The sequence below is a fragment of the Trachemys scripta genome, chromosome 1 (assembly GCF_013100865.1).
Source record: "Trachemys scripta elegans isolate TJP31775 chromosome 1, CAS_Tse_1.0, whole genome shotgun sequence".
NCBI classification, from domain to species: Eukaryota; Metazoa; Chordata; order Testudines; family Emydidae; genus Trachemys; species Trachemys scripta.
The window spans coordinates 318,566,726-318,633,198 of record NC_048298.1 but is presented as its reverse complement, the minus strand read 5'-3'; the positions used below and the strand labels follow the sequence as shown (position 1 = coordinate 318,633,198).

General features: G+C 45.0%; 2 protein-coding genes across 2 annotated transcripts in view; one reads left to right on the top strand and one right to left on the bottom strand.

Annotated features, from left to right (window-relative positions):
* Positions 1 to 6,608: 6,608 nt before the first annotated feature.
* On the bottom strand, positions 6,609 to 40,193 carry CWC15 (CWC15 spliceosome associated protein homolog). Its single transcript, XM_034758922.1, has 7 exons — positions 40,052 to 40,193; positions 38,437 to 38,575; positions 35,936 to 36,048; positions 35,036 to 35,124; positions 33,914 to 34,024; positions 15,548 to 15,666; positions 6,609 to 10,158 (listed from the first exon to the last, which is right to left on the bottom strand). Exons 2-7 carry the CDS (start codon positions 38,565 to 38,567, stop codon positions 10,029 to 10,031), a joined length of 693 nt encoding a protein of 230 aa, XP_034614813.1. The 5' UTR covers positions 38,568 to 38,575; positions 40,052 to 40,193; the 3' UTR covers positions 6,609 to 10,028.
* A 21,204-nt stretch (positions 40,194 to 61,397) lies between these two features.
* ENDOD1 (endonuclease domain containing 1) overlaps positions 61,398 to 66,473 on the top strand; it is a 17,393-nt gene continuing 12,317 nt past the window's right edge. The window contains exon 1 of the mRNA XM_034758920.1: positions 61,398 to 61,837. Within this exon, the coding sequence (XP_034614811.1) occupies positions 61,544 to 61,837 (294 nt within the window). The 5' untranslated portion in view covers positions 61,398 to 61,543. The remainder of the gene's footprint in view (positions 61,838 to 66,473) is intronic.

The following is a 66,473-nucleotide window of genomic DNA, read 5'->3' as shown; positions in this document are numbered from 1 at the left end:
CCCCATGAGCCGAGCACCCCAGCCTTCTGCCCTGCACTCCCCACACTCAGCCTTCTGCCCTGCACCTCCACACCCTCCCCAGCCCTCTGTCCTGACCTCCCCCCAACACCCAGTCTTCTGCCCTGCACCCCCCCACCCCGCCCAGCCCTCTGCCCTGACCTCGAGTCGCCCTGCTCAGCCCACTGCAGGCCTAGGTGAACAGAACCCCAGGCTGGCAGCAGGCTGAGCAGGCTGGCAGCATAAGATCAGCATTTTAATTTAATTTTAAATGAAGCTTCTTAAACATTTTGAAAACCTTGTTTACTTTACATACAACAATAGTTTAGTTATATAATATAGACTCATAGAGAGAGACCTTCTAAAAAACGTTAACATGTATTACCGGCACGCGAAACCTTAAATTAAAGAGAATAAATGAAGACTCGGCACACCACTTCTGAAAGTGAAAGTTACCCCTGAACTAGGAGGAAAGATGGTCTTGTGGCGAAGGCACTGGAGCGTGACTGTGGAAATGTGGGTTCTGTACCCAACTCTACAACACACTTTCTGTGAGTCCTTGGGAAAGTCATTTAATCTCTCTGTGCCTCAGCTCCCCACCTGCCCATGCTCTGTCCTGCCTAATTTGACTCTTCAGGATATAGCCTGACTTTTACTCTATATTTGTCTTGTATCCAGCCCAAGAGATCCCTGATGTTCGCTGGGGCCTGTAGGACTATAATACAAATAAATAATCCATCACATCCTCACTATTCACCTGATGTGTTTTGAAGCCAATGGAAATACCCCACAGATGCATTAGACAGTCTGTGGTTCTCTGTTTCATTTTCCCCACATTGATATAATGCTTATTTCCCTTCTGATTTAGAGAGTATGTCTTAGATTTGGTGGGAGCGCAGCATTTGCACAGTGGGTGATTCATTTTGTTTAGATTCAGATAAATCTTCTTTTTGGATATAGTTGTGCTGCACATTTTGGAATTCCCAGCCCAATTTGTTGGGCAGAAGCCATGAAGGAAAAAATCCAACTCCTTACACAAATATATATTGCTCTCATATATGTTTAAACATATTTCATGCACAACTATGAATTGAAACAATGAAGTAAGAACTATACATTGCCACTACTTCATTTTCATATTATGAAAAGCTCAGTCTTTTGTAATTTTTCCTCTCTTTTAAAGGGGAAGCAAGGACTTCAATGACCGATCTTATTTCTTTGAGAATATATTTTATTGGTATTCACCCCCACACCCCCAAGCTGAAAACTTCTTTATTTTTCCATATTGTAAAGCACCAAGCACAAGGATGGGAAGTCATACAGATGATCCCTTGAAATGCAATCCTTATTTTTCAATATTGCAGTACAAAACTAATAAACTCCAGCCTCAGTCATACCCACCAGGAATAGCTAGAGGAACACACGTTGAAGATCTGAAGCCCTGGTCTACACTACGAGGTTAGGTCGAATTTAGCCACGTTAGGTCGATTTTATAAGCAATGCGTCTACACAACCAACCCCATTCCTAAAGGGCTCTTAAAATCGACTGCTATACTCCTCCCCAGCAAGGGGAGTAGCACTAAAATCAACCTTGCTGGGTCAAATTTGGGGTAGTGCAGATGCAATTTGACGATATTGGCCTCCGGGAGCTATCCCAGAGTGCTCCAACGTGACCGCTCTGGACAGCACTTTCAACGCTGATGCACTAGCCAGGTACACAGGAAAAGCCCCGGGAAATTTTGAATTTCATTTCCTGTTTGGTCAGCGTGGCAAGCTCAGCAGCACAGGTGACGATGCAGTCCTAGAATCGCAAACGAGTGCCAGTATGGAGCGAACGGGAGACACTGGATCTGATTGCCGTATGGGGAGAATAATCTATGCAGACCAAACTCCGATTAAAAAGAAGAAATGCTAATATATATGCCAAAATCATACAGGGCAGGGTGGAGAGACACTACAACAGGGATACACAGCAGTGCATGTTAAAGTTAAGGAGCTCAGGCAAGCCTACCAAAAGACAAAGGAGGCAAAAGGTAGCTCCGGGTCAGAGCCCCATACATGCCGCTTCTATGATCAGCTGCATTCCATTCTAGGGGGGAACCATATCACTACCCCACCACTATCCATGGACACCTGTAAGGGGGGAGTCTCACACAACAGAAAGGAGGATTTTGTGGATGAGGAGGAGGAGAACGTGCAGCAGGCAAGCAGAGAATCTGTTCTCCCCGGCAGCCAGGACCTTTTCATCACCCTAGAGCCAATACCCTCCCAAGGCGGGTTCTTGGATCCTGAAGCCGGGAGAAGGCACTTCTGGTGAGTGCACATTTGTACTACACTACAGGGTTTAAAAGCAATTGTGTTTAATGTTTGATTTGCCCTGAAGGATCGGGATGCATTCGCGGCCAGTATAGCTACTGGAAAAGTCTGTTAACGTGTCTGGGGATGGAGCAGGAATCCTCCAGGGACATCTCCATGAAGCTCTCCTAGAGGTATTCTGAAAGCCTTTGCAGACGGCTTCTGGGGAGGGCTGCCTTATTTCGTCCTCCACGGTAGGACACTTTATCATGCCAATCCAGTAGCAAGTAGTCTGGAATCACTGCAGCACAAAGCATGGCAGCGAATGGTCCTGGGTTTTGGTCGCATTCAAGCAACATTCGGTCTATATCTTTCTGTGTGAGCCTCAGGAGAGCGATATCATTCATGGTCACCTGGTTGAAATAGGGGAATTTTTGTAAGGGAACAGTAAAAGGACCCTGTGCATGCTGGGCTGTTTCCGCTTGCCTAAAAGGGATCATCCCTGAGAATAGCCACGCGGTGGGGGGCGGGGTGAAGGGATCATCCGAGAGGAGTGTGCTGCACATTCACCCAAAAACCGCACCCCTCCTTTTAAATGGCAAACCCCAATGGCATTGCTTTCTATGGGAAAGGAGTGCGCTGTAGTTTGAAACCATTCCGACATGTTATGAAAGTGGAAGAAGCCATCCCCACGTACCCTTTGGCTTACCATGGCTGCCTGGAAACCGAATTCTGTTGCCCAGACGTGTGTGATGTGTCACCCTACCAGCAGGCGCGCAATATAGAAGGCAAAATGCAACCTTGTACCTAAAGCATGTGCTGTCTGCTGTGAATTGCTTGATTCACTGTGAAAGAGTCTCCCTTTTGTTCTTAGAAATGTATCTTCTTAAATTCTACTCTCCCTTTTTATCCCCCCACAGGTGCAAATGTTTCTATGCTCCCCCTATCATCTCCGTCCCAGAAGTTATCACAGATTAGAAAGCGAAAAAAACCCCGCACTCGATGACATGTTTTCCGAGCTCATGCAGTCCTCCCGCACTGATAGGGCACAGCTGAATGCATGGAGGCATTCAGTGACAGAGACCAGGAAAGCATTAAGTGAGCGTGATGATAAGAGGCGATGTTGAGGCTAATGGGGGAGTGTAGTGGGGTGGTCACCCGCTCCAGCCTTAAAGGACTTAAAACAGCCAAGGAGAGGGCTGTGGCTGGGAACAAGCAGTTCCCAGGCTGATTGGGGAAGCAGGCTCAGCTGTGGCCACGCCCCAATCAGGGCTCAGCTGGCCCTTATAAGAGGGCAGTGGGCCAGGAGCAGAGTCTGTCTCTAGAGGGAGAAGGGCCTGGCTGCTGGGAAGCTGAACAGGGTACCTGAGTGGGGCAGAGTTCGGGAATAGAACTGGGGAGCTCCCGCCCAGAAAAGCCCCAGGCTGCGACCTTGTTAAAGGCCAGAAAGGTGCAAGGGTGCAACCCAGGGTAGGCAGAGGCAGCCGGTCCAAACCCCCCTTGCCTATGATGAGTGGCTTTTACACTGCAGTCTGCCCCAGTGTGCGGGGGCTAGATGGTGACTGGTAGTAGCCCAAGACTGAGGCGAGGTGGGGAGACCCAGAGAGCGGGTGTACTGCCAGGGGGCAGCACCCGAGGATGAGGGGCACCGGGTCCGGGAGGGACACGGGGCCAGGGGCAGCAAGGCACCAGCCTGCAGAGGACACTCCGGGTCAAAAGAGCTAATTCCCAGGACGACCAACAGGAGATGCCGCAGGGGTGAGTCTCGCCCAGTTACAGGAAACAAATGGACATGCTCAGGCATCTGGTGGAGCTGCAGGAAAGGCAACAAGAGCACAGACCCCCTCCCCCTGCATCCACTGTATAACCGTCTTCCCTCCTCCCCAAGTTCCATATCCAGACACCCAAGAATGCCGGGGGAGGGGGAGAGGCTCCGAGCACCCAGCCACCCCACTCCAGAGGATGGCCCAAGCATCAGAACGCTGTCATTCAAGTAGTTTTGATTTGTAGTGTGGCTACAATAAGCAATTGGCCTTGTCCTTCCCTCCCCCCCGGCTACCTTGTCAGTTATCTCACCTTTTTTTTTTTTTTTTTAATTAATAAAGAATGCATGGTTTCAAAACAATAGTGACTTTATTTCCTTTGCCAGCTGTGATCAAAGGGGGAAGGGAGGTTGGCTTATAAGGAATTAAAATCAACAAAGGGCGCGGGTTTGCATCAAGGAGAAACACACATAACTGTCATACAGTAACCTGGCCAGTCATGAAACTGGTTTTCAAAGCCTCTCTGATGTGCAGTGCACCTAGCTGTGCTCTTCTAATCGCCCTGGTGTTTGGCTGCTCAAAATCGGCCGCCAGGCGATTTGCCTCAACCTCTCATCCCACCATAAACGTCTCCCCCTTATTTTCAGATATTATGGAGCACACAGGAAGCAGCAATAACAATGGGAATATTGGTTGCGCTGAGGTCTAACCTAGTCAGCAAACAGCACCAGCGACCTTTTAAATGTCCAAAGGCACATTCTACCACCATTCTGCCCTTGCTCAGCCTATAGTTGAACTGCTGCTTACTGCTGTCCAGGCTGCCTGTGTACGGCTTCATGAGCCAGGGGAGCAAGGGGTAGGCTGGGTCTCCAAGGATAACTATTGGCATTTCAACATCCCCAATGGTAATTTTCAGGTCTGGGAAGTAAGTCCCTTCTTGCAGCTGCTCGAACAGCCTGGAGTTCCTAAAGATGTGAGCGTCATGCACCTTTCCCGGCCATCCCATGTTGATGTTGGCCATCCCATGTTGATGACGGTGAAATGTCGTGATCCACCAGTCCTTGCAGCACCGTTGAGAAGTACCCTTGTGGTTTACGCACTGGTTGGCAAGGTGGTCTGGTGCCAAGATAGGCATATGAGTTCCGTCTATTGCCCCACCACAGTTAGGGAACCCCATTGCAGCAAATCCATCCACTATGACCTGCACATTTCCCAGAGTCACTACCCTTGTTAGCAGAAGGTCAGTGATTGCACTGGCTACTTTGATCACAGCAGCCCCCACAGTAGATTTGCCCACTCCAAGTTGATTCCCAACTGACTGGTAGCAGTCAGGAGTTGCAAGCTTCCACAGGGCTATCGCCACTCACTTCTCAACTGTCAGGGCAGCTCTCATCTTGGTATTCCTGCACTTCAGGGCGGAGGAAAGGAACTCACAAAGTTCCAGGAAAGTGGCCTTACACATGCGAAAGTTTTGCAGCCACTGGGAATCATCCCATACCTGCAACACTGTGCGGTCCCACCAGTCTGTGCTTGTTTGCCAGGCTCAGAATCTGCATTCCACTGTATCAACCTGCCCCACTGCCGCCATGATGTCCTAATTGCCACATGCTGTGCTTTCAGGAATGTCTGTGTCCATGTCCTCCTCACAATCATCCTCGTACTGGCAGCTCCTAGCCAGGTTCTGCACATACTGTAGGATAACACGTGAGGTGTTTACAATGCTGGCAACAGCAGCGGTGAGCTGAGTGGGCTCTATGCTTGCCATGCAATGGTGTCTGCATGGGTAACCCAGGAAAAAAGGCGCGAAACAATTGTCTGCCATTGCTTTCATGGAGGTTGGGAGGGAGGGAGGGGAGACTGATGACATGTACCCAAAACCACCCGCAACAATGTTTTTGCCCCATCAGGCACTGGGTGCTTAACCTAGAATTCCAATGGGCAGTGGAGACTGCAGGGACTGTGGGATAGCTACCCACAATGCACTGCTCTGAGAGTCAATGCTAGCCACGGTATTGAGGACGCACTCTGCCAACTTAATGCGTTTAGTGGGGACATACACAATCGACTGTATAAAATCGCTTCCTAAAGATCGACTTCTATAAAATCGACCTAATTTTGTAGTGTGGACATACCTAAGCTTCAACACATCCCTTCAAGTTTTAATCAGATAGCAGCTCTTTGAAGTTAAGTGCTTCAAGGGAATGTCCCACACCCCAGCAACTGCTTGACCCTGCACTCAGAACCAGTTTGCAGTCCTGACAAGTAAGATTTTTAAGGTATGTTGGTGTTAGAGGAGAAGAAAAAGCAGAGAGAAAAAAGAGTTCAGCAGTTTGGCTGATGACTCCCAAGATCTTTCTGTACAAGGATAGCCAAAGAAAAGGCAGCCAGTGCACATGGACCAGGAGGGTTCCCCATGAGACATCTGAGGTTAATATCTAGATGCATCAGACTACCTCAACTCCATTTTTCCCAAAGCACACCTGAAAATAGCTATGTCAACAGAAATAGTGATACAAATTTTTAAAGAAAAACTACCCTCACCCAGGCTCCCAGTTTGGAGTGTATGCATCAGACTTTTAATGTGTAATTAATTCTCTTAAAACAACCAGCACTTATCAGGAGAAAAACTCAACCACGGACACCCCCCCATTTTCTTTGAGGGAAAAGAAATGGCTGATTAAACATTTCAGCAGTAAATGTATATATTCAGATCATAACAGACTTCATTAAGCTTCTATTTCTGCTTTGTATATTACCAAACAACCAAAAATGTATTCTCTAAATCAGAGCTTGAAAGAGATACAGCCAACATGAAATCTAGTAAATTTTTAACAAATGACTTGAAAGTCTATTTATAAACACAATAGTCCCATTGTACTAGGTGCTGATTCCCTCCACCATTGCCCTGTGAAAAGACTCAAACACAGAGAAACGGTGACGCTGACTATGCACAAAATGTTGCCAAATGCACAAGGTAAACCAATTGAAAAGATTCATCTCTTCCAGTTACAGCCATCCTAGGTGTTGCTTATAAGAAAAAATAGGTAAAACAATTCAGACAGGAGTGCTATTTTTTAAATTGACAATGTCCATTTAACTGCAGAACATAAGCTCTATTCCATTCTACCTCCAGCTGCAACAGAGCTGCCAACTATGCTGGTTCTGTGTAAAGTTATTTGTCAAACTAAGCAGATGTTCCTGGGAAAAATATCCAGGGAGCAGATGTGTACAGTAAAAAGGTGCCATTTTCTGTTCTTTTTTTTAAAATCATGGCCACAATGGAGCTTTTTAATGCATGAATTGGATCAACTTTGCTTCCTGCATTTTAATACTAGAAAGGATAACAGAAAATTAAGCCACTGAGTCAGTGGTGAAGTACTATTTTATGTTTATATAGTGCTTTTCGTCCTGCAGGAACACAAAGTGCTTTACAAACTGGATACCTACGCATTGTTAAAGGTGCCGAATATTCAACAACTGAAGACCATTTAGAAATACGGCCTCAAACTCCTTAACTTTTTATTGTGCCTGGCTGTTGCAGGATTTCCAAACAGTGGGTCATGTTACACAGCACATGGGGCTGAAAAACAGTGTTAGAGATGGAATTTCAGCCTAAAAATCTGCGAATCCTGGCTTTTGTCGTTTTGTTGAAACACAAACAAAACAATAAAGCCTATTTTAAAAGTAATGCTGAAGAACTCACATGCATCCAGGGGCAGATTCTCATCTCCATTTCTATAACCCTCCTCTAGAATTATGGGGAGGGGTCACTGAGAAGGTAGATACTAAATAAGTACACATACATAATTATAAAATTTCAGAGATTAATCTGATTTTTATTTCTATTTGTATAGGATAATCTAAATCTACAAAGCTCACGGAACAAGGGTCCTTTGGCAGCTTAAAAGTAGTAAGTCAGTACAAGGGATCACTCTTCTATACACAAAAAGGGCTATAGTGTTTCAAAGATCCATAAAGGGAAGAATATAAACTTATACATTTCTACAAAGACACTGAACTAGCTATAAAACCACATCTTAAGGATTTTCTTTCCCTAACGTATTTACTTACTCACTTTTGGCTTAGCTATATTATATATCTTGCAATATTGCCTAGAGTTAAGTATTTTTGTTGTTGCGATGACATCATTTTGTAGGTCAGATTGAAGCAACAGCTGGCTTCCCCACTGCCACATTTTGCCAACTAACTGCTCTTAACTCAAACCTTGACTTTTTAATGTGTGCTCATTAGGAACTATGACTGATCTCCTGCTTCCAAAAAACCATCATCATTGCCAAAAGACAGATAACATGAGCAAAATCAGTAAGTATTCTTTCCTTAATTCCAAGTAAAATAAGTTTGTCTCAATATGGCTTTTTGAAGTGCATATAAAATTCCCCGTTCTATGTATGTACTGACATTACTTGTTTAGATAGTTTAGCCCTGACTGGTTCATCTTGTCTTACCATAAAAAAAGGGAAAAATATGAAAACTAATGGAATTGCCTCGGGAATACAAATATGCTTCAAATACAGTAGTTTAACAGGATACCATTTAAAAACCAGCTATAACAAAAAGACTGAAATATCTGTCCTGAAATTTCAAACCCCTTGATCATCACTTTGAAAATATGCAACTAATTTTTAAGTAAGAGACTGTGAGCAACATTGGTGCTACAGAAACAACAGGGCTAAATGGTGAGATATAGCATGGGCAGGCAACTAGGCAAAAACTCTACATAAAGGCACCTTAAATCCTTCCTGACCTGTAACAACTGCTATTCCATTCTAAGATCTCTCAAGTAGAGATTGCAAATCATGTTATCGTATATGGAGGTTTTGAAATGAATACTAATGGTGAGTAGGAAACCACTGAACATTTTCACTCGTGACCTAAATCAGGATTTGAACTCAGGTATCCAGAGATAAAAGGATGGTATTTCAATCCAATGTGTCACTCAGCCTCCTCTTGTATATTCATCTCAAATGTGACAGTGATCACAAAAGAGAATTAAATCCTTCTGATAGCTGAAGAACATTGTACAGACTGTGATATCCTCTAAATTAACAGAAAAGTTCTCCCACGTATATTCTGAGTTTTGTTCAAATTGACAAAAAAAAAAAAAGTTTAGTGTGATGGCTGGGTTGGGTGCCACCTTCATTGAAAACATAGTCCTGAAACTAGATTTAAAGACTGCAGGATTGGGCTCTTCCAACCTTGCATCCATGTGGCTCTGACTGCAAGACTGGGGTTTAGGAACACAAGATTGCATAGAATGAAATTCCCTGGCTAGAGGCAGAACACCACTTCGTCGCACACCTGCTGGATGCTCCTTGTGGCAAGGCAGTGAATCAGGTTGAAATCATGATATAGATGAAGACAGAATTTTTAACAGCCTGGAGCTATCCAGTCATCCTTAACTGGTACATCAGGGAAACACTCAATATTTAAGACATCAGATAGGGAGTTCATATTGGATTTCAACTAGCTAATCAGAGGAAGGAAGATAATTAAATTTCATGCATAAAAAGGCAACTTCAATACTCTCTTCTAGCATGTAGAATTTCACTTACCTTTAAGAATATGAAAATTTACATAATCTGCATAAATTACAAATCTCCCTATTACATACAGGTTGTTTCCCAAGAAACAGTATTTAGACAATTAAAGTATTTATTGCAAACCAGTCTCTCTTCCAACATTTACATGAAGGCCATTAAAAGTAAATGCATATCCACTGAATTAAACAGAAACAGGTTTAGTTAAAACAAAAAATGATGCTGAAAAGGATAAAACACTCCAGATACAAAGCGACAATTAAAATGCTGTCAATGACCTTGGAAAAGCATTTGGAAATTCATGGCAGAAGACAATTTTCAGCCATTCTTTTTTTTGGGGGGGAGGAGGTACACCATAGAGGGGGAGTCACCTTGACCCTTTGAGTCTTTCAGCAATGGAGCACATAAAACTGTACTACTTGATGTATTTTTCCATGAACTTTTTGTGAAATTCAGATCGCAGAGTATCATTTACAAATCTTTTGTCCTTTTTCATGTCATCTATTCCCTTGGCACAATTCTTGAAGACAACATCGTCATCCCATCTGAAAGAAAAACAAAATATTTAGCTGTATGGTTAAAATTTACTACATGAAATTAAGGCAGAGCAACTTAAATACTTGTTTAAATAGTACTTTGTAGATTTCAGAAGATCACTTTCTTTTTAGACAAAAACTGTTCTCAACACACACATCTGAACTGATTTTAAAAAAACAAAATACAATTAGTGTGTGTGTTTTTCATACAAACTGTATCCTAAAGTTTTTTTTGCAGTGTTGTTGTATCCATACTGGTCCCAGGATATTAGAGAGACAAGGTGGATGAGGTAATGTCTTTTATTGAACCAACTTTTGTTCATGAAACAAACAAGCTTTTGAGCTCCTGAAGAGCTCTGTGTAGCTCAAAAGCTTCTCTCTTTCACCAACAGCAGTTGGTCCAATAAAATAGATTACTTCACTCAGGGGTACCATTTGGAGGGGAGGAGGGGCTCCTGCTTCCCCCCCTCCCCCCAGTTTCCTACAGGTGGTGTGCTGTCAGGTGGAGCTCTTAACTGCAGCACAGCATGAGTTCTGTAGAGGAAAGGTGCTGCTCAAAGCCTCTGCGGCAGTCAGTATTTTGTTTACAGAGGCAGGGTGATTAAGATAAGAAAGGGCTGGTAACTAAATTAAGGATCTGGAAGTCATTAATGAGTCTGTAAAACAAGAATCTCTCTGCAGAGAGTGAAGGATATTGAAGAGAGAAGGCAGCGGACTCGAAATACTGCCAAGCCCTCTGAGCCCAAGATAACATTCAGAAAAGAGAGAGATGTGAGGGGCATAGGTGAAAAGAAGGGGCCAAAAAATAAAGGAAGGAATAGCAGTGGTATAGAGAAGTTCCCACTCTACTTGTAGTACTTATGTGGCCCCATCACCATAGTATTTGAGCACCTCACAACGCCTAACCTATTTCTCCTCACAGGCTCTTGGTGAGGTAGAGCAGTGCTGTTCTCCTCATTGTACAGATGAGGTGCACAGGCACACACAGACCAAAGGCCAGATTTTCAAAGGTGTTTAGACACCTAGTGGGATTTTCAAATCACCTAGAAGATTAGCAAAAAGAACAGGAGTACTTGTGGCACCTTAGAGACTAACAAATTTATTAGAGCATAAGCTTTCGTGGACTACAGCCCACTTCTTTGGATGCATACCTAGAAGATTAGGTGCTCTGTAAACTCCACTAGATGTATAGCTCCATCTTTGGGAGCCTAAAAACCTTTGGAACTCTGTCCCTAAGGCACTGGCCTGAGGTCATACAGAAAGCCCAAAGGGTAAGTAGAACCCAGGTCTCTCAGGGCTAGCTCCTTATCCACTGGACCACCCTCCCTCTCTGCTGCAGACTTGGGGGAAGAGGGTGGGGGGGAGGGGGAAGAGAGAGGACTCTGATAGATGGGAGCAAAATCAAGACCAGTTCTAGGAGACTCCAGCAAACGGTCCCAGTCAGTTGGGAAGGATGTCATGACTGACAGCATGAAAAGCAGCACAGAGGTCAGGAACAATGGAGAAAGAGAATGAGAGTCAGATGAAAGATCACTTAACCCCCAAGGGGAGTCAGGTTCTGCCCCAGGCTGGGTTGTTAAGAAATGGCTGCTGTACAGTTTTACATTTTATCTGAAAATCATTCTGTTTTGTCATTTTTGCTTTTTGAGTTTGAAAAAAGGAAGGAATGAGAAAGTGTCATATGAGTATCAGATGTGTTTATGCCTCAAATTCTTAGGGTTTTAGATGTATCCAGGCCAATTCCACAAGAACAGAAATTGCATCCAGAGTCTATGAAGTTGACGATTATGGTCATGATTTGTATTATTCATTGGGCACAATCTGTGTGCTCAGCACCGGTTAGAATATGCCAGAAAATATAGTCCCTAAGCTAATGCATATAAGAAGTGTAGCCCTGGATAAGATGGCTCAGATATTTAAGTATTAAGTGTATAGTTATTGAGCACATATTAATATTTATGAGTGGAGGTGCTGATCGCAATAGACGTTTTACTTGATTACGGATCAGAAGATTTAACCCTTCAACTTCCTTTCAAGAGGAGGAGTGCTCAGAGCTCCTGTGCCTGTTTATTTTCCTTTCCTGCTTGCAGTGGCCTTGATATACCTCAGAAGCATAGGCGCCGACTCGTGGGTGCTCTGGGACTGGAGCACCTCTGGGACTGGAGCACCCACGGGGAAAAATTGATGGGTGCTCTGCACCACCGGCAACTTCCCGCCCCAGCTCACCTCCGCCTCTGCTCTGCTTACTCCCCTGAGCACGCCGCGTGCCCACTTTTCCCCCCTCGCTCCCAGTGCTTGCTGCCGCAAAACAGCTGTTTCATGCAGCAAACGCTGGGAGGGATGGGGGAGGAGCGGGAACGCGGCGCGCTCAGGGGAGGAGGCTGGGAAGAGGCGGGGCGGGGATTTGGGGAAGGGGTACAATAGGGGCAGGGAGGGGCAGAGACTTTGGGGAAGGGGGCTGGAATGGGGATGGAGTCGGGGCGGGGGGGAAGGGTGTCGAGCACCCACCAGCGCAGGGAAAAGTTGGTGCCTATGCTCAGAAGTATCAATTTTTTTCTCAACTTTAAAATGTGGAATTTTCTTGGTGTTTGATTTTAAATATTCTCCTGTGAGAAATGCAACTCAATCATTGTAGTGTTATATTTAACAGCCTTCTGGAAAGTAACTAGCCTTCAAACAGAAGTGAAAACAGTGTTGCCAACAATCATGATTTTGTCATGAGTCTCATGATAATTATTGTTTTCCTTAAAGCCAGAGGCCCTGGAGTCAAGGGGATATGTGATGATTTCAGCCTTAATTCTTAAAGAAAAATGAAGTTTCTAGCCCTCATGGCTGTGGAGAACCTTCAGGCTCAAAAAGCAGAAGACAAATAAAAAGAACACCAAATCTATTATTTTTACATAATCTCATGATTTTTGGTGAGCCTGATTCATGATTTTTGAACATTTGGGGTTGGCAATACTGTGAAAGTGACTTGAAAGTGTCAGTTTCACTCCTATTTAAAGTCAGTTTTTAGTCTATTATTTGTAGTGGGGTAACACCCCTAGAGCCCTAAGCAGGTGCAGTATAAACTCACAGGGTCTTGCCCTAGTAGGATGTTTCCAGAAGTTAAATGGATCTATTCCAAGCTTGGTGAACTGCAAAAAAGTGATAGAAAGCAATATAGATTTTTCTACAAATTGTTTTAATTGTTGTATTCAAGAGTTAGTAACAAAGAATATACACTAAAATTCAGTGTCCCTTAAGACAAGTGACTTGACACAAGATGTCAGAACATGTTAATATTAGAGCTGAATGGGTCTAGTATTTATTTAATTTTCGTTCTTTATAAAGGAATTAGATGCAGTGTTCCTGCCAGCCAATTTCTAAGTTATCTGCAAAAAAACAAACAAAAACAAAAAAACCCACCTAGAATCTTCAGGTGCCTATGTAGCCCCTGGAATCATGGTTAAAGTTGCCCCCCCCATTAACATCTGAAATGGTGCCCCGACCTCACCCACATTATCTCTCTTATACCCTAAAGTCTTTACTGTGTGAAGTAACAGTAAAAAATGAAAGCATTATTATTAAATCCTATTCATTAGGGAATGCTTAAGGACTAAAGAAAATAGGGCTTGTCAAGGCTGAATCTCCACTCTGTCACTCTGAGTGCAGAAGGTGGGGGGGTGGGGCCGCAAGGATTTTAAAAATTATTACTTGCCACTCCAGGCTTGTATTACACTCCCAAGGTTACAGCTTCTCTCTGACCTTGGCTTGGTAAACACTACCCTCATCCAAATGCAAAAAAAAAAAAAACAACCTCTGAACCCAGGAAGGAGCACTTGGGAATTCCTCCCTGTGGGGTTATTCTCAAGCCCTTTCACCCCCCCTCCGGGGAAGAGCTGAGAAAGAAAACAAAGGAGATTAGCTGTGGCTATCAGCTAATCAAACAACATGCACAAACCTCTTAGGACACCAAAAATCCAATCCTGTTCTTAAAAAAAGTAAGTTATTAAAACAAAAAGAAAGAAAATACATCTGGAACTTAGGCACTTGCTGGATTTTAAAAGAGCAATTCCAAAAATTAAGCACCCAAACTAGCTTCTTGTGGGTTCAGCTTAAAGGTTACAAGCAAACGAAAACATCTGAGGTTAGCACCGAGGAGATCCGCAAGCCAAAATAAAGAATAAACCTGATCACATTTATCTAAACGTTCCCTATCTTCTAGGTATGGAAGATAAATGATCGTATCTGGATCAAACCTTACACAGCATTCCTGCTTATAGCATCGCTGCTCTGCCCCTGCTTCTCCGGAGAACAACAGACAAAGGGAAAGTTTCTTTCCCATTTTAAAAAGTTCTAGCCTTCCCATTGGCTCTTTTGGTCTGGTGCCCACTCCTTTTCTTTAACCTGTGGGCTTGTTAACCCTTTACAGGTAAGCAAGCAGAGAACAGCTACCAAGAAGGATTTTACAGCTAACTGGCTGGCTGGGTGTCTATCAAAGGGAGCTACACCTCCCTTCATTTATCACAGGGTTCCATTGTTCTAGGCATTGTACAAACGAAGAGCAGCAATCAATCCCTGCCTCAAAAAGCTTACAAACGAAATAGACAAGACAGTCATAGGATGGACGCAGGATGAGACCAATACACAAGCAGAGTGAACAATGTGATGGCAAACAGCATGTTAGCTCTACAATTAAAAAAAAAAAAAGATGTGTTTAATGAGGAGGGGATCAGCTAAATGGAAAGAAAAGTGACAGGACAGGAGACAAGAGAGGGAAGAAGAGGGTAAGATGTTGAGTGAAACTGAAGTGAAGAGACTGAGGGAGGGCGAGGGCTGGCGCAAACAGCCAATCAGCACAGGAAAGAGAAAGTCCAGTCAAAACCGTAGAAAGTTCTCTGAATGTTCAGAGGTCCCTACTTTTGAGTGAAGCTTGTAAACCCCTCATCTATTCCCTGTTTTAGTTAAATGGAATACTACCCGGAATATTTCCTAACAGAAACCGTACTATAATCAATAGAAAACAAACCATAAAAAAAAGTGCCAGCACAAAAAATTTCATTAGTCACTCACGCTAACGATCCAAAGAAGATATATGTGTTTAGAAAAGTGTAACAATGAGTCTGCGTATGAACTCTCGCCACATTGCCTCTTGTAATAATATTGTGCTATGGATGGTTAACGCAAGGCAATTAAATTGTCAAAGCAATTCTCTTTGCCCAAAAAGAACCAGGGCGGTCTTTTTGGAAAAAGAACACAAAACTACCATCCTCATGTTACAATGCCTTAATTTCATGTCACACTGTTGACGCAAGGCTTGAGTGGAGAAATAAAATCAATGGCAGTGATACTAGTTTAGCTGCTTTACAGACTGCTGGAGCTCCAGGAAGGGGCAAAGGTATATTGAGCATAGTACCTTCTCTTCACTTTGAAGTTTGCCTGAGGCTGCACTGGGCCTGTAAGATTTAGTAAAGGGTTGCCACTCAGAATGTTTTCCATTCGAATCCTCTCTTCTTCAGCCTTTTGCTCTTGCTCCTGACAATGAGAAATAGATGCACGTATTTATTAGTTTTTGGTCATCTTTTCAAGCTCATTTACAGAGGAAGACAATGATCATTTTGCTGATAACTCCCACACAGACAGCTTCAACTCCTAGCTCAGTCATCCCTTCCAGCTGATTTAAAACAGTTGTGTGTGTGTGGAAAAACAGAGGAAAGGGTGAGACAGAAACTCTGAAAAGCTTAGCATTGTTAATCTACTGCAGGGGTCGGCAACCTTTCAGCAGTGGTGTGCCGAAGCTTCATTTATACACTCTAATTTAAAGCTTTGCGTGCCGGTAATACATTTTAACGCTTTTTAGAAGATTTCTCTATAACCCTATAATATATAACCAAACTACTGTTATATGTAAAGGGTGGCCTGCTGGGACTCCAGGCCCGAAAGCAGGCTGAGCAAGGGCTGGAACCCAAGATTGGAAGCTGAGGTGAGTGGAGTAGGTGGCTGGTAGGCCTGAGCAGGGCTGGAGGCCTCGACCCTGTCTGCAAGAGAGCCTTTAACCGGAAGCAAGGTGAGTGGAGCTGCACGGTAGAGACCTCTGCTGGCGAGGGGCCAGCAGCCAGAACCCCAGAGCAGCGACTGGCTCGGCCTGCCGCCACTCTGAGGTTTCTGTCCCCAGCTCCTGCCAGCTGAGGTCTCAGCCCGCTGCCAGCCTGGGGTTCCTTCCCCCCCAGGCCAGCAGCGGGTGCTGAATTGGACCCGCGGGAACCCCGGCTCGCAGGAGCCGGCAGCGGAAACTCCAGAGCAGGGCGGGCTGAGCGGCTCTGGGGTTTTCACCGGTGGCTCCTGCCAGCCGGGGTCTCAGCCCGCTGCCAGCCTGGGGTTCCTTCCCCCCCAGGCCAGCAGCGGATACTGAGTTGGACCCGCGGGGACCCTGGCTGGCAGGAGCCAGCAGCGGGAACTCCAGAGCAAGGCGGGCTGAGCAGCTCAGCCTGCCGCGGCTCTGGGGTTTTCACCGGCGGCTCCTGCCAGCTGGGGTCTCAGCCCGCTGCCAGCCTGGGGTTCCTTCCCCCCAGGCCAGCAGCAGGTGCTGAGTTGGACCTGCGGCGGGTCCCGCAGGAGCTGGCAGCGGGAACTCCAGAGTGGTGGCGGGGCTGAGCAGCTCAGCCCACCTCGCGTGCCAGGAAAAAAATCGGCTTGCATGCCAACTTTGGCATGCGTGCCGTAGGTTGCCGACCCCTGATCTACTGTCATCTAGCAAAGCTGAATCCTGCATTACTAGTCTTGGATGTTCTAAAGTTTACAATTAGCACCCCATAATACTGGCACATGTTATAGGTTATGTATTTTTTGTATTAATAAGCAAACTACCTGATTTTCTTCATTCTAAATTCTATTTAACCTCACATGAGAAAACGTTCAGCAATATTCATTAGATAAGCAGAAGGTATTACATGCTGTTGAAAACAAGCTATTGTTTTCTACCTTTCTACCTCTCAGCCTTTTACCATCACTGAGTCTTACTATTTCCTTCTGCGATACTGTACAACACTGAATAATCTCATGGTACCCAAATTTTAAGAGTTTCGCTGTCCAGGGTCTCCCCTCACCCTGCTCCCCAACAGAGAAACCGTATCTGGCATAAAACTGGTTTCACTAACCACTTTTAGGAGCTATCTTAACATCCAGTCACTTAATCTATTCCAGACTTCAAGTTATGTGCGACATTTCTGTCTGCATCAACAATTTTTTTCCAGAAGCTTTCAAACATGTTACCAGGTTCACTCTTTGATATAAACACCGGGGGGGGGGGGGGGGGGGGGGGGGGGGGGAGTCGCAGAAGCCTGCTTTCTTACTTGGATGACTGAATATAAGCATATACTTCTACATGCTAAAGTATGGTCTGGAATCAGTCCAGTTTAAAAAAATATTGCATTCAATGCTATAGAACTGCTGCATGGACTAAAACCAGGGCTACTATGATATATGGATCATAACTGGTGTTTCTTTTGAAACTGCAAAAAAATTCATGGATCAGGGCACTATGGGGACCCAGAACAGGAAATGCTTTTCTTGATAGTAGAATTTAAGATTTTCAGCACTATAAACTATACTGATGCTAACCAGAGTTCGCAAACTTTAAGCACTCAATCACTGTGAAAGAGTGCATTAATAAGTCCTACCTACTTTACTTTTTCATGTTTATGGATTGAACAGATAAGTGGAATATTTCTATAAAAGAGGCCCAAGAGGCCTTAATAAGTACAATAGTAAATCATTCTTATAAACGTTAGGCAGTTCTAATGTAGAATTTGCAAGATTTCTATAAGTTTTACTATGCACTTAAGGTACACCAGCCTGTTTCATGCAAAGAATAGAGCGTGTGTGGTTGGGGGACTGCTTTTGGGACACTGTGAAGTTATCAGCATATAGAATTTATAGACCAGCTCACTGGTCAAAATTTTACCTCTTTAGTTCAGAATACACAAAAAAATGATTTTTTTCTTAGGGCTTGGCTACACTTGCGAGTTAGAGCTCATTAAATCAGCCCCAGGCACCCTAACTCATGATGTGTCCACACTGGCAAGGCACGTAGAGCGCCTGGACTCTGCGGCTGGAGCGCTCCTGGTAATCCACCTCCACAAGAAGCATAACACTTGCTCCGTCCCAGCTGAAGCCCCATGGCACCAGTATGGATGCCCTGATCTATTAATGCACTCTGATTGCCCTCCAGAAGCGTCCCACAAGGCTTGTTCTAGCCACTCTGGTCATCACTTTGAACTCTACTGCCCTTCCCTCAGGTGACCAACCATCAGACCCACCCTTTAAATTCTCTGGGAATTTTGAAAATCCCCTTCCTGTTTGCTCAGCAAGGCATGTAGTGCTCTCAGCGAATCTTTCCAGGTGACCATGCCTCCACACGCCAGGTGATCCCCAGTTTGGAGCAATGGCGAGGTGCTGGACCTCATCAGTGTTTGGGGAGAGGAAGCTGTCCAGTCCCAGCTGTGCTCCAGCCGTAGGAATTACGATACCTTCAGGCAGATATCACAGGATATGATGGAAAGGGGCCATGACCAGGAAGCACTGCAGTGCAGGTTAAAGTGAAGGAGCTGTGGAATTCGTATCGCAAAGTGCGCAAGGCAAACTGCTGCTCTGGTGCTGCCCCCACGACCTGCCATTTCTACAAACAGCTGGATGCAATACTTACTTGGGGGGCGACCCCACCTCCACTCCGAAGACCACCAGAGCCCAGTTCAACAAGGCAGGAGGAGGAGGAAAAGCGTGAGCAAGGGTGCTGAGGAGGAGGGGGACAGCCCGGCATATCCCTAGATGTATGCAGCCAGGAGCTGTTTTCAAGCCAGGAGGAAGGCAGCCAGTCGCAGTGGATGGTGCTTGGGGAAGAACAAACACCAGAGGAGGTGCCCAGTAAGCAGCTTTTATTTTGGGAAGGAAGTTGTTCGGTGTGGGCTCTGGGGGTGAGGCGGGTTAGGGCTGCATGCATGCCTAGATGTGGAATAGGACATTGATGTGCTCTCTCACATTGCGGTAATCGGCCTCAGTGATCTCTTCAAAGGTCTCATGCAGAAGCTGGACAATGTGCTTGTGCAGGTTCCTTGGCAGAGCTACTGTGCTCCTTGTCCCAATAAGGCTAACATGTCCAGACCACTGTGCCGTGAGGGGCAGAGGGACGATTGCTGAACACAGACAAGCTGCATATGGGCCAGGGCAGAAGCCGCATTGTAGTAGAAGACCCTCCCTTGCATCCCAGGTCACCCTCAGCAGTGAGAGATCTTCCAGGACGAACTCATCCCATGGAAAATGTGGGTACAGTGTTCAGTACAGGGGCCCCCTGCAGCTGTTGGCTCTCGCCAAGGCACAGAACCCAGAGGACAGTACGGCAGTGAAACAATCAGTCCCCTTTGCACCTGTGCCTACTCACCATTTTGGGGCTCCTGTGGGTTATGTGCGCTCGCTTTGGGACGGGCAATTTCTGCTATTTCTGTGCTTGTCTTTAAGTACAGCCGAATCATTGCTCTGTCTGGTGTGAACAATGCTGCCTCTGTTAAGTGTTGCATTTTGGCTTTACAGATGCAACCTTGAGATCCCAGCCATCCTTGTTATCAACGGCCGAAAGACTCCAAAGAATCAGGAAGCATCCGCGAAGAAGCAAAGAGGACATGCTGCATGAAGTCATGCAGCAGTCCCTTAATGAAAATCAAAAAGTGCAGGAATGGTGGGAGAGAGAAAGGAGGGTTCGCCAGTAGAATGCGGATCGCCGGCACCAAAGCACGGAGCAGCTGCTAAGCATCATGGAGCGCCAAACGGACTCGATACAGGCGCTCATAGCAATGCAGGCGGAGCACTTCCATGCTCCCCCCCTCCCTGCAACCCTTGTCCCAAAACTTTTTCCCTTGTGCCCCCATGTCATTGCCAACCCCCTTTCCCCAACATCCGGGTTCTTATCACCACCAGCTGCCTCCAACACCTGTAGCTTCACCACCCAGCCCTGCAAACTACGACCCTTACTCATTTCACTCAACCCCCATCACCATGCATTATAGCCATCCTGAAGTGCAGCACTCAGACAGGAAGGTGGAGTACGATAACAGGACATACACAAATCTGTGATTGTCCCATTCCCCTCCCCACTCCACCCCCTTCCCTCAGCCCACAAAGCACAGATGTGTCATGACCTGTTTCCCAAGCAGTTGTGTTTCTTTTCAATAAATGAATTTTTTGGCTTTGAAAACATTCTTTATTATTGCATTAAGTAAAAGATACCGTAGCCCAGGAAAGCAACAGGCACTGCAAGTCAGTGCATCATACGTAGCAAACACAGATTCCTACTAACATTGGAACCACTGCACTTCACTCCCGTGCAGGGCACCAAACATTACTGGTGGCTTTCAGCCTCAAATTGCTCCCTCAAGGCATCCCTAATCTTGCAGCCCCGCACTGGGCCCCTCTAATAGTCCTGCTCTCTGGCTGTTCAAATTCAGCCTCCAAGTGTTGAACCTCCGTGGTCCATGCCTGAGTGAATCTTTCACTCTTCCCTTCACAAATGTTATGGAGGTCCCCAATTCTGGCTGATTCTAAATGTTATGGAGGGTACAGCATACGGATATAACCGTGGGGATGCTGTCATCGGCCTGGTCCAGCTTCCCATGCAGACAACACCAGTGGCCCTTTAAACAGCCAAAAGCACACTACACAGTCATTCTGCACCGACTCAGACTGTTGTTGAACCGCTCCTTGCTGCTGTCAAGGCTCCCTGTGTAGAGTTTCATGAGCCCCGGCATTAAAGGGTAAGCAGGGTCTCCAATGATCACAATGGGCATCTCAACTTCCCCTACAGTGATCTTCTGGTCTGGGAAGAAAGTCCCGGCTTGCAACTTCCTGAATATGCCTGTGTTCTGATAGATGCGCCTTTCCTGACCAGCATGCATTAATGACAATGAAATGCACACGGCGATCCACAAGTGCCTGGAGAACCATAGAGAAATACCCCTTACAATTAACGTACTCTGAGGCTAGGTGGGCTGGTGCCAGAATTGGAATAGGCGTCCCATCTATCGCCCCTCCGCAGTTAGGGAAATCCATTTGTGCAAAGCCAGCCACAATGTAATTTACGTTACCCAGAGTCATAGAATATCAGGGTTGGAAGGGACCTCAGGAGGTCATCTAATCCAACCCCCTGCTCAAAGCAGGACCATTCCCCAACTAAATCATCCTAGCCAGGGCTTTGTCAAGCCTGACCGTAAAAACCTCTAAGGAAGGAGATTCCACCACCTCACTAGGTAACACGTTCCAGTGCTTCACCACCCTCCTAGTGAAAAAGGTTTTCCTAATATCCAACCTAAACTTCCCCCACTGCAACTTGAGACCATTACTCCTTGTTCTGTCATCTGCTACCACTGAGAACAGTCTAGATTTATCTTCTTTCAGGTAGTTGAAAACAGCTATCAAATCCCCCCTCATTCTTCTCGTCTGCAGACTAAACAATCCCAGTTCCCTCAGCCTCTCCTCATAAGTCATGGGTTCCAGCCCCCTAATAATTTTTGTTGCCCTCCGCTGGACTCTTTCCAATTTTTCCACATCTTTCTTGTAGTGTGGGGCCCAAAAGTGGACACAGTATTCCAGATGAGGCCTCACCAATGTCGAATAGAAGGGAATGATCAAATCCCTCGATCTGCTGGCAATGCCCCTACTTATACAGCTCAAAATGCCGTTAGCCTTCTTGGTAACAAGGGCATAGTGTCGACTAATATCCAGCTTCTCGTCCACTGTGAACTGCAGAACTGCTGCCTAGCCATTCGGTCTCTAGTCCGTAGCAGTACATGGAATTCTTCTGTCCTAAGTGCAGGACTCTGCACTTGTCCTTGTTGAACCTCATCAGATTTCTTTTGGCCCAATCCTCTAATTTGTCTAGGTCCCTCTGTATCTTATCCCTACCTTCCAGCGTATCTATCACTCCTCCCAGTTTAGTGTCATCTGCAAACTTGCTGAGGGTGCAATCCACACCATCCTCCAGATCCTTAATGAAGATATTGAACAAAACCGGCCCCAGGACCGACCCTTGGGGCACTCCACTTGATACCAGCTGCCAACTAGACACGGAGCCATTGATCACTACCCATTGAGCCCGACGATCGAGCCCGACGATCTAGCCAGCTTTCTATCCACCTTATAGTCCATTCATCCAACCCATACTTCTTTAACTTGCTGGCAAGAATATTGTGGGAGACCATATCAAAAGCTTTGCTGAAATCCAGGAGTAACACGTCCACTGCTTTCCCCTCATTTACAGAGCCAGTTATCTCGTCATAGAAGGCAATTAGGTTAGTCAGGCATGACTTGCCCTTGGTGAATCCATGCTGACTGTTCCTGATCACTTTCCTCTCCTCTAAGTGCTTCAGAATTGATTCCTTGAGGACCTCCTCCATGATTTTTCCAAGGACTGAGGTGAGGCTGACTGGCCTGTAGTTCCCCGGATCCTCCTCCTTTCTTTTAAAAAGATGGGCACTACATTAGCCTTTTTCCAGTCATCTGGGATCTCCCCCGATCGCCATGGGTTTTCAAAGATAATAGCCAATGGCTCTGCAATCATATCAGCCAACTCCTTTAGCACCCTCGGATGCAGCCCGTATGGCCCCATAGACTTGTGCTCGTCCAGCTTTTCTAAATAGTCCTGAAGCACTTCTTTCTCCACAGAGGGCTGGTCGTCTCCTCCCCATACTGTGCTGCCCAGTGCAGTAGTCTGGGAGCTGCCCTTGTTCGTGAAGACAGAGGCAAAAAAAGCATTGAGTACATTAGCTTTTTCCACATCCTCTGTCACTAGGTTGCCTCCCTCATTCAGTAAGGGGCCCACACTTTCCTTGACTTTCTTCTTGTTGCTAACATACCTGAAGAAACCCTTCTTGTTACTCTTAACATCCCTTGCTAGCTGCAACTCCAAATGTGATTTGGCCTTCCTGATTTCATTCCTGCATGCCTGAGCAATATTTTAATACTCCTTCCTGGTCATCTGTCCAATCTTCCACTTCTTGTAAGCTTCTTTTTTGTGTTTAAGATCAGCAAGGATTTCACTGTTAAGGCAAGCTGGTCGTCTGCCATATTTAGTATTTTTCTACACATCGGGATCGTCTGTTCCTGCAACCTCAATAAGGATTCTTTAAAATACAGCCATCTCTCCTGGACTCCTTTCCCCTTCACGTTATTCTCCTAGGGGATCCTGCCCATTGGTTCCCCGAGGGAGTCAAAGTCTGCTTTTCTGAAGTCCAGGGTCCATATTCTGCTGCTCTTCTTCCTTGTGTCAGGTTCCTGAACTTTCCATCTCATGGTCACTGCCTCCCAGGTTCCCATCCACTTTTGCTTCCCCTACTAATTCTTCCTAGTGTTTGCAGCTTAGCAATGCTGCTGACTCGCAACAGTTTGCTCACTTTTTGCCCTGCACGGACAGCAAAGCTAACAGGAATAACAAACTTTTCAAGCTTATTTTGGTCACTAAAAATCAACAGTCAAGACTCTGAATACAAACAGGGAGCAGATCTGTTGAAAGGCAATGCCAATTTTAGTCAGTTTGCAGAGTAGAACTAGTAGTAATAAGTTAGCAGTAATCAATTTATGGCACTCAATGGCTCAGAAGTTGTTCTAGGTTGGATGACATTTAAATGTATTTGAACAGCTTTAAGATGCAGGCTAGTTTTAAAGATGGGGCTTGTAGATTTTATATTGTTTTACTTGGCTATGTCCTCCCACACAGGCACATTTTGTAAAAATCACCTACTGTATTTAATGTTCTGGAACCATGACGTTAAAAAAATTGACATTTTAAGTACCACAATGAATTCTGCCTTCTCTACCCTTAGTTATACATTTCAGCCCAAGCTGCAGAGTCCCCTCTCCTACAGCCAAAAAAGGTTTTCACTGAGTTTTAGAATTTTCCATATTAATCTTCCCCTACCCACTCCCTGTCTGAAGGTTACAACTCTCCAGGCATTTGAGTGTGGGTTGTTTCAAATCAAAAAGACCCAAACAGAATCTTAGCTGTCTCAGCTTCACATCTCTGGGATATGATCAGGCTCAGGAATAAGCAGCTCAGATATTGCTCCAAAATCCATATTGCTCTTCTTATGTGTCAGTACAAAGACTGAGGGGGGGGGGGGGGAATAGCTCAGTGGTTTGCGCACTGGCCTGTTAAACCCAGGGTTGTGAGTTCAATCCTTGAGGGGGCCACTTACAGGATCTGGGGCAAAATCAGTACTTGGTCTTGCTAGTGAAGGCAGGGGGCTGGACTCGATGACCTTTCAGGGTCCCTTCCAGTTCTATGAGATAGGTATATCTCCAGCCTCTCGGGCCAGGAGCTCAGGGGCCAGGCAGGAGGGTTCCGCGGGCCGTAGTTTGCCCACCTCTGACCATCCCTGACAGGTGTTTGTCCAAACCTGCTCTTAAAAATCCTCAATGATGGAGATTCCATCACCTCCCTAGGCAATTTATTCCAGTGCTTAACCACCCTGACAATTGGGAAGTTTTTCCTAATGTCCAACCTAAAGCGCCCTTGCTGTAATTTATCCTCAGAGGTTAAGAACAACAATTTTTCCTCCCTCCTCCTTGTAACAACCTTTTACATACTTGAAAACTTATGTCCCCTCTCAGCCTTCTCTTCTCCAGACTAAACAAATCCAATTTTTCAATCTTCCCCCATAGGTCATGTTTTCTAGACCTTTAATCATTTTTGTTGCTCTTCTCTGGATCTTCTCCAATTTCTCCACATCTTTCCTGAAATGAGGCACCCAGAACTGGACACAATACTCCAGTTGAGGCCTAATCAGCACGGAGTAGAGTGGAAGAAATACTTCTCGTGTCTTGCTTACAATACTCCTGCTAATACATCCCAGAATGATGTTCGCTTTTTTTTGCAACAGCGTTACACTGTTGACTCATGTTTAGCTTGTGGTCCACTATGACCCCCAGATCCCTTTCCGCAGTACTCCTTCCTAGGCAGTCATTTCCCATTTTGTATGTGTACAACTGATTGTTCCTTCCTAAGTAGAGTCCTTTTACTTCAGACCATTCTCCAGTTTGTCCAGAACATTTTGAATTTTGATCCTATCCTCCAAAGCACTGGCAACCCCTCGCAGCTTGGTATCATCCAAAAACTTTATAAGTGTACTCTCTATGTCATTATCTAAATCATTGATGAAGACATTGAACAGAACCGGACCCAGAACTGATCCCTGCGAGACCCCACTTGTTATGCCCTTCCAGCTTGACTGTGAACCACTGATAACTACTCTTTGGGAATGGTTTTCCAACCAGTTTTGCACCCACCTTATAATAGCTCCATCTAGATTGCATTTCCCTAGTTTGTGTATGAGAAGGTCATGCGAGACAGTATCAAAAGCTTTACTAAAGTCAAGATATACCATGTCTACCACTTCCCCCCATCCACAAGGCTTGTTACCCTGTCCAAGAAAGCTATTAGGTTGATTTGACACAATTTGTTCTGGACAAATCCATGCTGACTGTTATTTATCATCTTATCTTCTAGACATACTTGCTGACAGGTATTTTGAAATAAATGACCAAAAATAATTGAAACTGGTATGATTATATTGTTATTTTGACAAATAAAATATGCAGAATTTTGCAGAATTTTAAAATATTCTGCGCAGAAATTTTAATTTTTTGGTGCAGAATTCCTCCAGGAGTCAATCATGCATGCAAGTAACTAACTACTCACATGTGTCATCACACTGCAGACAGTGGAATGACTCACATCCATGAAGTTTGCAGCATTGGACTACGGTTTGTAAAACATTTTGATAGTTTGGAAGATGTCAGGTACTCCTGACATGCAAAGTCCTTCACAACCATAATCATAAAATGTCAGCTCCCCTGAGGTAAGGAAATATCCTTTTACAGGTGGGAAATTGATGCAGCAGCTACCCTGTGCCCTCGAGATCAATGCTCATAAGAATAATCTTACTCCCGTGCAGAAGTGGTGGGCAGGTCAGTCACTTTTATGGAAGTGTCATCGTCCTCTTCTCAAGACACTTTGGAAGCAATCTCTGAGGTTGGGATCCACATGGGGGGCAGGGGAGACTTGGTGAATTATGGATGGGGAGTGGGCAGTCCCTCCATGTGTGGGGCCAGGGCTGGATGTAGGGAGTCAGTTGTCCACTCATAGGCCCCCCCAGTTTCCACAGGAGAGTACACTACAGCCTGGGGCTGAATTTCTTCTCATGAAGCTCACTTCCATAGCAGGAAACCCACTGTTTCAGTGGATGGCCTAGAGGGCAGCAGTGACTCCAAATGCTGCCGGGAAGGGAGGGAATAAGCCAATGGGAGCTAAGCCAGTGAAGAGGGCATGCAGCTAATTCGGGGTTGGAGAGGAAAGCAAACCCTCTCCATGAACCAATGTGGTAGGTGCAAAAACAAAGTTTTCACTCCCCTTTGTCCACTTCTTTTAGCAAAACAAGATGATCCATCCTAGAGATTTCTGGACTCCAAATCCCTTACTTCTGCTTCCTCTTAAATTAAAATGGCTACTTTACCTTTTCCTGATCTTTTGCAAGCTTTCCATTTAACCCATCCTAAGTGCCAAAGGATAGGAGAACACTTGGATGGGGAATGTGGTTTTTTTTTGTTTTTAAATTTAGCAATCTACAGAGATGTTTATCTTTATTGTTGCCATCATAATGAAGCTCCTTAACTTGATCTCACTAACAGGCTTTCTGTGCCTCCAATGACAGTAAGAGGGAACCATATTTAAATTATCTCAATTTATATTATTTCGTAATATTCTGCAAATCATGTCTTTTATATACAATTTTGATTAGTATGGACTTAATTTTCAGGCTAGTGCTATAAAAAAATTTTTTCAAAGTACTCTGAAGTCATCAATATTTACTTAAAAATGCTTTTATGCCTACATATATGATAATTTTCAGCCACGGGCTGAGAGACAGTAGCAAAGAACAGACATCTCCTTCCCACTAAAATATATAGCAAGTGTGTGATAACATGTACCACCAGATCCAATAATACTTACTTAGCATTTCTTCTTAGGAGGAAACACCGATTCATTTTAGGTCACTGTCTATACGTGAATTGTTACACACTGACTTATTCTCAAAAAGAGGATTACAGTGAGGATAAAGAATATTAACAGTTAAAAAAAAAAAAGGACAGCAAAAGCCAGATGAATGTTGTGCTATATACTTCACAGCTTCAAGTGCCCTCTAGTGGAACATTAAATGTACCTTCAGAAATTTAATTCCCACACGCCCATATTTGTATATTTAATATAAATCTAGAAATACACTTCTATGCACAGCAATTCCAAACCATTACATTCCCAATGCAAAGCCATCTGTAGATCAGTGTGAACAAACTAAACTATTTAATAGACAGAATTATAATTCAAACTTTCAGTCCAATTGAAATTATAAGTTTTCCTTGCAAGAAGAGCCTTTTCTAGGATCACAGAAACAGCAGTCTCTTCATACTACTGCGAAAACAGATACACTGAACTCACTGTGTTTAAATAAGTTTTAAAGCAGGACAATTCTGAGGTAAGGCTGCCAGGCTGTTAAATAAGTCCTGCTAGGCCAAGTTACTACTGCAGAGCATAGTTTCAGATTACGGGCTATCATTACATATGGTACATGCTGCAAATCCTAGGCACAGAGGTAAGAGAAAGACACTTTCAAGTACACTTTTAATTTTAAAAATGGACTAGTTTGGTAGGCTCAGCAGCAGGTATTTGGAATATCAGTAGTAGAACCACAGCTCCAAATCTAACCAGGGCTGATTCACCCCTTCAATTTTCACGATAAAAGAAATCGGCCATTAGTATATTGTTTATATTGCCGCGGGCCTTATGAAATGCTCTGGTGGGCCATGTACAGCCCGTGGGCTATTGGTTGAGCACCCCTACTGTAACATGCAAAGCTAGTTGAGTTAAAGCTTGGGGGGCAGCCTAGGCTTCAGCATGTGCAAAACTGATCAAATTGAAGATTACAGTGCCTTGTTTATACCAGACCTTCAAAACGTAAAACATTCTAACACCCCATCTCCTCCCTACAGTAAAGGAGGAGAAGCCTCGTACCCCTAAGGCTGGAGGGTCTGCTGCCACCACTGCAAATAGGAAACGTAGGGTAGTGGTGGTCGGAGACTCTCTGCTGAGGGGGACGGAGGCGCCCATCTGTCGCCCTGACATCTCATCTCGGGAGGTATGCTGCCTGCCGGGGGCCCGTATCCGAGACGTTACGGAGGCATTGTCGAGGATTATCCAGCCCTCTGACTACTACCCCATGCTACTCATCCATGTGGGCACAAATGATACTGCGCGGTGTGACACTGAGCAGATCAAGAGTGACTACAGGGCTCTGGGAGTACGGGTGAAGGAGTTTGGAGCGCAGGTGGTATTCTCTTCAATTCTTCCTGTCAAAGGTAGGGGCCCGGGCAGAGACAGATGCATCATGGAGGTGAATGCCTGGCTGCGAAGATGGTGTCGCCAGGAGGGCTTTGGCTTCCTAGACCACGGGATGCAATTCGAGGAAGGACTGCTAGGCAGAGATGGCGTTCACCTTTCGAGGAGAGGAAAGACCCTATTCGGACACAGACTGGCTAACCTAGTGAGGAGGGCTTTAAACTAGGTTCGACGGGGACAGGTGAGCAAAGCCCACAGGTAAGTGGGGAACATGGAGACCGGGGAGATGGGTCGGAAACGAGAGGGAGTGTGGGCTATATTGGCAGAGAGAAAGGAGAGTCAGGACAAAACCGGGAGGAAAGATCAAACCAGTATCTTAGATGCGTATATACAAATGCGAGAAGTATGGGGAATAAGCAGGAAGAACTGGAAGTGCTAATAAATAAATACAACTATGACATTGTTGGCATCACTGAAACTTGGTGGGATAATACACATGATTGGAATGTTGGTGTGGATGGGTACAGCTTGCTCAGGAAGGATAGACAGGGGAAAAAGGGAGGAGGTGTTGCCTTATATATTAAAAATGTACACACTTGGACTGAGGTAGAGATGGACATAGGAGACGGAAGTGTTGAGAGTCTCTGGGTTAGGCTTAAAGGGGCAAAAAACAAGGGAGATGTCCTGCTAGGAGTCTACTACAGGCCACCTAACCAGGTGGAAGAAGTGGATGAGGCTTTTTTCAAGCAACTAACAAAATCATCCAAAGCCCAAGATTTGGTGGTGATGGGGGACTTCAACTATCCGGATATATGTTGGGAGAATAACACAGCGGGGCACAGACTATCCAACAAATTCTTGGACTGCATTGGGGACAACTTTTTATTTCAGAAGGTTGAAAAAGCTACTAGGGGGGAAGCTGTTCTAGACTTGATTTTAACAAATAGGGAGGAACTCGTTGAGAATGTGAAAGTAGAAGGCAGCCTGGGTGAAAGTGATCATGAAATCATAGAGTTTGCAATTCTAAGGAAGGGTAGAAGGGAGAACAGCAAAATAGAGACAATGGATTTCAGGAAGGCAGATTTTGGGAAGCTCAGAGAGCTGATGGGTAAAGTCCCATGGGAATCAAGACTGAGGGGAAAAACAACTGAGGAGAGTTGGCAGTTTTTCAAAGGGACACTATTAAGGGCCCAAAAGCAAGCTATTCCGCTGGTTAGGAAAGATAGAAAATGTGGCAAAAGACCACCTTGGCTTAACCACGAGATCTTGCACGATCTAAAAAATAAAAAGGAGTCATATAAAAAATGGAAACTAGGACAGATTACAAAGGATGAATATAGGCAAACAACACAGGAATGCAGGGGCAAGATTAGAAAGGCAAAGGCACAAAATGAGCTCAAACTAGCTACGGGAATAAAAGGAAACAAGAAGACTTTTTATCAATACATTAGAAGCAAGAGGAAGACCAAAGACAGGGTAGGTCCACTGCTTAGTGAAGAGGGAGAAACAGTAACAGGAAACTTGGAAATGGCAGAGATGCTTAATGACTTCTTTGTTTCGGTCTTCACCGAGAAGTCTGAAGGAATGCCTAACATAGTGAATGCTAATGGGAAGGGGGTAGGTTTAGCGGATAAAATAAAAAAAGAACAAGTTAAAAATCACTTAGAAAAGTTAGATGCCTGCAAGTCACCCGGGCCTGATGAAATGCATCCTAGAATACTCAAGGAGCTAATAGAGGAGGTATCTGAGCCTCTAGCTATTATCTTTGGAAAGTCATGGGAGACGGGAGAGATTCCAGAAGACTGGAAAAGGGCAAATATAGTGCCCATCTATAAAAAGGGAAATAAAAACAACCCAGGTAACTACAGACCAGTTAGTTTAACTTCTGTGCCAGGGAAGATAATGGAGCAAGTAATTAAGGAAATCATCTGCAAACACTTGGAAGGTGGTTATCTGAGAACGGATAGCCAGCATGGATTTGTGAAGAACAAATCATGTCAAACTAATCTGATAGCTTTCTTTGATAGGATAACGAGCCTTGTGGATAAGGGTGAAGCGGTGGATGTGGTATACCTAGACTTTAGTAAGGCATTTGATACGGTCTCGCATGATATTCTTATCGATAAACTAGGCAAATACAAATTAGATGGGGCTACTATAAGGTGGGTGCATAACTGGCTGGATAACCGTACTCAGAGAGTTGTTATTAATGGTTCCCAATCCTGCTGGAAAGGCGTAACGAGTGGGGTTCCGCAGGGGTCTGTTTTGGGACCGGCTCTGTTCAATATCTTCATCAACGACTTAGATATTGGCATAGAAAGTACGCTTATTAAGTTTGCGGATGATACCAAACTGGGAGGGATTGCAACTACTTTGGAGGACAGGGTCATAATTCAAAATGATCTGGACAAATTGGAGAAATGGTCTGTGTTAAACAGGATGAAGTTTAATAAAGACAAATGCAAAGTGCTCCACTTAGGAAGGAAAAATCAATTTCACACATACAGAATGGGAAAAGACTGTCTAGGAAGGAGTACGGCAGAAAGGGATCTAGGGGTTATAGTGGACCACAAGCTAAATATGAGTCAACAGTGTGATGCTGTTGCAAAAAAAGCAAACATGATTCTGGGATGCATTAACAGGTGTGTTGTGAGCAAGACACGAGAAGTCATTCTTCCGCTCTACTCTGCTCTGGTTAGGACTCAGCTGGAGTATTGTGTCCAGTTCTGGGCACCGCATTTTAAAAAAGATGTCGAGAAATTGGAAAGGGTCCAAAGAAGAGCAACAAGAATGATTAAAGGTCTTGAGAACATGACCTATGAAGGAAGGCTGAAAGAACTGGGTTTGTTTAGTTTGGAAAAGAGAAGACTGAGAGGGGACATGATAGCAGTTTTCAGGTATCTAAAAGGGTGTCATGAGGAGGAGGGAGAGAACTTGTTCACCTTAGCCTCTAAGGATAGAACCAGGAACAATGGGTTTAAACTGCAGCAAGGGAGGTCTAGGTTGGACATTAGGAAAAAGTTCCTAACTGTCAGGGTGGTTAAACACTGGAACAAATTGCCTAGGGAGGTTGTGGAATCTCCGTCTCTGGAGATATTTAAGAGTAGGTTAGATAAATGTCTATCAGGGATGGTCTAGACAGTATTTGGTCCTGCCATGCGGGCAGGGGACTGGACTCGATGACCTCTCGAGGTCCCTTCTAGTCCTATAATCTATGAATCTATGAATCTTTAAATTCTGTTAAGCACAGAATTTGGGACACCATTCCAAACTTCTGGACAATCATGACCAATGGTACGCAACTGAAAGGTGGCATTGCACGAGCATAGGTAAAGTAGATGAGAGGCACCATAAACTAACAGATTTGCATTTCTTATTTCCCTGTTTATAATACCCTACATAAGCTTGAAAATAGTTTCCTGGGCTATCAACACTAGAGGCTAGAGTCTCAGCTGTATCCAGTGAGAAGAAAGGCCACAAAGGACTTTCTGGCAGGTCCCCAATTCTGGCTGATTCTAAATTGGCTGTGGCATAATAGGCTGTTCTAGAGTACCCCAGTGGACAATGATCCCCCCAGAGATATGTTTGGCAGCCAGAGATTACTGAACACATTGCATTCCAGTCATACCTCTTCCCCATCCCTTACACCAGGGGCTGATGATGAGGGTGGCATAGAAGCCAGCTATGCCAACTCTAAGTTCAAATGAAACTGCACTGAGTAGCCTTATAGAGTTGTATTGTATCCAGGTTGGTCCCATGGTACTAGAGAGAGAAGGTGGGTGAAGTAATATCTTTTATTGGACCAAGTTCTGTTACCTGAAATCTGTTATTTACAGCCAGGCGCTAAGATACCATAGAATATGCTCTAAGGAGAAAGTCCGGGATCTAGACCTTAATACACTCAAAACTGCCTTCACTAAACAAAGACACTTCACCAGAGAAGTAGATCACACAATGGAATGGGCCACCCAAACACCTCGAGAGAACCTGCTTCAAAACAGAAACACATCCCTTGTCACCTACCACCCCACACTGGGGTATCATCAAACAACCACCTCCATACTTGATGGGGACTCTCTCCTGAAGTAAATCTTTCCTGAACCCCCTCCTTTGGCCTTCAATTGACCAATCTCTCCAAGCTCAGCATCAGAAGCAACTCCCCACAGACCAGAATACACCAACCATGGGGTGGCCAACCTGTGGCTCCGAAGCCACGTGCAGCTCTTCAGAAGTTAATATACGGCTCCTTGTATAGGCACCGACTCCGGGGCTGGAGCTACAGGTGCCAACTTTCCAATGTGCCGGGGGGTGCTCACTGCTCAACCCCTGACTCTGCCACAGGCCCTGCCCCCATTCCACCCCTTCCCGTCCCCTCCCCTAAGCCTGCCCTGCCCTTGCTCCCTCCATCCCCCCTCCCCCCAGAGCCTCCTGCACGCCATGAAACAACTGATTGGGAGGTCAGAAGGGCTGCCGGTGGGTGGGAGGTGCGGGGGGGGGAGGGGAGGGGCTGATGGAGGGGTTGCTGACATATTACTGTGGCTCTTTGGCAATGTACATTGGTAAATTTTGGATCCTTCTCAGGCTCAGGTTGTCCACCCCTGCAACAACTCAAAGTGGAACCAGATCCTGCCGGAACAACAGATACAAAACCTGCAGACATCTCTCCACTACTACAATGATCAACATCCCCAGCAACACACCTTTCAAGATCCATGGGTCCTACACATGCCTATCACAACGTGATATACCTCATCCAGTGCACTAAATGCCCCAATAGCAACTATGTGGGTGAAACCAGACAATCACTATGCTATCAAATGAACTCACCCAGGAAAATAAGACAAAAACACCACATTGCCTGTGGGTGAACACTGTTCACAAAGCGATCACTCTATATCTGACCTATTTATTGGTCCAGGAAAAGATATTACCTCACTCACCTTGAGTGGCCTTAGTCAAATCTCCAGAAGTACTTATCAAACCCATAATATAGTTTGGCAAACTGGCAGTCTTTAGCCAAGAACCACTTGGCATAGGAACTGAAAGGTTGTTAAGGGATTAAGTATATTGGTTTGCACAGTACCCCATGCCATGCCTGGCTCTAACTGCCGCCATTGGCACTTCCCTTTAATGGAGTACTAAGTTCCCCCCATAAAAAATTTTAAATAAGAAATTTATTCCTGGTAAATGTCCTTTTAAAGGGCTACTGCAGTATTAAAATGTGCTTCTTACTTGTTTTTAATAGTTCTACACTCTATCACTTTCAGTGTGGTTTCTAGTATATTGTGAACTGCATTTTTTTTAAATTAATTTTCAAGCAAAGAGCCCATTTAACTGGTGAGATTTTACCTTTCGGGCCTGTTCTTCAGCTCTCTCTTTTTTGATTTTTTCTAGTTCAGCCAGAAGAGCTGCAGTATCGTCATCACTCTCTTCATCAAAATCCTCGTCTTCATCATCTTCCTAACAGGAGGAAATGGTGAGTTGGTTACTTCATTCCATTTCATAAAACCAGCTGTCTATTGTGAAAAGTATACATTTACTCTGGAAAAAGAAATTACACAGAACCAAATATTTTGCCCAAACGTTGTAAAACCAGGACTGCCTAAGACAGACTAGAATTTGCAAGAAGTGGATTCCTGAAGTGTTTTGGAGGTTGCAATGACAGCAAGTAATACAAATTATTCTTTTGTCCTCGAACATTAAAAGCAAGGCACAAATGGATGCATTTGTTCTTATCCAGATTATGTAATTCATTACTTGCATCCAATGGCTAGGCAGTTGGCATGCTGATACAATTATTGACTCCAAACAATCATTTCACTTGTACCTCAACCTCCCTCACTCCTTGTTTGATTTTAATTCATTAGTTGTCTCTAGTTGTATGCTAAAATTGTAAACTGTTTGGAGCAGGAACTGTCTCTTTGCTAAAGGAGTGTATAGTGACTAGCACAAGATGGCCTTGAATGGAACTTCCAAATACTACTTAGAAGCAAAATTAATATTGTGCTATTGAATGTGCCACATGCACCCAGAACAGCACAAAATTTTAATACTGTTACAAAATAATGAGAGTAAGAGTGTGGAACATCAGCATCAGAAACTCTAGCTACCTAGGTTTTGATTAAATTTAAATCCACTTCATTCCCAATAACTTTTGGAAGGAAGATCCTCATTATCTACCACCCAGAGCCTTCTATTTTACCCCTCTCCATTAGCTTCCTAACTACTGCCAGGGATGTGTGAAAAGTGATTTCTTCAAACTGCTGTTAGGGTGTGAAAGCAGGGTCCTCTGAACAATTCTACATTCCACCAAACTCCAGATACAGTAACTTGTTAAAGAAAGAGACCAGATGTGCTGGAACGATTATCTGGAGGTCTGGTCCTTAACAGATCTGTGAATGCAGTATGTACCACTATTGAGTACCCTAAGGAAAAGCAAGAGATCTGAGGAGGAGAACTGAAAATACATACATCTGTGAGTGGATCATCTGCATCAAGGTTTGCTGCAGGAATCTGATCTAATCGAGGTTTCTTAGACACCGAAGAGGACGTGGTGTGCTCTGAGAAGTTAAAAAAGGAAAAAATGTATGAACATTTGTACAAGTTAATAAGATCGACAGTAAAGCAGAATCACCAAACTTCATCCTGCAACATCTAACTTCTGGAATCAAATGACTTGATGTCTGAACTGACCTCCCCTGCAGAAACATCCCATGGCAGTGGAACTGGCACCCCAAAAACTCAAGAAGTTCATTTTGTAGAGTTTCTTCATGTCATTATTTGAAGAGGAAAGGGAGCCAACTCCACAGATCCCAAGGAGACAGGAATCCTGAGTCTTGCATATGGGCTGCTTCTAAACATTGGCAGTCTGGACCTTATCAGGACAGCTTTTGCAGCCCATAGAGTTTGAATGTCCCCATTTTCTTACCACAAATGTTGTTTAAGTATCTAGATACATTTTAGATGATCCACACAATCAGTAGTGCCTACATTTTCACATACATCAGCACTACAGAACACAAAGAGTTATTTGAAATATTAATTTCAGAGGAATTCTCCATTATCCACTAACAATCTCACATATTTTGTAATGCATTATTTGTCTTGCCAAGGCTAAAAAAATCCACATAATGTGTTTCCTCCAAGCAGTACAAGAATAAAAGCTCCTTCAGTACTGTCATGAACTGACAACGTATTTGTAACAGTCATGCTTTAGTGGCTGGCCCATAAATGATACGTGTTTTACTATTAGTGACAAAGGTTCTCCTTTAGCTCAAGTAGGTTGTGGATTCTATTCCCATGATATCCTGACAGAAGTGCATGGATTCATTACAGGATGTAATTTTCTGTTTAGTAGAAGTTTCATTTCACCTCTTGCTGGTCTGTCTCTGTTCTTTTCTCTTACAGCAACTCGTTCTCTCTCCTCCAGTTCTCTTCTGAAGTCACGATTACGCACCTCCTCGGGGGCATCCTGAGTGGTCTGTCTAGAATAGGCAATGAGAAAAAAAAGTAAGAAAGGGAAGGTGAAGTAGACAATTCCCAGTTTGTAGCATTTGCCCCCGTGGGCCTGAAAGTTCTGGAATGACAAACTAGTTACCAGAAGTCAGAATGATTCTGCAGAGCTATACAAGGAGGATGAAATACCACTCTAGGTGCATTCCCCTCATCCTTCAGTAACATTAAAACTTCATCCAGTTTCCAGTGGCTTCCAAATGGATTTTAAAGACATCACAGAATTTCTATAAAAATAGGGACTGACCCTATCCATTTCTCTTAGGTACTTCTAAGACACCTAGTAATGTATTATACAAGCATCACGTCCTAGCCAACATTCACCAGGACCTGACATTCTGGCCGACATTCTCTGACAGTTATAACATCCCAAGATCAAGACTAAAATGTGTTTTCAGTTAATCCCAGATAGATGTATCAGATGACTATAGTTTATCCTTGCAGAGAGATGGTTTATCCACCTGCAAATTAGATGATTCACTAACTTGTGTTCTAGAAGAACAAGCAAGTGGGAAGAGGGGGCAAATGGAATTAATAGCTTCAATAAAATATTACAGACACACTATGCATATTTAAGAGGTCTCAGCCAAGAGCAACAACTCATTCATATTTGACACACATTAACGCAAGCCTTTTCCAGGCAGTGTTGAATTTGCTGTGGAAAACTTTAAAAGAACTAAAATGAATGAAGTGAGCAATAATTCATTTCACTCCTCTGTTCTGGAAATAAGTGTACACAGTGCCTGGACGAAACCCAGATTCAAGCAGCTATTAATATACTGTGTGCACAAGTCTGTTTTTATGGTGTAGTAATTTGCTCATTTTCTTACTGTATAAATAACAATCAGGAATTGCAGATCCCATAACTGAGTGGCTTGTGGCTGATACAACCACAAGAACCCCAAATACAACATATAATTCAAAACAGAACAAGGGAGACTAAAACATTGCAACAAGGTTCAAGGATGCAGTACTATTTAACAAAGCCATCCTTCAGATCAGCTGTAAAAGAACAGGGACATAATGAAGACACTATTAAAAAGCACCCAGAAGATTTGTTAAAATATTCAGCGTATGTGCTTATGCATGTATTTTCCCCACTGCTACTTCTCTGAGAAAGTGGAAAACCAGTATGACACATCCTACTTGTCTTCTATTTCAAGGGACAATATTAACTTTAAAAAAACATTTGTCTGAAAATGTCTTCTATAATATTCTTACAAACACCTAACATTTTAACTAAAAAGTAGAGAAACACCTCCATTTTTATACTGTGCTTTAGACAGCATTTTGCGTACAGTTTTGTTATATTTCCAGCATGCTTCATTTCCCACCTATATGAGTCTTGCACACAGCAAGAGAGATGGACAAAGCATTTCAAAATGTAATGAAGTGAGATTGAAATTTAATCTCTTAAAAAAAAAAAAAACAGTTAAAGGTAGTTGCTATTACACTTGTCTAAGATCCCCTGACCCATCACTGCGCATTTTTGTTATTTTACAAATTGACACTCTTTAAATTTTGAGTTTCTATCTCAAACAGTATCCAAAACTTGCCATTTCTTCCTCCACAACATATTGAAGATCCAAACACTCCTCTGTCCTAACTGTAAACAGATCATGTCATGAATGAATTATTTCCCACACGGATTACTAAAACGTCCTCTTCTGTAGCCTATGTGACATCCATGTTGCTCACCCCCAACTCTTCCAAAGCACAATTATAATAAGGATCTTTCTTGCCCAATGTGACTTAATTATTCCCCACCTTTGACTTTCTCCACAGGCTCCTTTTTGCCCACTGTGTCAACTTCAAACCTCTGTCCTGGCTTGTAAGGCCCTATAGAATCCCACCCCTACATACATCTCTTATTCCATCTTTTAGCATGCCTCCCATCAGCTTCTTTGCTCTGCAAATACCAGCCTTGGTGATGATTAGGATAATGATGAATGAGACATCATCTCCTCCTCCTCCCTCCTTCACATGACCCTGTATCTTTTCCCTTATGCACAGAATGCTCTGCTCAATACAGTTCACCCTTTTTCTTATTCAGGCTCCTTCTAAAGACTAATTTATGTTGTGGTGCCCACAAGAAACAAGTAAATACAATAAATATGAAAATACTATAATTACTTCAAAAACATCCTATTTTCAGTGTCTGCTCTTCAGACTGGAAACTCTTCTATCCTTCCATCCCTGCACCCCCACTGTGGCAGGTGCAATGCCTTTATTTTGGGCCTGTATGGTGCTAAGTACATTATCAGTGTTTAACATGTAAATATTTCTCTTTCAGTAGCAGTGCAAGTCTGAGAATAATTCACTGTACACCATGTTGTGCAAGAAAAGAAACTGGCCTTTACCTGTATTTAATTTTAGTATGAGAAGGAAGATCTCTGCTGGAATATTGTTTGGAGAGCTGACTTAAATCTCCTTCTCCTTTTCCTCTTCCTCCTCTTGCAGGTTCAAATGTTGGCCTAGCCGCTGTTGTCATCTTAATTACTTCAAGATCAAATGCAAAATATGGTAATTACCACTAGTCATAGTGAAAGACATTAACTGAAGAAGTACATTACTCATGGAATTATAGCAGCAACCACAGCTCTTGCTACAGTTAAAGAGTGTAAACTACAATTTGGCAAACAGTGCTGCATCCAAGACGCATTTTATTTAACTGAATAACCTATTCAGATTTTCATTAATCTGTCAGGAAGGGGAGGGGGAAAAGAAACACAGGACATGAGATTATTACATACATAGGAAGCTCCTTTCAAGAAGGACAAAGTATTATAAAAAGTCAATACATTTCCATTTTTTCCTTTTCAAAAATGAGTCAATATCACAAGTCAAATCACACATGCAAATTAATCTATAATTAATGTCTATAAATGGAATTAGTCAAAAGTTACTGTTTATCTCAAATGAGACACACTGATAACATATGAAAATCTTTGTTACTAGCTTTCTTTCATTTCTCTCAACACAAGGCTATCATCAATGGCATGAGCAAGCTCTCTATTCTACATTTCCTATTTTATAGATCTGCCTTTCTAGACCTTCCCATCTCATTTCAACTCTTATCCAAACATTCGTAAGAACATAAGAAAGGCCGTACAGGGTCAGACCAAAAGTCCATCTAGCCCAGTATCCTGTCTACCGACAGTGGCCAATGCCAGGTGCCCCAGAGGGAGTGAACCTAACAGGCAATGATCAAGTGATCAAAGAGAGACAATTCATAATCTCTCTATATACATTTGTACAAGCAGGAACATTACGCTTAAGTGTTTTCATAAAAAGTGTCTAAAACTTTGTATGCATCACAGTCCTATCTTGATTTGTCCAACATGCCCTGGTACATGTAAATATTAGTTTTTGAGCGCTGTATCTTCTTTCTCCCTGGAAGGCAGTACAGCCCAGTGGCTAGAGCAGTGGACTAAGGAGGTCCAGCCGGCCTATTGGGTCACCTGAAGCAAGCCACTGCCTTTTTCTGTGTCTCACCTTCCCCATCACTAATATGTGGATAATGATACTGACCTCCTTGGTAAAGAGCTTAGATAGAAAATGTTATATCAGAGCTAGATTTCAGCAGTAACCCCACACCCTTCTATTGCACTTTATTGTAACTGTGGAATGGTGTTTAACCTCCACTTATGACACAGTCCGCATGAAAAGAACTGTGTAAAATGTCATCATTGAAGCTAAAGTCTCCACTAGCGGCATAACCCTTCCCTGCCCCCCCTCCTCCCCCTCCCCCACCGCTCCCCCAAATCAACCCCCGCCCCTTCCTCTCCAGCACCCCTCGCCCTCTTCCGTTAATGACACCCCCCACTCCGCCACACAGCCCCCGTCAGCAGAGCCCCTACACGGCTCCCCTCCCTCAGAGCCGCCCCCAACATGGCTCCCCCCATCTGTGACATGCCTCCTCTCCCGGCCCCCCCGCCCCCTCGCCCTCAGGAGCACCCAGACGCCAGGACTTACCTTAGACACAGCGGGTCCCCCCGCGCCGCCGCCACACTCCGCTCCGCTCCCAGGCCAGCTACGCGCGCGCGGCCAGCCCCTAGGCCATAACTCCTCCGCCTTCCCACAGGCCACCGCGCGCAAACCATAGACACGCCGCAACGCACGGACCGGCTCGGGGAAGCACCATAGAGAGGGCAGAAGAGGCGGGGCTTACTCCGTCTCTGTGCGGGAGTCACGTTACGTGACTGCGCGAGCGCTGCTCCGCCATGATGGTTACCGAGGCGGAAGTTCCCTCACTGTGCGCCGGGAGTAGGTGCTGGGGTTCCATTGACGCCCGCAGCCCTGTACCTAGCTAACGATGGCGGCGGCGGCTTCTCCCTCCGGGCCGCAGAGAGTCTGAGGCCCCAGCCCAAGAGGGGCAGGGTCCGTGAATGGGCCCAGGGAGCGGGGAGCCGGGCGCCCAGCCCGTCGCGGGTAAAATGTGGCCCCACCGCTGAAGAAGCGGGAGATCGAGCCCCGCCTCGCCCTGTCTCCCCTGCGGCCGGTGCTTTTCCCGGGGGCTTGTCCGGCTTAGCTTGGGGCGGCGCCGGTAACTTCGTGCCCTGACGCTCAGCCCCTCAGAGCCCCCCCCCCCCCAGTCATAATACAGCTAGAAAATGACCACACGTGAAACCAAAATAAGGCACCAAAAAAAAAGGGGGAGACATAATTTGAATATTTTTTAATTTAACAAATGTTTTTCACATCTCTTATTTGCTAATCTTTGCAGCGCTCAGCTGAGAGAGTGTCACGGTTCGGTCCGATAGGGAGGCGCATACAAATAAGTTGCGAAAATTATCAAATGCCAAAAAATTAACAAGTGTCTAAATTTGAGGCCCACTTTGAGCTTGAGGGTAGGGTGACCAGACAGCAAGTGTGAAAAATCGGGACAAGGGTGGGGGGTAATAGGAGCCTATATAAGAAAAAGTCCCAGAAATTGGGACTGTCCCTATAAAATCGAGTATCAGAGGGGTAGCTGTGTTAGTCTGAATCTGTAAAAAGCAACAGAGGGTCCTGTGGGACCTTTGAGACTAACAGAAGTACTGGGAGCATAAGCTTTCTGGTCACCCTACTTGAGGCCCAGGCCCTCCTGCTCCCCCATTGGCCCTGCGACAGTTACTGCGGCAGAAACGTTCCCACGGCCCCGCTCCTACCAGCCTGCTGTTAATGGCATCATCCACCAGGGGGTCCCCAGAGCTAGTGTGCCAGACTGAGCCACAGTAACCAGATCATTGTGGCCAGGTAGCAAAGTTTATATGATCTAAGGCCCAATGCTGGACAAGATTAATGCCTCTGGCCGGGTCCATCTGAAGTATTTCTGAGCACCCTGCCCTGGTGCTTAATGCCTGGGAGATTCTCGTTGTCATCGCTCAGGGCTGAACTGTTCAGGGGCAGTGGCAGGGCATTGTCACCCGAGCACTCCATCTGTGGAATTTGCTTCTTTTGATGCTCTTCCCACGCCGAAGTCTAGTGATCCCCAGGGTCTGGTGTAAGATACATTTACTTGATGTGAGTTGTAATGGCTTTGTGTGTGTGTGTGTGTGTCTTTTAATTCCTGGGAAAAATGACAGCCCACTTCCTGTCATTTGTGAAGACCTCAGAAGAGGGTCTTCAATGCTCTCTAGTGGAAGCTTCCCAGAGTTTTATATAATATATTTTTAACAAATTGTTATACATGTCTAGTTGCTACAGGCACCCACTAAATTAAATAACAACTATTAAGTACATTTCCGAGAGTTAGACCTGTAAATAAATATGCATATTTTTGCAATCAGCCCAATTCTACTCCCTGTGAAATCAATAAGGGTTTTGCCATTGATTTCAATATGAGCAGGATTATGCTGATAGATCAAAGTATTAGTGCATCCAGTTTTGATCTGAAGACATCAAGAGCTGGAGAAACCATCACTTCCCTTTGTAGCTTGTTCTAGAGGTTGGAATTAAATGCCATGCAGTCCCCTGACTGTTAGGTGAGATCTTAAAAATGGATGTTGCCCCAGCTCTGAATGGCAATTAAAGAGTTTAGTATAAAATAAGGGTTTACCTGGTTTCTTTGGTCAAAAATTATCCCACACAACATGAGGATGCTGTGTGGTAGTTAGCTGGTGTCCTTCACCCCAGCTGTGTCTGCATTTTAGTAGTGGTGTGTGTGTGTGTGTGTGTAGCTGCTGAAGTGTTTTGGGTTCAAAGTTACTAACCAATGTTCAGTGGGTTGCGGCTCAAGTGAGCTTTATTGTGTGGTTCGGAGATTGATTTTTGGATTAGGGAGGTGAGACAAACAAGTTATTGAGTAGGAGGTTAGGTAACTGGCAGGCCTTAGTGGCACTTTCACAGCCTTCACTTTAGTGATATCAGAATATATTCTCCATAGCTGATCAATGGATTTTCTACCTTATTGAATCTCACACCTGTATGGATCTGCCCTGGCACCTTGAGGAACCCTTAGGACCCCAATCTACCAGCTCCACACAGGGCAGATATCCCATACGGACGGCCCATTATCTGAGGGAGTTGTGGAGATATTGGTTCCTTTTAAAAAAAGGACGAACTAATGCTAGATAGAGGAAAGGCAGTTGGGTACAAGCTGCAAAGAAGGGGGGGGGGACAAAGAAATAGATACAATAAATGATATAAAATTAATAAGTGAATCCAGGGTCACTTTTCCCAGAGGAGACAAGGGGGATGGTTAAGGAGTACTTGGGATTGTAGTTGGATAGGGAATTTTAAAAAGGCAAATTTAATTTTTTTAACAATTTAGAAGAATCAAGATTTTATCTTTGTATACGGCATCGATGAGACTGATACTGGCATACCATGTCGAGTGCTGGTATGCACATTTTTAAAAGGATGCTGAAAAACTGGAGAGGGTACAGAAAAGAACCACAGAAATGATTGGAGGGTTGGAAAAAGTGCTTACACTGAGAAACTGAAGGTGCTCCATCTATTTATCTTATCAAAAAGAAGATTGAGAGGTGACTTGATTATGGTATGTAAGTATTTTCCAGGTGGGTATTAAAGGACTCTTTAACCTAACAGAGAACAGCATAACACGAACCAATGGCAGGAAGTTAAAGCCACACAAACACCCACCATGGATGGTCTAAGCATACTTAATCCTTCTTCAGTGTGTGTGGGGATGGACTAGATGACCTCTTGAAGTCTGTTCCAGCCCTACATTTCTGTGATTGTATTTCAGTTTTGGAGGTGGAGTCACAAAACAATAGGAGGAGAAGGAGATGGTGCCCTCGATATAACTTTTAGCCCAATGGGTAGTGCACTCATCTGGGAGACCCAGGTTCAGTTCCCCCCATGCCTGATAGGGAGAAGGGATTTAAACTTGGATCTCCCACATTGCAGGAGAGCACCCCTCGCCACTGAGATAATCTGGTGTGAGTTTCAGTCTCTGCTCTTGAAGTTGTTCCACTTTTTATAAATAAATTAAATAGTCATTGGAGCAGGGATTGAATTTGGGGACTCACACATCTCAGGTGAGTGCCCTAATCCAGGGGTTCTCAGCCTTGCCAGACTACTGCACCCCTTTCAGGAGGCTGCTTTGTCTTGCGTACCCCCAGTTTCATCTCACTTAAAAAGTACTTGCTTACAAAGTCAGACATAAAATACAAAATGCCACAGCACACTAGTACTGACAAATTGCTTCCTTTCTCATTTTTACCGTATAATTATAAAATAAATTGTGATCCCTCCACCCCACCCCCAGGTTGAGAAACACTGATATAGCCTATAAAGCAGTATAAACAAGTCATTGTATGAAATTTTAGTTTGCACTGTCTTCACTAGGGCTTTTCATGTAGCCTGTTGTAAAACTAAGCAAATATCTAGATGGGTTGACGTACCCTTGGGAAGACCTCTGTGTCCCCCCAGGGGTATATGTACCCCTGGTTGAGAACCACTGTCCTAATGCCCCTGGACTGCAGAGTCATTCTCACTCATTCCCTGGCCCAGTAACAATTCACAGAGGCAATTCATAGCCATTCATAATGATAATGTATGGTCTTTTTATTATTATTATTTTATTTATTATTTGGAATTGCCGGTGCACTGAAAAATCCATTATTTGCCCAGCTCTAGATTTTAGAGAATGGTGGCTTGGTGCACAGGTTCAGAAAGCTCAGAATCAAAAATGTAACCTTAGAAGAAGTTGGCGGGAAGTTACTGTTTCTTTGATTTTTTTTTTTTAAATAAGGATGACTGGTAAGGCACTGACTCAGCCTCTGAGTCAGCTTTACCCTGTTTGTCTGTATTAAGTACACTGACATCGTTCACTGCTGGTTCTCGGCCACACCCACTGTGCCCCCATTGTGCAGTAAGCCTTTTGGTGCTGCACAAGACTGACACCATCTATTAACCCTTTCATTGCTGGGGTCCACTGCGCTGCCGCTGTCCGTTAACCCTTTCGCTCCTGCAAATACCAAGAGTGTTACTCAGTACTCTAGTAGTTAATGACCCATGGAAACCAAAACCAAGATTCAGTTATTCCAGAGTGCTGGGAGGGGGGACTGGCAATTGACTGGAAAACTCTCCCAAAAAAGTACATAGGAGAAATCTCGTGCTCTATCTCTGAAGCATGAGACAAAGACAGCAAACCTTTCAGTACTTGACTGATGGAGCATTGGGTACTGAAGTGGGAAAGATTAAAACAGCTGTCAACTTGCCAATCGAAACATTGTTTGAGGTGTTATTGTATCTGTGTGAGTCCCAGGATATGAGCGAGACAACAGAAATTGGTCCAATAAAAGATATCACCTCACCTACCTTGTTGCCCCCAACAGAAATATTTCTAGTTAAACAGTCTCATACATCAGCATGTAAACTGCAGGGTCAGGAAGGATTTCTCTTCTGCATCACAATTAGGGCCTAATCCTGTTATTCACCTGCACATAAATCCCATCGCAAGGTTTGAAAACAATACAGGCAAATCATTTAACTCAATAGGAGTCCCCTGCAAGGAGGATTTACATGATTTGGTACCCTTGTCTAGGTGCATGGTTACCTTTCTGTATTGGCCACTTGCTAAATGCCAAACATGCTGGAGCAATGTTCTAATTTGGTACGATAGCACATGGTATCCCATGTCATATTGGCATTTCCCGGTGGACACAGGATTTGAACTTGTATTTTGTTTATTTCCTGATTTTTCCTCTGGCTGCTTAATTCAACCACACATGCAGCTTTCTGTCAAGATCTTAGTGAAGCTCACATACAAGACACAATGTCACCCGAAAGGAATTTAGCTGTGTAGGGTGGGAGGTATTCTGGAAAAGCAAGCTGACATTTTGAAACACAGTGGGCTCACTTCCTACCTTGCCTGATCGTTTAGGAGACAACCTGATCCCAATACAGACTCTCGTTTCTACAGGATCAAATGTTTTTCTGTGCTTAGACCAAAGCAGGTAATTGTAGTTACACAATATTTACACACAGTCTAGTGATTGTACCTGAGCTGTGTCTACACTTGCATCCATCTTTAGGCAAACTATTCCACTGTCTTAACCCACCAGCCAAACATTTCTACTAAGAGCTAAGCTACATTTATCCCTTTGGAAATGTTAGCTGGAAATGACTCATCCGTGGCTCCCCACCTGACATAGAGAAGTTCCAGTAGCACAGTGCCCCCAGTACCACACTGGGGAATTGGCTTTATATTGCCTGATCAGAAGGAAAAGCAAATCACCAACACACCACTTCCTACCTTGTCTTTCTATCTTTTCTATATATATTTCAAGCAAAGGAGACCAGCACAGCATTTCACTGATGGTCCTACCAAAGCAATGTGAAGGGGCAATGGATGGTCTTTTTTTCTGTAAAAGATTCCCATGTATCAGAATGGAATTATCCATTTTAGCAAGCAATGGTATTGCACTGGAAACTCATATCCATGTTGTTCCTAATAATTACACACATTTCTTTTTTTAATCGCTGCTTTCTAGTTATCTTACTTTAATCTCTGAGCTACATGCGGTTCTTTCCTGAGTGTATTATAGTACAAACCTCTTTGCCTGTCCAGGGGTAAATTTTCCATCACTTGGAGAGTTTAAATCTAGATTTGATGGCTTTCTAAAAGCTATTCTGTAGCTCAGACAGAAGTAATGGGTTCATGCAGCAATTACTGAGCAGAATTCTATGCCCTGTGTTATGCAGGAACTCAGACAATGATTATAATGGTCCCTTCTGGCCTTAAAATCTATGAACTCCAGAGATCTAAGTGACATCCAGATCCTCCAGATAAATGTGGTTTTGGCTATTGGCGTAATTACTGAGAAAACATTTCTCCTGGATCCCTACTTCATAGCACAGAGAAGGGTTTCCAAGAAGGGAAAGAGATTTAAATACCAATCTAATTAGCATTGAAGCCTGCGCCCTTCCCTTTTTAGCAGCATCTGGGTGCAGCCATCTCTGAACTCGTTAAAAACAAGCTAAGCTACAGGTCCAGTCCTGCTTCTACTGAAGTTGTTAAGAGATTTGCCACCAACTCCCATGGGAATAGGATCAGGCCTTAGAATGTATCATAGTTTGCGTGTTCCAGGGTTTCTAGCCAATAGGACCAAACCACGTGTTCCCTCTTGGTTTGAGAATAATTAACTCTTTAGTTACTGAATTATCACACAGTCCAAAGCATTTATCTAATAGTGGGTGCGATTACGTATTTGTAATAGTCTTAAACACTTGGCATTGTCTGCATGCAGACAAATTGGCAGAATCCAGTTTACTACAATTCAAATTTTAAAAATGGACTGTTACTTGGAAAACAATGGTATCTTGATGCGTAACTGGGTTAGATACTTAATTGGGTTGATTTTTGATTGATTGGTTCTTGATTATCACTTTTCAGGTTGAGAAGAAATTGTCCCCCACAGCACACTGGGGTGTGTATGCGATGTTTCCCAGGGGGGACCCAGGGTGTGAGGCACCTTGCTACCACCTGCCCTTAGCATGTGGAAGCCTTGTCTGTGCCTTCAGTGGGTTAACTCCCCAACTCCACTTCTCATGGGCAACACAAGCACCCCTACACAGGCCCTGCTGTGTCTTGTCAGGGATTGGCATGCTCCAAATCCTCTGAGCATCTCTGTGGAATTTCTAGCCCCTGGTCCACTGACACTCACAGTATTCACAGATTGGCTGTTTCAAAAGAATCAGTGCACCCCAGCTTAGCCACATCACCACTCTGCTTAACACATAGCACTTAGATGTGTTTATAGTGAAACCAAGTAACAGTATGGAGATTCAAGTGATAGCAAGTGACAGTATCGGAACAAATGGTTACATATTAAACAAAATCATAACACACATTCCAGAACCTAGACTTAACTAGATATTGTCATGTCCTATAGAGCAATGCTCAGCCAAAGTCCTTCAAGCATTGTACAGCTAGGTTTGGCTGTGGGCCTCTGTTCATAAGATAAATACATGGCTAGCTTGCCTCCTCAGTGAAGGATCCAGGGTGTGCCTCTCCATCCCCAGTTATACCCCAACAATCCACTGACTTTAGTCCTACCAGGATCCCATCCTGCTCTTTATTTCTTCTTGTAAATTTCCTCTCTTGGAGATTTTGCAATTTCTTGATTAGCATTTGGCTTAGTGTGTCCACAGCTATCCATAATGGGACATTCAATGCCCAGTGCACACAAGACCAGAGAGATAAGTGTCTGTTACTCCTGCTTGAAAGGAACCTGTCTGAGACACGTCACCCTCTGGTTACCTGCTTTTAAGAACATAATTTTCAGTAAAAACAAATATCATCCAGACATACATTTCACAGTGATTATGATGATCAGTGGGCTACTGTAGAGACCGCACATGCCACCCTTTAGTGAATTATTCATATATCTGATCCAGGGGATCCCTGTAAAACTCTAGACATCTCCTGTGCCCTCTGCCAGTTGACACCAAGAGGTTCCTGGGTCACAGTGGGGCATCACTTTCCTTCAGAGCACTGAGCAGGGGCAAGAAAGATGTGGATGCACCTCCATGGGCGAACCAAGATTTGCAAAGGTCATTTCCTTCCATCTTCCCCTCATTTCTTCAGTTGAGGTGTAAGCAGATTTTGCTGGGCTAGGAGTTGAGACATATAGTTGTTTTACCTGATTATGCCCTCATTTAGTTAGGGATCTAGGCTTTGCCATGTGGCTCACTTCTCTTTTAGGCCTTGGCTACACTTGCAGATGTTCAGCGCTGTGAGTTAAACCTGACTTTGTGCAGCCGAGTAGGGAAAGCGCTGCAGTCTGTTCACACTGACAGCTGCCCAGCGCACTGTCGTGGCCACATTTGCGGCAATTGCAGCGCTATTGGGAGTGGTGCATTATGGGCAGCTATCCCACAGAGCACCTTTTCCCATTCTGGCGCTGTGGGTTGTGGGAAGGGGGCGTGGGTGCGGGGCATTCTGGGTCCTGTTCCAACGCCCTGTGATGCATCGCTTCGCATCCCAGAAATCCCTTTGTTTCCATTCACCTTTGGTGCCATCTTTCAACGGTTTCTGTGCAGCGCAATCTGTCTGCAGGAAATGGAGCCTGAACTGCTGAGGCGTATGCTGACGAGTCTCGCCAGCACGTCACATTTGGTTGTCGAACTATTCCTTAAGATCCAAAGTGACAGTGAGAGTGAGGAGTCCGACGATGCTATCGAGCCGCGAAACGCGTACGACATGAAATTGCTTGTGGCATTCACGGACATGCTCAGCACCGTGGAACGCTGCTTTTGGGCTCAGGAAAAAAGCACAGAGTGGTGGGATCACATCGTCATGGAAGTCTGGGATGACGAGCAGTGGCTGCAGAACTTTTGGATGAGAAAAGCCACTTTCATGGGACTGTGTGAGGAACTCGCCCCCACCCTGCGGCGCAAGGACACAAGATTGAGAGCTGCCCTGTCAGTGGAGAAGCGGGTGGCTATTGCAATCCGGAAGCTGGCAACTCCAGACAGCTACCAGTTGGTCGCAAACCAGTTTGGAGTGGGAAAGTCAACCGTTGGAATCGTGTTGAGGCAAGTTTGCAAGACCATTAATCGCATCCTACTCAGAAGAACCATGACTCTGGGTAACGTGCAGGAAATAGTGGATGGCTTTGCACAAATGGGGTTCCCTAACTGTGGAGGGGCGATAGATGGGACACACATTCCTATTCTGGCACCACCCCACCTAGGATCCGAGTACCTTAATCGGAAGGGGTATTTCTCTATGGTTCTCCAGGCGCTTGTGGAGCACCGTGGGCATTTCATTGACATTAACACAGGCTGGCCTGGAAAGGTGCATGACACATGCATCTTTCGGAACACTTGGCTGTTCAGGAAGATGCAGGCCGAGACTTTTTTCCCAGAGCGGAAGATCACGGTAGGGGAAGTTGAAATGCCCATTATGATCCTTGGAGATCCTGCTTCCCCCTTAATGCCGTGGCTCATGAAACCCTACACAGGGAGCCTTGACAGCAGCAAGGAACGGTTCAACTACAGGCTGAGCCGGTGCCGAATGACTGTGGAGTGTGCCTTTGGCTGTTTAAAGGGCCGCTGACGATCTCTGTATGGGAAGCTGGACTTGGCCGAAAACAGCATCCCCGCGGTTATATCCGCGTGCTGTGCCCTCCATAATATTTGTGAAGGGAAGGGTGAAAGCTTCACTCAGGCATGGACCTCTGAGGTTCAACACCTGGAGGCTGAATTTGCACAGCCAGAGAGCAGGGCTATTACAGGGGCCCAGCGCAGGGCTGCAACGATTAGGGAGCCTTGAGGGAGCAATTTGAGGCTGAAAACCAGCAGTGATATACCGGGAGTGAAGTGCAGTAGTTCCAATCTTTAGGAATCAGTGTTTGCTAAGCAGACAAGGAGACTTGCAGTGCCTGTTTATTTCCTGGGCTAAGGAGTCTTTTACTATATGCAATAATAAAGAATGTTTTTAAAGCCAAAAAATCCATTTATTCAAAAGAAAAAAAAATTATTTATTGAAAAGAAACAAGGGGGTGGAGTGGGGAATGGTACAATCACAGATTCGCGTATGTCCTGTCTGGTGTGCTGTGCAGTGAGTGCTGCACTTCAGGACAGCTATACTGCATGGTGATGGGGGTTGAGTGCAGAGGGTAAGGGTCGTGGTTTTCAGGGCTGGGTGGTGAAGATACTGGTGTTGGAGGCAGTGGGTGGTGTGAAGAACACGGAAGTTGGGGAAAGTGGGTTGGAGGTGACAGTGGGGCACAACGGAAAGAGTTTTGGGACAAGGGCTGTAGAGGGGGAGGTGTTTGCGTTTGCGGTACTGCTCCTCTTTCTGCATGGCTACCAGCTCCTGGATAGCGTCAGCTTGGTGCTCCAGGATGCTTATGAGCCTATCAGTGCTTTGCTGCCGGTGCGCGGTGCTTTGCCGCCGGTGCGCTGCGTTTTCCTGGTGGATCTTGCTTTCTCTCTCCCTCCAGTTCTGTGCTTTCTCATTCTCTTTAATAGATTGCCGCATCACTTCTTGCAGCATGTCTTCTTTGCTTTTTCGCGGTCTCTTCCTAAGTCTTTGCAGTCTCTGAGCAGGCGATAAGAGGGACGGCTGAGGTCTCAAGTTTGACGCAGCTGTATAGGCAAAATGCAACATTTAACAGAGGCAGCATTGTTTATACCAGACAGAGTAATGATTCCCCCCGCACTTAAGGAGTAGAAAACACACAGGGTCTACACAATAGCATAATTTTCCCATCTGAAACAGAGCACACATATCCCACAAGAGCCTCAAAATGGTGAGTAAGGGGGACTGATTGTTTCAGGGCTGCACTGTCCTCTGGGTTTCTGTACCTTGGGGAGAGCCAACAGCTTCAGGGGGCACCTACACTGAACACTGTCCCAACATTTTCCACAGGAGTTCATCCTGGACAATATCTCGCTGCTGAGGGTGACCTGGGAAGCAAGGGAGGGTCTTCTACTGCAATGCGGCTTCCGCCCTGGCCCATATGCAGCTTGCCTGTGTGCAGCAAGGGTCCCCACGCACCTCGCGGCACAGTGGCGTGGACACGTTAGCCTGGCTGGGACAAGGACCACGGTGGCTCTCCCGATAAACCTGCGCAAGCGCATTGCACACGTTCTGGATGAGACATTCGAGGAGATTACCAAGGCCGATTGCCGCGACGTGATAAACCACATCATTGCACTATTCCGCATCTAGGCCTGCATGCCTAACCCTCCTCTCCCAAAGAGCCCGCACCAAAAAAATTCCTTCCAGAAAAAAAAAACCGCTTACCGTGAACCTGCTCTTCTGTTTGTCCTCCACCAAGTACCAGCCGCTGCGACTGGCTACCTTCCTCCTGGCTCGAGAAGAGCTCCTGGCTGCATGGCTCCAGGGATTCCGGGGTGTCTCCATCTGGCCCACCACCATCACTCCTGTTTTCCTCCTCCTCCCCCCCCCACACCGGCTCTGAAGTGTCCATGGTGGTGCTCGGAGTGGAGGTGGGGTTAACCCCAAGTATCGCATCCAGCTCTTTGTAGAATCGGCAGGTCGCGGGGGGAGCACCCGAGTGGCCGTTTGCTTTGCGGGCTTTGTGGTAGGCACTCCGCTGCTCCTTGACTTTAATCCTGCACTGCAGGGCGTCCCGATCATGGCCCCTTTCCATCATGTCCTTTGATACCTTCCCGAAGGTATCGTAATTCCTACGGCTGGAGCGCAGCTGGGACTGGACAGCTTCCTCCCCCCAAACACTGATGAGGTCCAGCAACTCACCATTGCTCCATGCTGGGGCTCGCTTGGCGCGTGGAGGCATTGTCACATGGAAAGATTCGCTGATAGCATTCCACGCCATGCTGGGCTGAGCAAACAGGAAGGGGATTTTTAAAATTCCCGGGGAATGTAAAGGGTGGGTCACATGGTTGGTTACCTGAGGCCAGGGAAGTAGAGTTGGAACTGATGACCAGAGTGGCTAGAACAGGCATTGTGGGATACCGCCGAATAATTCTGGAGGCCATTCACAGCGCATTGGGCAGCCACACTGGTGCCGCAGCGCTGCAGCAGCAGCGCAATACTTGCTATTCCTCTCGGGGAGGTGGAGTACATGCAGCGATGCAACCACGGAGATACAGCGCTGCAAATGCCTTGTCAGTGTGGACGGGGGGCAGCTTTACAGCGCTGTAACTCGCAAGTGAAGCCAAGGCCTCAGATGCATGCCTAATGTCACAGCTCAGGCATATGCACAGAGCTTATCTGTGCAAGGTGCAGTTTTTTGGGTGTCTCATTAAATTGGCTCACTGCTGTAAATGCAAAAGATGTGTCATACAAAGGCTTCTGTAAACTTTACTTGCCTTGGCAAGCCTCTGCATGTTCCTCTATTGGTGCTACTCCACATTATTAACTGAAAATGAATTTTGTGCTCTCCCCGCTTCCCCCCCCCACACACACCCCTTTCTTGTTCTCTCTGGCCTATAAATTGTGATGATCACAACATGATCAGCTTGATTTCTTTCACCTAATATGAACTGCTCACATGCAAAAGCACAAAGGAGAAAGCCCGACTTTGTCTCTCCTGCCAGTCACTGTGTTGTGAACAATTTTACTTCCCCAGCCCCCATCACAGATCTTTGGGTAGGAATAAGTCTCTAGCCCCTGACCTACTGCTGCATGCCAGGGCCAGAGAAGAACAATACACAACTGTGTTAGCAGCGCATCACACACAATGCAGAGACAAGACCAGAGGATGGAAGCATTTTTATCTGAGCTTGTACTGGGAATTCTGGGAAATAGTGGGGGTGGGGTTGTTGTAGGAATTTTTTTAATGCCTTGAATGCACATTCTTCTTTAACTATTCACACGCCCTCCTTCTCCCTGTCTTCACTGTGATTCATTGTCCTGCATGATCCCGCCTGCTCTGTACAAAACATGCCTCTCTAGTCTTTACACAGCAATAGTATTCGACATTGATGTAAAGGCAGTAAAGCACAAAACTCTTCCCAGAAGGTATAGACATACCGCACCAGCAAAATGCATTTAGTGCTGAGGTGGGCAACCAGAGAATGCACAGTGCACTATACCACACTTAGGGGTGAGAGGGCAGATTTTGATTATGGACCGTAGTGCAATCCTTTGCTGGGAGTGCCATGGGATGTGTAACATTCCCATGTAGCAGAATTCAGGTCTCTTCAGATGTCTTCCATACAGTACATTTGCAAGATACTTGCTTTTTCTACTGTAACAGAGAAGGGGTAAACTAGAACAGTGAGGATTTGAACCTGTGGTGCTAGGGTATTTAGTTATTCATACAGGAGGCTTAGAGCACTAAGCCACTGCCTCAGGCTGACATAATGTCACTCAAAATATCAAAAGTGTCTCTCACACCTTACACACCTTTGTAAAACAAAAGCCCATTCTGAAGGAAACAAAAGGCAGAGAACATACTCCCAGACTGCCAATCTTTTCTTTGAAAAGAATTGTGGGAAAGCTGACATGATCTGGCTTAGGGTCTTTCACAGGATGCCCCCTCAACCCAATTTACACCACCTGTTGCAGAGCAGTACATAAGTTGCTGTCACTTCACAAGGCAAGTGAATCAGGTCACTCAAATAATACACGACAGTAACACAATGATTCTAAAGTGGGCTGCTTTGGCATACAGGGTTTGAGGTCATGCCCGTTCCTCCGTCAGATCTTTTACATCCTTTTCTAAATCAGAGGACCCTTCCCCAAGTCCACTTTACTGAGCCCTAAATTTTGTGAATTAACCTATAAAACCATATGCCAACCATATTTTAACACCGTATTTTCAGTCAATATTATTTCCCACCTTCCTCTCAGCTACTGATGTTAAAGTCGCTTATTTGTTTGTAAGCAGCAATGTTTTTCATAAGGTAAGGCGCTTAATATGTAAGTGACGGGGATCGGGGACTGGGTAGAGGGCTACTAGAATCTTTCACCTCTACTCTAGATTATACATTTAAATCTAGCCCAGGTCGGTAATGGCCATTCAATATCAGCTTGGTAGCCTATTTGAAAAGCTCTACACTATACACACCTGCACCAGCATCCTCCTTGTCTGTCTCAGCAACAAGGCCAAGGACTGACTGGACTGTGGCTACTGACCCATCCTCTCATCCATAGCACACTCGATCCAGTACTAAATTCACAGGTTTAAAAGAATGCTGTAATCCAGCAGTGCTCACACTGTTGTACCATCACTACTAGTGGCCTGCAGCCTCTTTCTTGCCAGGCCATGACATGAACCATTGTGAGAAGCATACATCAGGGGAGCGGGAGAGGAATGGGTCCTTGGTAAGAATTTTGCCCTTACAAAATGGGCCGTACTGTGAAAGTCTTGGAGAACTGTTGAAGTCTTTTGAAACTCACCAAATCCATCTAGCAGTGCTCTTCAACATGCTGACCCACAAGCCTCATCTTCTGGTACAAAATACTTGACAGACACTTTGCCCCTCCCCCCCACCTCCTACCCCACCCCATCCCACTCCACCCCAAAATATAGGTACATTAACAAAAAGGCCTGCAGTCCCAGGGTGTGGTTAACTACATGCCTGCTGATTAAAGTATCTGCAGAGTGCCAGACTGGTTTGTTTTCTCAGGTTTTTACTAATCTCACACCCTCTCTTCTGAGATGAGATAATCATACCACCTCTGTGCCTCTATTTCCCCTCCTACCATTTCTCTCTTGTCTATTTACATTGTAAAGGACAGGCTCTTCCTAAGTGTTTATGTGGAGCCTCAGTCTTGGTTGGCACTTTTGTAATAAAATAAAACAACAAACAAATAATACATAATAGCAATACACTGAAGTAAAGTATCTGGAGTCTGAATCTCCTAAATAGATTTTAAGGTCAAAATGGACCATCACATCATCTAGTCTGGTCTCCCAGGTAATATAAGCCACAGAATTGCACCTAGTGATTCCTATGGTAAGCCCATAACTTCTGGTTGAGCTATGGTCAATTTTTTTAGAAAGTTACTCAGCCTTAAATATTGCAAGTGATGGAGAATCCACCATGTCTCTAGTTAGATTGTTCCAATGGCTAATTCCCCTCACTGTTAGTGGCCTGCAGTTTATTTCCAGTCTGACTTTGTCTAGCTTCAACTCCCAGCCACTGGCTCTTGTTATACCTTTGTCTGCTAGATTGGAGATTTTTCTTCTATCTGAAATCTACATACCCAGGTAGGCACTTACAGACTGTGATCAAGTCATGAATAATGCTAGCCTATGGGTTTTATTAATTATTCAAGGTGTATTATGTTACATATTTAGATTGTGATAGTGAGCAAAGGTCCAATCAAAATCAGGCCCGATTGTACTAGTCATTGTAAAAACACATAAGAAAACGCTGTCCCTGCCCCAAAAGGCTAGTTAGTATCTAACCAGACAAGAAAACAGACCCACAATAGGAGATAGACAACATACAAGCAAAATACCCCAGGATACATACATCTGAATTCCACTTAAAAATAAAAGATGTTTATATCCCCAAGTCACATCCTAGCCCAGTCCTACCCCTCTGCTCAGGTGCCTCAGCCAACATGCTCCACTACTTCTAAGGGCATGTCTACACTACAGGCTGGATTGACGGGCAGCGATCGATCCAGCAGGGGTCGATTTATCGTGTCTAGTATAGTGTCGACTCTGGTACTCCACCTCAACGAGACACACAAGGGGAATTGATGGGAGAGCGTCTCCTGTCGACACATCACAGTGAAGACACCGTGGTAAGTAGATCTAAATACGTCAACTTTAGCTACGTTATTCACGTAGCTGAAGTTGCATAACTTAGATCGATCTCCCCCCATAGTGTAGACCAGCTCTACGTGTGCTCTCTTTCCATCCTGCAGAGAAATGCTTATTTCATTTCTACTCCTTCCCATTTTATTTTCATTATTATTTATATTGTGGCAACACCTAGAGGTCTCAACCAGTCAGGACCTCATTATGCTAGGGTCTGTACAAACACAGAGTAAATAGCCTCTACCCCAGTGGTTTTCAAGCTTTTTAGGCTACATACCCCTTTCTAAATATTGTAGTCTACCACGTACCTCCATCTGCAATAGGATCATAATTTACCTATGATTAGATTGCCAAGTCTTACTGAATAAAATTCATTGTCTCGCATACCCCGTGACAACAGCTTGTGTACTCCTAGAGATACACATGCCCCAGTTTGAAAAACCACTGCTCTACCCCCAAAGAGTTTATAATCACTGCTACTTCCACTTCCCAGCAGCGGCAGCTCCAGGCACCAGCACTCCAAGCGCATGCCTGGGGCAGCAAGCTACGGGGGGTGCCCTGCAGGTCCCAGCGAGGGCGGCAGTCAGGCAGCCTTCTGCGTCATGCCTGCGGGAGGTCCACCGGTCCCGCGGATTCGGCGGCAATTTGGCGGTGGGTTCACGGAAGGTACGGGAGCGGTGGACCTCCCGCAGGCATGCCGCCGAATCCGCGGGACCGGGGACCTCCCGCAGGCATGCCACCAAAAGCAGCCTGCCTGCCGTGCTTGGGGCAGCAAAAAAGCTAGAGCCACCCCTGCCTCCCAGATCCCTTTAGTACTATCACCACCCAAAGTCCTTTTACTCCTTATGAGTGCTGGAAGCTAGCCAATGAGCCAACCCTCTGATCACTCTGGCACTAATTAGACCCCACAGAGCAATCTGATTGGGGATTGGGATGCAATTAGCTAATCAGGCTGAGGGGGTGGGTGCTAGAGGATTAATTAGCCTATAAATTGAGGATAGATTAAAAAGGTACAGGAAGGAAGTGTTGAGGGGGCAGGAGCACAGCTAGTTGAATCCAGATTCATTTCAGTCCGATCTCAAGGAAGGGAGCGCTCGTCTTCTCTTGGGCCTGGGGGAGTGGGCTGATGACACAAGGGCTGCAGTAAATAATACTTCCACCCAAAACTTTATAGGTGTTGGTGGAGGGAACATAAATAAATGGCACGACCTAACCAGTGGAGTCAGAGCAGATTTCTGTGGTGCATGGAAGTGGAATCAGAATGCACCCTGCTACATTCCTGCTTTGCTCCCTGTCTCAGCAGGGGGGCTGATGTTATTTTACAAAAACAGTTTTTCCCCCCAGGCTCTGTTACGAGCCTAATTTTTAAAAAAGGCTTCTTTCCCCCACACCCACGAGATAATGAGCATGCAGTTACAGGTGCCCTCTGACACCTGGGGGCATGTGCATTGGGAGAGCCACAAGCAGGGCCAAATTTGCAGCTGCTATATCTCAAGTAAATGGAATGCACCACCTGGGCATTTGGCCCTTTGTCTCTTCTCCTCCTCCTCCAATTTTTCTCTGCTCAGTTGGAACAAAAAATATAAAGGACTGGGCCCCATGCAGTAACAAGGGGAGAGGGGGTGGCAGGTCGGAAAAGCAGTCAGTGTTGAGTGTGCTTCAGTAAACAGCTGGACTAGTTGGGTTTAAAATCAGGTAATAAAAAATAAACTATTTGAGACAAATTCATGGCCAGTCTAGAGGGAGAGAGAGAGGGAAGAGAAGCTCACTTTGGGAATGAAGGGAAGCAAGCCAGGCAGCTTTGCTGTTGCCAAGAGATTTGGATTTTTTAAGCCCGTCCCTTTCATTTTGTACAAACTTTGAGAGATGTCCTTTTCTTAGAAACATTAGTTTGGGTATAGTACTTTATTTTACAGGGATTATTAATTTCATGGGGAGTGGGGTATTTTTAAGCAATTTTTGAGTTTCGTGTTAATATCCCAAAATTGGAGGGCTTGGGGCTTTCTCGTTGTATGTACTGCAATGAGTTGTAACAGCACTATGTTAAAGTGCACTAGGGAACCTTTAATATGCAACAGCACGGTCCACACAGACCAATTAATGCGCAGCACGTTTGTGCTGTTTAAAAATCACACCCACATAGTATGAATGACTGGTCTTTGTAGACAAGCTCTTAGATACAAATAACCATTTCTCATGTTTTTCAAGTGTTTACTGGATAACCACCAATTTCATTTTTGGCTTGGGAGTGTATCAGTGCTTATCAGTTGAAACTGAAAGTCTGAAGCCCTAATGAGGTATGTGTGGGGCCTGAGAATGCAGGATCAGGCTGGTACTATAGAGCCAATCAGATTCGCTGTGAAAAGGAATATCCTCTTGCCTTGTGGGTTATTTAATTGAATTTATTTGTCTTACACACAGGAAACAAACATATGGCTCCACAATCAGGGAACACAACAGATATCCTAGTACTAAAACAAATTGCACATCAGCATTCCCCAAACTTTAGAAAGCTGAGCCTCTCCTTTGGGATGATTTAGTTGGTGTTGGTCCTGCTTTGAGCAGGAGGTTGGACTAGATGCCTCCTGAGGTCTCTTCCAACCTTAATATTCTATGATTCAATGATAAGGAATCCAGTTATGTCCTCTCTGTGAGGCCTCCTCAAAACGAGCAGTTACTTAGACCATGCCTACGCTACAAAATTAAGTCGACCTAACTTATGTTGGCATACAGCCGCCACAGTAATTACATTGCTTGTGCATGTCTACACTTTGCTCCTTGTGTCAGCAGTGTGCGTCCTCACCAGCAGTGCTTGTGTTGATTGTACTGTCAGTGTGGGGCACGGTGGGACGGCTCCTGAAAGCCGGTAACAGTCAAGGTAACCAATGCAGTGTTTACACTGACACTGCGTCAACCTAACTGCATTGACCTTGACTCTATGGTGCTCATGAAGTGGAGTTATTAAGTCGGCATAGCGAGGCTGTTTTGTCGGCTGGTGTAAAATATAAGTGCAGAAACTTCCGTAGTTAGGTCGACGTAAGCTACCTTGTGTCAAGCTAACTCTGTAGTGTAGACCAGACCTCAGAGTAGATTGTGTTGCTCTTCCTTGTATGATACTTCCTTGCCTTCCTTCCATGCTTTGTGGAGTAGTGAATTAATTAACAACGTTGACATCATCACTGGCATATAGTTAGTGCCCAGTGAAATGAATGGGGCAGTTCACACTCTCTGCAAACTCATGCAGAAGTCGTCTCTGGGTCAGTTACACTCAGGTCACATGTTCACGGTTTTCTTCGCAACCAGTTCGGCTAAAGGCTTTTTAAATGAAAACTGAGACTCTGGAGAACAACTGAGAGGCCTGTCCATGTCAGCTAGTCCTTTTTGTCATCCCGTCCCATCACCTCCCTGGGGACCCTCCCTCCAGGGGTTTTGTACTGAAGCCTATATTATTCATCCTTGATTAGGGGTAACATTTTCAGAAGCACCCAAGTGACTTAGGAGCCTACGTTCCATTTTCAAAAGTGACTTAGGCACTTGGGTGCCCAGTAAAATGGGAGTTAGGCTCCTTAGGCGCTTGTGAAAACATTACCCTGTGCCATCTGTATACGTGTAAGCCTGACATTTAATCAAACTCTAACACCTCATGTCTGGTTTCAGTTCTTCAGTTCTTCATTTCCCAGGTGCTTTTTCGCAGATTTTCTATCCAGATTTTGAGCTAAAGCCAATTCTCTGCTTTTCTGGGCTCAGGCGAGCGGTATCTGCATTCGCTTTTCCATGATCTCTCCTGAGTGTGACTAACACTTTCTGTCAGGGTTGGGTAACCAGGCATATGTCTGAAAACAAAACAAACCCATTTACTACATTTCCTGTTGTTCTTTAGACTGTTTTCTCAGCTTACCTCTGGCTCCCCCATTGGACAATATCACACTAAAGGTGCCAGTAGATTTTCCTGCTTTGGTACTGCTCCTAGACGTCATCTCCCTGTGTAAGGGAAGCCTTGTAGGTGAAGCTCATCATTAAAGCTGGTCTATTCTCAGCTCTTCCACAGATTTCCTGTGTGACCTTGAGCAAGCCACTTTAGCCTCTCTATGTCTCAGTTTCCCCCTCTGAAAAATGAGCTAATCATTCTCTTCTTCATAGGAGGATTGTGAGGGTTAGGCACTTTGAGATCCTTGTTTGGAGGTTGCTATAACAGCATAAAATACTATTTAAGTGGGACCTGATCTGTATGTTACTGATGTTTTGGTGAGGGATTTACCAACAGACCCACCCATGTCCATCCATCTCCCCCAGCAGGAAAGCATGCATTGTCTTGGCTCTCACCTGATGCTCTCTATGCCCACTGTTCTGAAAATGACCAGTCTGTCGCTGCGTCTGATTCTGCCTCCTTGCCTGCAGGCAGTCTTGTTTCACCTTCTTCCACTTTTCTCTCCATTTCCACCATCCCCCTAGCCAGGTGGTCACACTTCGTGTCAACATGCCACACCTAGTCTTCATTTTCAGTTCTGTGCATCTCTTGTCATGCTCCCAAACCCTTCCTTTTCCTACCGTCAGCCATTGCCCCTCTCATCAAAAGCCACTTCTTCAGCTGCTGATGGATTTGACCTGCTCCCTCTCAGCCTTACAGAATGGATGCTATGGGGCCAGAGTTATTTGCATCACTCTCTTGTTGTAAGCCCTTCAGTTCCCGAGAAATGATAGGAAGAGTCCAATGGAAGCATTGTTAGGCCAGTCTCCCCCTTTACCCAGTTGACCACACAGGGCAAAAATGGGACTGACCAAGGTGCCATATACAGATGCCCATTGGGCAGGTGAAATCATGACAGACAGTGATGAATGGCTTTCATTCCAGTTTCCATCAAATACCGATTTCTCTGGTTCTATAGGTTTGGCCAAAATATTCAAAAGTAGCCATTGATGATGGGTCCCTTAATTCTGGTGTATCCAACCTGAGACTCTTAAAGGGGCCTGATTTCAGAGGTGCTGAGCACCTACAACTCCCACTTTCTTGTATTTCTGCCTTTGGTTAATCAGTCCTGGTCTGCAAAGGTCAGGCGAGACCTTTGGGCCTGAGGCTTTTCAGCATTAAGGGCCAGCGACTGTGGTTCACCTTGCACAGGTGCAAAAGGGGAGAGGGAGGTCACCTCTTCCTGCGACCCGACATCAGAGCCAGGCATAACATGGCTGGGGAGCATCATACTCACAGGTCACGAGTAGCTTTTGAGGGATAGCCACCCCGAAAGTGATAAAGAGGAGTCGGCTCCAGGTAGTGCCAAGACCCTGCTAACTCTCTACACATTAGCCAGCATGTGGCTGGAGAGGGCATGCTACCTACCCCCTCTCAGGGGTGCTGGGGTTGGCATTATAGTGAACTGCCCCAGCCCCTTTGGAGCCCTGGAGAGAATTCCTCCTCCACACATCCTGTGGCTCTGTGCAGAGATCCAGCCTGGTCAGCTGATGATGGGCAACAAAGAAACCAGAACAGTTATTGAGCTCCCTCCTGCACTGAATTAGCCCTGAGCTCTGAGCGTTGGGAGCAATCTGGTGCCCATGTCATTTGTTTGTGTGGCGTGTGTCAGCAGAGCCCTGCACGTGTTCAGTTTCATAATGCGCTCTATGCAGTAAGCTCTCACTCCCTGCAGGGAACGGCTGCGGTTTCATATTTCATTTCCCTTGTACACTACACCCAGATTCCAGTCGCTTTCTGGCTTCACTGCAGTGCATTACGCAGAGCACAGGTCCTGCATCGTATCCAGCAGAGACAGACAGGGCTTCTCTCGGTTCCAGGCAGTGGACCATGAAGATGTCAATTTTATTTTCACTTTGCATCTTTGCTTTCCCTGGCTTTTCTCAGGGCAGGGTTGTTGGAGTGGATGAAGCTGGCTTTGCCGAATGCAATAAGTTCTTTTATGGAGAAACCCCACCAGAAGGATTTACGGAGTCTTTCCATGTGAAAATCTGTCAGCAGTACAACAAAGAGCCACGCTTCGCAACGCTCTACAGCACGGAGGACAAGACCCCTCTTTATTCCGCTTTTACATACACAAAAGCAGCTCAGAGAGGGGAGGAGAACTGGCTGGTTGAACCGCAGGTAAGTCAATCTCCCCAATAACTGTCAAGCAAATCTTCTCAAGAGTTAAGGCATGTAGTTATCCTGGACTGTTGGGGATGGAATTTTACAAAGAAGTCAGGGAGCTGTGAAATCCTTCTAGACACTAATGTATTAGAAATAGTATTTATTCTTGGGTTCAGCCCTGGACAAATCCATGGTCTCTTGTCCCAAAGTGCTTACAATGAAAACTGAAAGGCATTGCATCCAAAATAGAATAAGAAAGAAAGAAAAAGAAAAGGAAAAGGATTTCACCCTTTAAACCACTAGATCTATCTGTCTATCTGAGAGAGACAAGGTGGATGAGGTAATATCTTTTATTGGCCCAGCTGCTGTTAGTGGAAGAGACAAGCTTTCAAGCTTTACAGAGGTCTTCTTCAGGTCTGTCAGAGTTCTGTGAAGCTCAGAAGCTTGTCTCTTCCAACAGAAGTTGGTCCAATAAAAGATATTCCCTCACCTATCTTGTCTCGCTCATATCGTGGGACCAACACAACCATAACACTGCAAACTATCCAGCTAGCTACCTAGTAGTTATTACACAACACAGAGGGACACACTGGCTCTGGCTCATAGGGTTAAACGTTTCAGTGACAAGTTGATGTTTGTTCTATTGCCAGCACCGATCCAGTAGCTGATAAGTGCTCATTAACTTCATTGCACTGGAATAAAGCACACATTTGTGATTCACACAGTTGACGCTATGGCAGTTCTTTGTGTCCCTCTGTTGTGGATACTGTAGCTGGAAAGAGGTGTGGCATAGTGCCCTACAATATGAAAGTTTTCGGTCAAGGCAGGGGAATTCAGTTAAAAAAATGTTACCTGAGTGTCCGTTGCTCTTGTCTATACTGACACTTGGCATGGTTAGCTGACTCCTTGTTATGTTTTAGTGCTCACCCTTAAATCCTTACCAGTGGCCTAAGAGAGCTAATGAACTTTACTTTGGTATTTGCAGTATTCAAGATATTTCACTAGTAAGTGTAGGATAATACTGCACATAACCTGATCTATTCAGCTAAAGCAAATCTGGCGCATATTAAGGGAGACAACTCAGCAATGACAATTATTATTTGTACTAGAGTAGCACCTAGAGGCCCCATCTAAAATCATGGCTCCTTTGTGCTAGGCAGTGTACAAACATACAATAAGAAACAGCCCCTGCCCCAAAGAGCTTACAATCCAAATACAAAGGGACTTGCTATTTGCCTCATTTTCCAGATGGGGAACTGAGGCACACAGAGACTGAATGACGTGCCCAAAGTCACACTGCAAGTACTAGAATTGAACCCAGCTCTTCTTATAGGTGCTGGAGCTAGGGGTGCTGGGGGTGCTGCCGCCCCCCTGGCTTGAAGAGGTTTCCATCATATACAGGGTTTGCAGTTTGGTTCAATGGCTCTCAGCACCCCCACTATAAAAACTTTTCCAGCGCCCCCTGGCTATCCTGCGCCCCTGTCTTAGCCACAAGCTCATCCTTCCTCTCTGTCACTGTAGCCGGTGTTCATTGTTGCTGTTCATCTGGTGTTTGTTCCATTTTACACAGCCGCCTGTCAAAGGTGGCCACCTGCCACCTGAAAAAGAGAAAAGCCTCTTTAAAGCCATGTAATTACCAAGCTGAATAATGCATAGGACTCTTTAATAGTTGTGGGTTCAAAAGGACCTAGACAAGAGAACAACATCTGCCAACTGTGTCACATAGGCAGCAGAACACAGCAACAAGGAAGGTGCCCTGCCCAGCTGCCGAGCCCTCTTGCCCCAGCCAGGCACAAGCGTACCCAGCCTGACCCTTACTTCCAGCTGCCATATCTCCCTGTATCCCCTCTTTCAAGCACCTAAGCCTCCTACATACCTCACGCTAAGCACCTTGAATTTGTTCCTGCACCCAATGGTCAAGCCCTCTTATCCCCTTCTCCCAGCCACCCACCCCCTCCCCAAACACTCATCCACTCAGCAGCCAAACCTCCTTGTTACCCAGTGACCAGCCTCACTCCCAGCTGCTAAAACTTCCTTGCCACAATATTTAGGTTTCCTGTTTCAAAAATCTAGTCACTTTCATGGGGGTCTTCTCAGCAGCCCCGATTATAGACCTGTCATTCCTGAGCAAGTGCAGCAATTTGAGAAACCACTGCATCCCTGTGCATTATACACTGAATTACCTGGGCCAGTCACTATTTTATAATAAGTAGAACTTCAGGAATGGAGGTTGTTTGTAACGCTGAACAAATCGTTATGGTTGGTCTTTCAAAAGTTTACAACTGAACATTGACTTAACACAACTGTGAAATGTTAATATACAGAAGAAAAATGCTGCTTTTAACCATCTTCATTTAAACACAGAAACTGTTAAACAGTTTCTTTACCTTGTCAAATCTTTTTTTTTTTACACTTTCCCTTTATTTTTGTAGTAGTTTAGGTTTAACACAGTACTGTACTATACAGTATTTCCTTTTTTAAATTTTTTTGTCTTTGCTGCCTGATTGCCTATTTCCGGTTCCAAATGACGTGGTGGTTGACTGGTCAGTTCGTATCCCTGGTGTTCGTAACTCCGAGGTTCTACTATATACCCCAAAATCACGGTTTGAAATAAAGTGTTGTTTTTACCTATGAAAGCTTATGCCCAAATAAATCTGTTAGCCTTTAAGATGGCAGCGGACTCCTCATTGTTTTTGTGGATACAGACTAACACGGCTACCCCTCTGATACTCTTAGCTGCTCTGACTTCACACAGTGTAACGCCATTGACTGCTATGGAGTTATTCCAGCTTTGCATCAGTGTCTGTGAGATCAGAATCTGGCCCCAGTGAGCCCTGCTTGATTTTGATCAATGATGATGTGAGATAAAGGAGGAGCTTTAGATTTTTCTTCCCTGTACTGAGCTGCTGTGAAATGTGCTAGACCAGAGAAATCCAGTTTGCATTCTCTGTCTAACCAGATCCATTTGCCTGTATTTAAAAGGCCCATTCCCTTCACTTTTGCTTGTTGTTTTGGTTTGCTTTTAGTTTTCAACCTCCAAATGTTCCCTAAATCAAAACTGTTGTTCCTATTTAAAAGACTGGACCATTTAAATATGGATCTAGGTCAGTATAGACAAAACAGCTTCCCCAATATCAACAACAGCTTAATGAAGGAGCAGAGATTGCCAGACAAAAAGCCTTATCTATGGAAATCCTTGAAAAGCAATGCTTTAACGGAGACCCAAGGATCTGATCTTTAACACTGGTGGGAGCTGTGCCTGAGAAGGGATTGCAGTGTAGTATTGAAGCAATTCTCATGGTACTTTCCATTAAAGCACTACAAGATCTTGCCATAAATTCTGCACATAGCTAGGCAATGCAAAAGCACCCTATTATTTTTGTTCCCCTGTCTTCCCCTCCTTGCTCACTTGTTTCATCCTTCTCTTATGTCTTGGGTTTTGGACTATAAGTTTTCTGGGGCAAGGGATGTCATTAACTATATGTTTATACAGTGTCTAGCACAATAGGACCTTGCCCTGGTTGAGTCCCCTAGGTGGTACTGCCATACATTACATAATGTACTAAGAAAGTGTTAAAGGTGCAAAGTCAAATACTCAAAAGTTAGGAAATGCCAGAATTTAAGTTGCCTGTGCAACCTTAATACACACATACCCTGCTTTGTACACATGCATCATGATACAGTCTTTAATTATATGATCACATACCAGGTTTTTCACTTTACAACTACCATATATACAGGCATCCCATTCAACAATCACTGAAATGCAGACACCTCCATGGTGAAAGAAAGCAACTGATTACTACTGTGCTGCAACATTACACGGTTGTTTAGGACAGGAAGTGAAGAAAAACACCTTCCACAAATTGGCAAATAGACCTGTAATTGGAAAATCAGTGCTAAGAATCAAAACACTGAGGAGCAAGTGAGTGGATTTTTCTACAACTGTCTGGGCAAGTCTACACTTAAAACGCTGCAGCTGCGCCACGTAGTGCTTTAATGAAGACGCTCTACGCCGATGGGAGAGAGCTTTCCCACCAGTGTAGTTAATCCACCTCCCCAAGAGACTGTAGCTATGTTGGCAGGAGAAGTTTGGTGGATTTTTCACACCCCTGCGCAATGTAATTTTACCAGCATAGTGCTGCAGTGCACTGCAGATCAGACCTCTGTCTCTGCAGAAATAAGCAAACAAAGGTGTAGCAGTGAACAGAGGTGGTGTTGACGTCACCAGGCATTACCATCACCCTAGGTGACTCAGGAGGGTGGAAAATCACAAGTGTCAATGAAGCCTTCCTGCACTAGGCCTGAACCAAACTCCTTCCATGTTTAAACTCTAATCGACCTCAAAAGCCAGGTGCAAGTGGAATGTGTAAGCAGCCTGCTATCAGTGGTAACCCCCCTTACCAGTACCAAGCAGTAATAATGAGGCCTGCATACCACTGACCGAAGGAAAGATAGTAAATCAAAGGAAGGGGACAAGATAGTAATTCAAGGAGACTTACTAACGAGTTGAATTTATAGCTGCCAACCTAATCTAACTGCTTAAATGTAATTGCTATTTGCCTAGTAATTGTTACCAGGGATGGGAGGGGTAGAGAGAGAGGGGAATGGGGGGGGTAGAAGGGGTGGGGTAGTGGGGGGGGGGGGGGTG

Excerpts from the sequence above, each read along its gene's own strand:
- CWC15 (XM_034758922.1), bottom strand. The coding sequence starts at position 38,567 with ATGACAACAGCGGCTAGGCCAACATTTGAACCTGCAAGAGGAGGAAGA. Across the intron at positions 36,049-38,436 it reads CATACTAAAATTAAATACAG|ACAGACCACTCAGGATGCCC; the intron begins GTAAAGGCCAGT and ends TGCCTATTCTAG. Across the intron at positions 10,159-15,547 it reads AACTTCAAAGTGAAGAGAAG|ATGGGATGACGATGTTGTCT; the intron begins GTACTATGCTCA and ends TTTTTCTTTCAG.